The sequence below is a fragment of the Coregonus clupeaformis genome, chromosome 24 (assembly GCF_020615455.1).
Source record: "Coregonus clupeaformis isolate EN_2021a chromosome 24, ASM2061545v1, whole genome shotgun sequence".
Taxonomy (NCBI): domain Eukaryota; kingdom Metazoa; phylum Chordata; class Actinopteri; order Salmoniformes; family Salmonidae; genus Coregonus; species Coregonus clupeaformis.
In genome coordinates, this window is record NC_059215.1 from 24,150,674 (window position 1) to 24,222,762 (window position 72,089).

The following is a 72,089-nucleotide window of genomic DNA, read 5'->3' on the forward strand; positions in this document are numbered from 1 at the left end:
CCAGCCCAGCCCGGCCTGTTCCTGCTCCACGCACTAAACCTACGGTGTGCATCGCCAGCCCTGCCCGGCCTGTTCCTGCTCCACGCACTAAACCTACGGTGTGCATCGCCAGCCCTGCCCGGCCTGTTCCTGCTCTACGCACCAAGCCTACGGTGTGCGTCGACAGCCCTGCCCGGCCTGTTCCTGCTCTACGCACCAAGTCTACGGTGTGCGTCGCCAGCCCGGTCCGGCCTGTTCCTGCTCTACGCACCAAGCCTACGGTGTGCGTCGACGGCCCTGCCCGGCCTGTTCCTGCTCTACGCACCAAGTCTACGGTGTGCGTCGCCAGCCCGGTCCGGCCTGTTCCTGCTCCACGCACCAAGTCTACGGTGTGCGTCGACAGCCCTGCCCGGCCTGTCCCTGCTCCACGCACTAAACCTACGGTGTGCGTCGCCAGCCCAGCCCGGCCGGTTCCTGCTCCACGCATCAGGCTCACGGTGTGCGTCGCCAGCCCAGCCCGGCCTGTTCCTGCTCCACGCACAGAACCTACGGTGTGCGTCGCCAGCCCGACCCGGCCTGTTCCTGCCACTCGCACCAAACCAGGGGTGCGAGTCGCCAGCCTGGTCCAGCCCGTTCCTGCTACTCGCACCAAGCCAGGGGTACCAGTCGTCGGCCTGGTCCAGCCCGTTCCTGCTACTCGCACCAAGCCAAGGGTGCGAGTCGTCAGCCTGGTTCAGCTCGTCCCTGCTACTCGCACCAAGCCAAGGGTGCGAGCCGTCCAGCCTGATCCAGCCCATTCCTGCTACTCGCACCAAGCCAGGGATGCGAGTCTTCAGCCTGGTGAGGCCTGTTCCGGCCCACGCACCAGGCAAAGGGTGCGTATCGTCTGCCAGGTCCGGTCCATTCCTACCTCACGCGCCAAGCCAGGGGTGCGCGTCGGAGGTCCTGATCCAGCAAGCGGGGTCAGATCGGACCGGGGCACTACGGGGGAGTGAAGTGGGGTGGTGGTCAAGCCCGGGCCGGAGCCGCCTCCGAGGAGCAACACCCACCCAGCCCTCCCCTATTTTGGGGTGTAGGCGCGGTCGAGTCCGCGCCTTTAGGGGGGGGTACTGTCACGCTCTGGCTCCGGGACTGTGTGTTTGAGCCAGGGTGTATTCATTTGGTTGTGTTGGGTATAGGGTGTGTTCATTTGGTTGGTTTTGGTTGTAGTGTCTTGTCTCGTCATGTGACTCCCAATCGGAGGTAACGAGTGTCAGCTGTCGGCTCGTTGTCTCTGATTGGGAGCCATATTTAACCTGTCAGTGTTCACCTTAGGGTTGTGGGTTTTTGTTCCTTGTTTCAGTCTGTGTACTGAGGACTTCACTATCCGTCATTGTTTATTGTTTTCTCGTTCGTGCACTTTAACTTTAATAAAGTCATGTTCGCTACAAACGCTGCGCTTTGGTCCACTCCTTCCGTAGACGGTCGTGACAGGTAGGTAGCAACTGAGCCTGGGGAAGAGGTTAGAGTTGGTGAAAATAAGTTATGGAGCAAGAAATCTAATGTTTGCCTTGCATTTATGTGCAGTGCTGTGAGGACAGACGCTGGGAGACGAGAAGCAAGTACAGGGAGTGAACATTTAATATAAATAAAATACATGGCACAAAACACGGACAGCGTCTGGACAGGGGAAACGAAACAACATCAATCCAGACACGGTGATCAAACTGGGGAACATACAGATATAGAAGGGGCAATCAACAACGTAAAGGAGTCCAGGTTAGTTCAATGAGCGCAGATGCGCCTAACGATGTTACAGGTGTGCGTAATGATGGGCAGCCTGGCGCCCTCGAGTGCCAGAGAGGTGGAGCGGGAGCAGGCGTGACACAGTGCAGTGTTCAATTCAATCTATGGCTTTGTTTCAAATAGGCCTAGATTGTCCATCACTATCACTAGCTATCAGGGAAGAAATCATGTTCGTTTTGGTTCACAAATATTTTTTTATCATAATGTTTTATTCAAACAGTAATGTGCAATTGACCAAAAATAAACCAACTTTCTGAAGAGGCAACAATTGCACGGGAATGCCCATGTCTGTGTGTGTCATGGCTCGACATATAGCCTATAGATGTCGGCAGCTGGTTGTTGTGTGAAGCAACTCACCGAAAAACGACAGTGGTAGGGGTAGGAAAGAGGTCGAAAATATGTTCCAAATCTACCAGTAAATGCTAAGGCAATAATGGGTATGCATACCAGGTTATTATTATTATATGTGCAATTCATTATTATATGTGCAATTCAGTCATCATGGAATAGCCTACCTTGAAAATCTGACATTTCCTCTAGGCTATTTGGTCCTTGAAAAGTCATGGTAGCCGATTTAGAAGTTCTAACTTACTGCTCCAATATAATTATTCTGTGATTTCATTTGTGATCAGTTTTTATGAGAGATGTAGCCGCTTTCGTTTGTTTCCCGCCGTTTCAATTGAAGGGTGTTGCACTAGTCTTTTGCTCTTGTTGCGGTAAAACCACGTGCAGTTATTATGAGCAAGACAACTGTTATGTATGGTACGACGTGCTGTACGTCGTACTGTACGTTGTTATGGTTTACGACAGTGTGCTGCGTTACGGATGAATGGGTTGTCAGAATGTGTGGCACATGTCATTAAACGACAGAGTGATGTACAATGTGAAACTGTGCAGATGTCCGTTCTTCTACAACTAGGCTAGATATAACATTGGCGACGAAGATGGCTGAATTCAGTTTACCACCGCCAGCACCATTCTTCGCCGTGCCTGGCGAACCTCCAGTCCCGTGGAATAACTGGCTTGATAGTTTTAACACTTATCTAGAAGCTATGGACTTTTCTACAATCTCCGACAAGCGGAGGACAGCACTGCTCCGTCACTGCCTTGGTACAGAGGGACAGAGGATTTTCAGAGCGCTTGGATCGGCTCCTACATTCACTGCTGCAGTCAGCCTCTTACGGAACCACTTCGCCGGGAAAGAGCGAGTGCTCCTCCGACGCTACCGGCTACGGAAGAGACACCAACGGCCGGGTGAGTCCATTCAAAGCTACGTGGCTAATCTGAGGGATTTGGCTAGCTCTTGTAACTACGGGACACTTCAGGACGAGATCATCAGGGATCAGTTGATAGAGGGGACGTTATGTGAAAAGACAAGGGAGAAACTGCTTTTGGAATCGGATAATTTACAACTAGATGGAGCTATTAAAATAGCACTCCAGGTTGAAGCGGCGTTGGAATGCTCTTCTATGCTAACAGACAGCTCTGCAGCATACACTCGGCCCCCAGCCATTCTCACACAGCAGCTTCAGCCCGAGCAGGCGCACTACAACGATCACGCGCTGCGCACGCCCTCCCACGTCGATAGCTGCATGGACACAGACACCGGCATGCCCGTGCAGCAGGCACACAGACAAACAAACAGAAGTAGCTGTGGCAACTGTGGGGCTAGCTCTCACAATTCAAGGGCTTCAAACTGCCCAGCCCGTGGGAAAATATGCAAGAACTGTTCAAAATACAATCACTTTGCGAAAGTGTGTCGTTCTGCCCATGCTACTAGCTCCACCCAGAACAGGCCCTTAGTTTCATCTCACTCTCAACATGAACACACGGAAATCCGAACCGTCTCCACCAACCATGTGTCATTCAGGACATGCACTGTGCAGCTGGGTGAGGTGGGTTTGCCTTTGCTGCTGGATACTGGCGCTGCGGTGTCGTTGCTCAACCTTGCCACTTACTACAAGTTTCTCAGTCACCTACCACTCCAACAGCCCTCCACTGCCCTGTGTGGGTACGGTAGATCCAAGATAGACATTGTAGGCACCCTCCAGGTCCCAGTACACTACGGCACCAAACATCTGCCATCATTCACATTTCATGTTGCAAAGCGGGGTGCCAACCTCCTGGGCCTCGACCTCTTCACAGGCTTGGGATTCACACTGAGAGATGACAGTGGGTCAGCTATCTACCAGGTTACCTGCACATGGCAACAGAACTGGCCGACTCTGTTTGATGGACTGGGCTGCCTCACAGCCTTTACTCACAGGCCCCTAGTGAATCCGGAAGTGACCCCAGTCATGCAGCCCCTGCGGCGCATTCCCTTTGCACTGCGTGATGACGTCACAAAAGATCTCCAGTCACAGTTGGATGCAGGCATCATTGAGCCAGTCAACGCTGCCCCCTGGATTTCAAACTTGGTCATTGCAACCAAAAAGTCAGGTGGAATCCAGACCTGTGTGGATCTCCGTGCTGTGAACAAGGCCGTTGTCCCGGATAAGTACCCCTTGCCTACAGCTGAGGAGCTGACCGCACAATTCCATGGCTCCACGATCTTCACGAAGCTTGACCTTCGTCAGGGTTATCTTCAGGTACCCCTCCATGCAGCTAGCAGAGACCTCACGGCCTTTGTCACACATGCTGGCGTGTTCAGATATACACGCATGCCTTTTGGACTTAGCTCCGCACCCAGCTGCTTCCAGAAGGTGATGAGCACCATCCTCGCTGGAATACCTGGGGTGGCGGTCTATCTGGATGACATCGTGGTCCACGGCCCTGACCTCCACATCCATGATTATCGACTCCACAGAGTATTCAGTGCTCTACTGCGGAACAACCTGACCCTTAACGGTGGAAAGTGCACCTTTGCAGCTCCAGCCGTCGAGCTTGTGGGCTTCCGCCTGTCGGCCAAAGGCATTGCCCCACTCATGTCGAACATTGAAGCCGCCCACCGGATCCCCGGAACCGACCTCAGCCTCTCAGGTGGCCTCATTCTTGGGCATGACAGCTTACTACCTCCGGTTTCTGCCCCACTACTCTCAGACCACAGCGCCCCTTCGCCAGCTCCTCAAGAAGGATGAGCCATGGGCCTGGACGGCAGCCTGCTCAGACGCGGTCCACTCACTGAAGAGCCAGCTCACCACAGCCCCAGTCTTGGCTCACTTTGACCCCGTCTGCCACACCATTGTCACATGTGACGCCTCAGCTGGAGCACTAGGAGCTGTCCTCTCACAGCTGCAGAATGGCATTGAGAGGCCCGTCGCCTTCGCCTCAAGGGGCCCTGAGCCCCACAGAACAACGGTACTCTGTGGGCGAACGAGAAGCACTGGCCTGTGTCTGGGCGTGCGAAAGGTGGCACCTCTACCTATATGGCCGTCTGTTCACACTCCGAACCGACCACCAGTCCCTCACAACGCTACTGTCAGCATCAGGAACTGGCCACAAGCCACTTCGGCTGCACAGATGGGCCGACCGCCTCAGACAGTATGACTATCAGCTGAAGTTCACTCCGGGGAGGGATAACGTGGTGGCAGACCTCCTCTCACGCTCCTTTGACGCTCCTACTCCGACCGTCTTGCCAGACGACAACGAAACAGAGCTTGTATAAATGCTATACGCTCCTCTTCAGTCAGTCGTCTCACTGGAGGAGCTGAAGCAAGCATCGGAACAGGATCCCACACTGTCTACCCTGCGCACCTACATACGCACTGGATGGCCAGCACATGTGCCGGAAGAGCTGGCGACTTTCGCCAGAGTGAAGCACCGAACTTTCTTGCTGGGAAGAAGTCTGTGTCTCTCGAGGGTTTTGCACTGTGGTCCCGAGTGGCCTGCGTGCGCGTGTTCTATCCATGGCGCACAAGGGTCACTTGGGCATAGTGAAGGTCAAACAGCGATGTCGAGACCTTGTGTGGTGGCCAGGCATCGACCACGACATTGAAGCCCTGGTCAGGGATTGTGCTGCATGCCTCCTCAGTGGGAAAACAGGACAGTCCGCCCCACCCCCCCTGCAGCCTCTCGCATGGCCGTCCCACCCCTGGGAGCACATCCAACTGGACATCTGTGGAGAGATCCATGGACACGCAGTCCCTCACCATCAGCGCTTCCTGGTGGTGGTGTATGACCTCCACTCTAAGTGGCCAGAAGTGGTTCCTGTCGGAACTGTCACAGCACAGGCCATCGTGGACATCCTAGACAGCCTGTTCACAAGGTGGGGCCTACCCCTCACCCTTACCACGGACAATGGGCCCCAGCTAACCTCTGCCGAGTTCTCCTCATATCTCAGCAACAAGGGAATCAAACACATCCGCACGGCCTACTACAACCCACAAGCTAACGGAGGGGTGGAACGCTTCAACCAAACGCTGAAGAACGGCATCAGAGCGCACCTGGTCCAGGGGTGCACGTTCCAAACTGCTTTGAATCAAACGCTAATGCACTACAGAGCAAGCAAACACACAACAACACAGGTCTCCCCGGCATCCCTCATGCTAGGTCGTGAGATGGAACTGCCACTGGACAGACTCAGAACACAGAGAGTAGCAGAACCGGCGACTAGGCGCACCCAAGAACAGCAGGCAGTGACCAGGCACCAAAGAGCAATGAAACAGCGTTTTGACAAGGCACACAGGGTGAAGAAGTCGATCATCCAAGTGTCAGACTGGGTCCGAGCCCGACGGCCTCAGCGGTGCAACAAAATGGCCTCATTCTGGTCGGACCCCTTGCAGGTCAGTCGACAACTGGGGCCCGCCACATTCATGATGAGCAATGGATCACGCTGGCACGCCAGCCGCCTCAGAAAAGTCCCTGCCCCTCAAGGAACACGAAGGCACACAAAACAGACATGCAGGCCAGAGACGCCACCGGATGGACCTCCTCCACCACTACCACCTGAGCCCCAGCCTCTGTGGGTTCCCCAAGGGCCAGAGCCACAAGCGGTGGCGGTTGAAGAAAGGCCTATGCGGGCACGAACTCGCCCTGCTTATCTGGTGGACTACTTAACCTCTTTTCATTCTTAGGCTTACCATGTATAGGCTACATCTTGAAAATCAGTTTTCAAGAACCGAATAAAAAAGTTCAATGTGTTTACATCGCATTTTCAACTCTACCGATATTTTTCTCACTAAAACTGTTGAGGCAAATAGCAAATGTGCCGACTCTAGTCTTGGCACGCGTGCTCTAGCCAACAGCTAGCAGATACAGTGCAGGTAGGATAGTCTACAATACATGATGAGATAATTAAGAGCGAGAATATTTGTATTTGTCAAACGGGAATGAAGCATCAATCATTATGTCACCAGAATAATTATTGGAAAGGAGCATCAAGATTACACTTGCACTTTCACTACCCTGTGAGGTTTATCATAAATTATTTCATCTGTAGCCTACCTAATAAACTGCATGGTTTACCGAGTAAGTGGGAGGACCACACACCATATCATCGTGTGACTCCAAGTTTAGTTTTATATGATGGTTATTAGGCTATATCCATACAAAAATACAAAAAGATCACACCATGTCAAATTAACAAATGTTCTGTCAGCATTTGTACAATTGCACCGAAACTTCCAGTTTCCATCACAGCTGTCATGGTTTTATTTAATATGGTAGGCCTATGACATTACTTGCATAAAAACTGTGGATGGAAACATGGTTAGTGGTGGGGAAATGCGCACATTTTGTTTATGCCGATTTTCGAATATTCGCATGAAAATCTGTTGTGAATTGGATGGAAACCTAGTTTGTGGTTTACAAATATATATTTGTGAGAGATTAACAAAGGTCCTCTTTGCTTGTTATCTCATTCGTTGTCTTCCCAATAAGTTATAACCTCTTGAGAGACATCAATCTTAATTCTGAGTTGAACAAATGGGAGCAGGACAGAACTAAAATAAGTGTATTGTATTATTATTCAATAAATATTTGTTCTTGATCTTTTTAAATAACCAGGTTTCCATTCAAACGTTTTATGCGAGTATAGTAGCCTACACGTTGGATAAAAAATGTCAGAACAGGCCTGATGGAAACACATTTTTTATCGCTAAACTTTCCAAATGTCCACAAAACAAAATACGGTAGACAAGGTGGGATATTTTTGTGTCAGTAAAATGAATTATGTGTTGTGTGGTCATCCTGCTACGACTCGGGAAAGCATGCAGTTTATTAGGCTACAGATGAAAAAGTTATGATGAACTTCACATGATGGTGAAAGTGCCCGTTGATGAGCTTGATACTCCTTTCCAATAAATATCGAGGGTCATATAATAATTTCCCCCCATCCATTTGCTCTTGCTGAATGAACGAACGAGGTGTTTCAGATCGTTACACGTATGTACAAGCTGTGTCTCAACGTTACAGTCTTGAACACGACCCTGTTTGGACGCGTCAGCTCTTTGGTCAGAAGTTGCAAAGAGTTCATTGAACTTTCAACCACAAGTTGATAACAACAACCAAGCTGAGCCACCATGCTAACAAAGTGAAATGGAGGAGGAAAGAACAAAACAACACTGTTTTAATCCAGTGTTGACTCCAGGTAATCAATAATGTTTTGCATTTGTAAAGAAACGTCTACGTGTCAACGTGGGTTATCTAGCTACCTAACATAAACTAGCTAACCTAAGCTAGCTATCCGCCAGCTGTTTCGAACAGTGAGTGTACGTTAGCTGGTTGTTAGCCACTGAACGTTATTAGCTAGCTAGAAAGTTAGCAAAAAACTTGTATCCTAGTCTAAATAGTCCCCTACTTATTTGGCAAGATAGCTAACTAGTTACGTAACTAGTTAGCTAACTAGAACACTTAGCTTATTTTGGTTGTCTAGCTACCTAGTTAGATAACGTACTAGTTTGAGTCAGTGCATGGAAGGTGCAAGTTGCTAAATACTTTTTGGGGGACTTATTGTTGCCTGGGTTCAGTGAGTTTCTCCGTGATGCAGGAACATTTGTTTTTCATGTAGCTACCTAGCACATTTGTAAACATATTTTTTGTTACCTTTCACTGACTGTTCTAGTGCAGCATCGTTGGAAAGATTTCAGATTTATCAAACCTTTATCAAGTTATGATACTGCTATTACACATTAACTAAATATATCTGTCAATCTCTACAGATCCAGGGCCGGGTGAGTCCATTCAAAGCTACGTGGCTAATCTGAGGGATTTGGCTAGCTCTTGTAACTACGGGACACTTCAGGACGAGATCATCAGGGATCAGTTGATAGAGGGGACGTTATGTGAAAAGACAAGGGAGAAACTGCTTTTGGAATCGGATAATTTACAACTAGATGGAGCTATTAAAATAGCACTCCAGGTTGAAGCGGCGTTGGAATGCTCTTCTATGCTAACAGACAGCTCTGCAGCATACACTCGGCCCCCAGCCATTCTCACACAGCAGCTTCAGCCCGAGCAGGCGCGCTACAACGATCACGCGCTGCGCACGCCCTCCCGCGTCGATAGCTGCATGGACACAGACACCGACATGCCCGTGCAGCAGGCACACAGACAAACAAACAGAAGTAGCTGTGGCAACTGTGGGGCTAGCTCTCACAATTCAAGGGCTTCAAACTGCCCAGCCCGTGGGAAAATATGCAAGAACTGTTCAAAATACAATCACTTTGCGAAAGTGTGTCGTTCTGCCCATGCTACTAGCTCCACCCAGAACAGGCCCTTAGTTTCATCTCACTCTCAACATGAACACACGGAAATCCGAACCGTCTCCACCAACCATGTGTCATTCAGGACATGCACTGTGCAGCTGGGTGAGGTGGGTTTGCCTTTGCTGCTGGATACTGGCGCTGCGGTGTCGTTGCTCAACCTTGCCACTTACTACAAGTTTCTCAGTCACCTACCACTCCAACAGCCCTCCACTGCCCTGTGTGGGTACGGTAGATCCAAGATAGACATTGTAGGCACCCTCCAGGTCCCAGTACACTACGGCACCAAACATCTGCCATCATTCACATTTCATGTTGCAAAGCGGGGTGCCAACCTCCTGGGCCTCGACCTCTTCACAGGCTTGGGATTCACACTGAGAGATGACAGTGGGTCAGCTATCTACCAGGTTACCTGCACATGGCAACAGAACTGGCCGACTCTGTTTGATGGACTGGGCTGCCTCACAGCCTTTACTCACAGGCAGTGGCGGCTCCTGAAAAAAATTCTCAGGAGGGGCAATTTTTCTGATGATTTAGGTGACCTACACACGTGCACGAGTCCGTGCACGCGATTCCAGATATCTTTACCTCTGAATAAACTGCCTTTATTATACCATATCCACCCTGTCCAAAGTCTCTACTTGGTCTCAGTTCTCCAGTAAACTTGTGATTATCAACAGTACACAACGGTAACAAACAATTGGGGGAACTCACGGGGCAGATAGTAACCACTTAAAAGGAAGCGATTCCCAAACCTTCCATAACAAAGCCATCACCTACAGAGAGATGAACTTGGAGAAGAGTCCCCTAAGTAAGCTTGTCCTGGGCCTCTGTTCACAAACACAAACAGACCCCACACAGCCCCAGGACAACAACAACAACAACAACAACAACACAATTAGACCCAACCAAATCATGAGAAAACAAAAAGAGAATTACTTGACACATTGGAAAGAACAAACAAAAAACAGAGCAAACTAGAATGCTATTTGGCCCTAAACAGAGAGTACACAGTGGCAGAATACCTGACCACTGTGACTGACCCAAACTTAATGAAAGCTTTGACTATGTACAGACTCAGTGACCATAGCCTTGCTATTGAGAAAGGCCGCCGTAGGCAGACCTGGCTCTCAAGAGAAGACAGGCTATGTGCACACTGCCCACAAAATGAGGTGGAAACTGAGCTGCACTTCCTAACCTCCTGCCAAATGTATGACCATATTAGAGACACATATTTCCCTCAGATTACAGCGATCCACAAAGAATTTGAAAACAAACCCAATTTTGATAAACTCCCTTATCTACTGGGTGAAAAACCACAGTGTGCCATCACAGCTGCAAGATTTGTGACCTGTTGCCACAAGAAAGGGCAACCAGTGAAGAACAAACACCATTGTAAATATAACCCATATTTATGTTTATTTATTTTCCCATTTGTACTTTAACTATTTGCACATTGTAACAACACTGTATATATACATAATATGACATTTGAAATGTCTTTATTCTTTTGAAACTTCTGAGTGTAATGTTTACTGTTAATATTTATTGTTTATTTCACTTTTGTTTACTATCTACTTCCCTTGCTTTGGCAATGTTAACACACGTTTCCCATGCCAATAAAGCCCTTAAATTGAATTGAATTGATAGTAAGGTCGCAATGACACAGAAAGCAGTTCAATGTCGGGGTACAGAGTCGCCTCTCTTACCAGGATCGCGGTCCGCTCTGACCAGGGTGAAGGTGGCCGGCTCCACTTCTCTGTCCGGGACTCATCCAGCCAAGTCTCCCAGCTGTATTGGGATTCAGCTGCCAGCAGCGTTTTCATTATTTAGTCCGTTCAGTAGCGGGTATGTACACCGATCAACAAGATCAGTCCAAAACCAACCACTGGAAATCCATGGTTGGCAGAATGTTTGTAAACTAAGTCTACAAATTAAAAACATAAAATAACGCCGCACTGCAGGTCGCAACAGAGACGCTTCTAGCCGCCATTGTCTTAGTTACGTTCAACGTTACGTCACGATGACGAAAGCGCGTAAGTGCAAGCCCACAGACACCCATAGAGAATGTATTGAAAGCTTTGAAATGTGAAAAAAATAGATTTTACATGACAGGCTATGAGAGACTTCTGGGCGATTTTCAACTTGACTGAAATCGCCCCAAAAACGGGCGGGGCCATTTGAAGCACGACTTTAGCCTGATTTGACATTTAGTGGCTGGCAGATCAGACGTGAACACTGATAACTGCTGTTGCCGTGATATAATTGATTAGAAAAAAAATCCCTTCCTTTTCCCGTTTGGCAGTGCGTCGCCCATATCGCCCTATTGAACAAGCCGTCCCTGCTCACAGGCCCCTAGTGAATCCGGAAGTGACCCCAGTCATGCAGCCCCTGCGGCGCATTCCCTTTGCACTGCGTGATGACGTCACAAAAGATCTCCAGTCACAGTTGGATGCAGGCATCATTGAGCCAGTCAACGCTGCCCCCTGGATTTCAAACTTGGTCATTGCAACCAAAAAGTCAGGTGGAATCCAGACCTGTGTGGATCTCCGTGCTGTGAACAAGGCCGTTGTCCCGGATAAGTACCCCTTGCCTACAGCTGAGGAGCTGACCGCACAATTCCATGGCTCCACGATCTTCACGAAGCTTGACCTTCGTCAGGGTTATCTTCAGGTACCCCTCCATGCAGCTAGCAGAGACCTCACGGCCTTTGTCACACATGCTGGCGTGTTCAGATATACACGCATGCCTTTTGGACTTAGCTCCGCACCCAGCTGCTTCCAGAAGGTGATGAGCACCATCCTCGCTGGAATACCTGGGGTGGCGGTCTATCTGGATGACATCGTGGTCCACGGCCCTGACCTCCACATCCATGATTATCGACTCCACAGAGTATTCAGTGCTCTACTGCGGAACAACCTGACCCTTAACGGTGGAAAGTGCACCTTTGCAGCTCCAGCCGTCGAGCTTGTGGGCTTCCGCCTGTCGGCCAAAGGCATTGCCCCACTCATGTCGAACATTGAAGCCGTCCACCGGATCCCGGAACCGACCTCAGCCTCTCAGGTGGCCTCATTCTTGGGCATGACAGCTTACTACCTCCGGTTTCTGCCCCACTACTCTCAGACCACAGCGCCCTTCGCCAGCTCCTCAAGAAGGATGAGCCATGGGCCTGGACGGCAGCCTGCTCAGACGCGGTCCACTCACTGAAGAGCCAGCTCACCACAGCCCCAGTCTTGGCTCACTTTGACCCCGTCTGCCACACCATTGTCACATGTGACGCCTCAGCTGGAGCACTAGGAGCTGTCCTCTCACAGCTGCAGAATGGCATTGAGAGGCCCGTCGCCTTCGCCTCAAGGGGCCCTGAGCCCCACAGAACAACGGTACTCTGTGGGCGAACGAGAAGCACTGGCCTGTGTCTGGGCGTGCGAAAGGTGGCACCTCTACCTATATGGCCGTCTGTTCACACTCCGAACCGACCACCAGTCCCTCACAACGCTACTGTCAGCATCAGGAACTGGCCACAAGCCACTTCGGCTGCACAGATGGGCCGACCGCCTCAGACAGTATGACTATCAGCTGAAGTTCACTCCGGGGAGGGATAACGTGGTGGCAGACCTCCTCTCACGCTCCTTTGACGCTCCTACTCCGACCGTCTTGCCAGACGACAACGAAACAGAGCTTGTATAAATGCTATACGCTCCTCTTCAGTCAGTCGTCTCACTGGAGGAGCTGAAGCAAGCATCGGAACAGGATCCCACACTGTCTACCCTGCGCACCTACATACGCACTGGATGGCCAGCACATGTGCCGGAAGAGCTGGCGACTTTCGCCAGAGTGAAGCACGAACTTTCTTGCTGGGAAGAAGTCTGTGTCTCTCGAGGGTTTTGCACTGTGGTCCCGAGTGGCCTGCGTGCGCGTGTTCTATCCATGGCGCACAAGGGTCACTTGGGCATAGTGAAGGTCAAACAGCGATGTCGAGACCTTGTGTGGTGGCCAGGCATCGACCACGACATTGAAGCCCTGGTCAGGGATTGTGCTGCATGCCTCCTCAGTGGGAAAACAGGACAGTCCGCCCCACCCCCCTGCAGCCTCTCGCATGGCCGTCCCACCCCTGGGAGCACATCCAACTGGACATCTGTGGAGAGATCCATGGACACGCAGTCCCCTCACCATCAGCGCTTCCTGGTGGTGGTGTATGACCTCCACTCTAAGTGGCCAGAAGTGGTTCCTGTCGGAACTGTCACAGCACAGGCCATCGTGGACATCCTAGACAGCCTGTTCACAAGGTGGGGCCTACCCCTCACCCTTACCACGGACAATGGGCCCCAGCTAACCTCTGCCGAGTTCTCCTCATATCTCAGCAACAAGGGAATCAAACACATCCGCACGGCCTACTACAACCCACAAGCTAACGGAGGGGTGGAACGCTTCAACCAAACGCTGAAGAACGGCATCAGAGCGCACCTGGTCCAGGGGTGCACGTTCCAAACTGCTTTGAATCAAACGCTAATGCACTACAGAGCAAGCAAACACACAACAACACAGGTCTCCCCGGCATCCCTCATGCTAGGTCGTGAGATGGAACTGCCACTGGACAGACTCAGAACACAGAGAGTAGCAGAACCGGCGACTAGGCGCACCCAAGAACAGCAGGCAGTGACCAGGCACCAAAGAGCAATGAAACAGCGTTTTGACAAGGCACACAGGGTGAAGAAGTCGATCATCCAAGTGTCAGACTGGGTCCGAGCCCGACGGCCTCAGCGGTGCAACAAAATGGCCTCATTCTGGTCGGACCCCTTGCAGGTCAGTCGACAACTGGGGCCCGCCACATTCATGATGAGCAATGGATCACGCTGGCACGCCAGCCGCCTCAGAAAAGTCCCTGCCCCTCAAGGAACACGAAGGCACACAAAACAGACATGCAGGCCAGAGACGCCACCGGATGGACCTCCTCCACCACTACCACCTGAGCCCCAGCCTCTGTGGGTTCCCCAAGGGCCAGAGCCACAAGCGGTGGCGGTTGAAGAAAGGCCTATGCGGGCACGAGCTCGCCCTGCTTATCTGGTGGACTACTTAACCTCTTTTCATTCTTAGGCTTACCATGTATAGGCTACATCTTGAAAATCAGTTTTCAAGAACCGAATAAAAAAGTTCAATGTGTTTACATCGCATTTTCAACTCTACCGATATTTTTTCTCACTAAAACTGTTGAGGCAAATAGCAAATGTGCCGACTCTAGTCTTGGCACGCGTGCTCTAGCCAACAGCTAGCAGATACAGTGCAGGTAGGATAGTCTACAATACATGATGAGATAATTAAGAGCGATAATATTTGTATTTGTCAAACGGGAATGAAGCATCAATCATTATGTCACCAGAATAATTATTGGAAAGGAGCATCAAGATTACACTTGCACTTTCACTACCCTGTGAGGTTTATCATAAATTATTTCATCTGTAGCCTACCTAATAAACTGCATGGTTTACCGAGTAAGTGGGAGGACCACACACCATATCATCGTGTGACTCCAAGTTTAGTTTTATATGATGGTTATTAGGCTATATCCATACAAAAAATACAAAAAGATCACACCATGTCAAATTAACAAATGTTCTGTCAGCATTTGTACAATTGCACCGAAACTTCCAGTTTCCATCACAGCTGTCATGGTTTTATTTAATATGGTAGGCCTATGACATTACTTGCATAAAAACTGTGGATGGAAACATGGTTAGTGGTGGGGGAAATGCGCACATTTTGTTTATGCCGATTTTCGAATATTCGCATGAAAATCTGTTGTGAATTGGATGGAAACCTAGTTTGTGGTTTACAAATATATATTTGTGAGAGATTAACAAAGGTCCTCTTTGCTTGTTATCTCATTCGTTGTCTTCCCAATAAGTTATAACCTCTTGAGAGACATCAATCTTAATTCTGAGTTGAACAAATGGGAGCAGGACAGAACTAAAATAAGTGTATTGTATTATTATTCAATAAATATTTGTTCTTGATCTTTTTAAATAACCAGGTTTCCATTCAAACGTTTTATGCGAGTATAGTAGCCTACACGTTGGATAAAAAATGTCAGAACAGGCCTGATGGAAACACATTTTTTATCGCTAAACTTTCCAAATGTCCACAAAACAAAATACGGTAGACAAGGTGGGAAATTTTTGTGTCAGTAAAATGAATTATGTGTTGTGTGGTCATCCTGCTACGACTCGGGAAAGCATGCAGTTTATTAGGCTACAGATGAAAAAGTTATGATGAACTTCACATGATGGTGAAAGTGCCCGTTGATGAGCTTGATACTCCTTTCCAATAAATATCGAGGGTCATATAATAATTTCCCCCCATCCATTTGCTCTTGCTGAATGAACGAACGAGGTGTTTCAGATCGTTACACGTATGTACAAGCTGTGTCTCAACGTTACAATCTTGAACACGACCCTGTTTGGACGCGTCAGCTCTTTGGTCAGAAGTTGCAAAGAGTTCATTGAACTTTCAACCACAAGTTGATAACAACAACCAAGCTGAGCCACCATGCTAACAAAGTGAAATGGAGGAGGAAAGAACAAAACAACACTGTTTTAATCCAGTGTTGACTCCAGGTAATCAATAATGTTTTGCATTTGTAAAGAAACGTCTACGTGTCAACGTGGGTTATCTAGCTACCTAACATAAACTAGCTAACCTAAGCTAGCTATCCGCCAGCTGTTTCGAACAGTGAGTGTACGTTAGCTGGTTGTTAGCCACTGAACGTTATTAGCTAGCTAGAAAGTTAGCAAGAAACTTGTATCCTAGTCTAAATAGTCCCCTACTTATTTGGCAAGATAGCTAACTAGTTAGCTAACTAGAACACTTAGCTTATTTTGGTTGTCTAGCTACCTAGTTAGATAACGTACTAGTTTGAGTCAGTGCATGGAAGGTGCAAGTTGCTAAATACTTTTTGGGGGACTTATTGTTGCCTGGGTTCAGTGAGTTTCTCCGTGATGCAGGAACATTTGTTTTTCATGTAGCTACCTAGCACATTTGTAAACATATTTTTTGTTACCTTTCACTGACTGTTCTAGTGCAGCATCGTTGGAAAGATTTCAGATTTATCAAACCTTTATCAAGTTATGATACTGCTATTACACATTAACTAAATATATCTGTCAATCTCTACAGATCCAGGGGGGGAGAAGCCCCGTCGAGATGGGCCGGATGAACCTATCGCTGTGGCGGTGATTGGCAGGCAGCTGACTGAACCAGGGCGCTTTGCCTACGCAGGGCTCTGTGGGGTCTCCTTGGGACAGCTGTTTCCTGGACCTGAGAACAGGTACAGTACTGCAGGGGTTCCCAAACGACCAGTGGCGGCTCCTGAAAAAATTCTCAGGGGGGGCAATTTTTCTGATGATTTAGGTGACCTACACACATTTTTAAAAAGATATGTCCAGCAACAACATGAAGACAGGGGCAGCATATAAGTCAATACCAGAAGCATTTATTGACTGATCTCAAAAGTGTTGGCTTACAAAATCAAAATAAGTTATCACAGTAAAAATAATCAAGGGTGTTCTTTCACATTCCTCAACACTGCATAAACAATATGCATTTCCATAAACAAATGAAATATCAGCTGAAAATACAGCATCTTGGTATTTGTTCAGATTGCAGGATCAACAAGAGCTTTTACCACATTTTTTGCCTCATGGTTGAATTGGAAATATGTGCACCTGAGCATAATTCACAACAAGCAAGCAGGAGCTTTTGATAGAGGCTACTGAAAACATTGATGCAAGTTATTGGTAATAAGACATTTTTATAGACTTCCATATTCTGCCCTCTTGTATAGATTTGTGAAAATGAACAGTGATAGACATTTTGCCTGAAAACAGAATTTGAAAGTAATTTCTAGAAAAGGTAAACACAGCTATCTGTATGGCTTTGTAAAAATGAACAACCATATTCTGGCCAATTGTATAGATTTGTAAATATGAACAACCATATTCTGGCCAATTGTATAGATTTGTAAAAATGAACATGAACAGATTATTTATTTTTTTTATTTTTTTAAATGAAAAATAACTATTTTAAACAACATCAACTGTGAACTGATTTGGGCGTGTGTGTGTTAAAGAGACAGACAGGGAGGGACAAAGAGAGAGAGGCTACATTACTTGTACTGAAACTGTTCTCTTCTCTGTTTCAATACAGCAAAGCGTTCAATGACTTTCTCATTGAAATCAGGCATGCTGAGGACTAGTTCCCTCTCCATGGAAAGCATGGCCAGTGCATTCAGACGTTCCTGGCCCATTGAATTTCGCAGGAATGTCTTAACTCGTGTCAAAGTTGAGAAACATCTCTCAGCTTCAGCTGTTGTCATGGGAGTAGTTATGAGGATGTTCAACAGAGTCACAGTCTCAGAGAACGTCTCCTGGAGGTTGTAGCTCATGAGAACCTGACCACAGCATCCCTTGAATTCAGGATTCTCATAGATCAGAGATAGTTCTGTCTTGAGCTTTGCCTTGCTCATCATGGGGTATGCATTCACAGTGGCATTCAGAGCCTCATCAGGAAATGAATGGCAGTACCTTTCAAACATGTCTGCTTGCAGTAAGGTAGCACTCACAAGGTGGCCAGAGAAAGAGAACCTTTCTTTGGTGTGATCCAGGATGGTGTTGCAGACCTCTTCAGACAGCCTCTGCTTCTCCTCTTCTCTCAAAGCTGTTCTGGGTCTTTTGGCTCCTGTTGCTTCTTGCAGCTGCTGTTGAGAGGAGTCCCTGAAGGCAAACAGACCAATGTGTTTGTTGGCTTTGTACAGTATTGTTGTCTATGTGATGCACAGGTATATGCAATGTATCCATGTATAGTACAAATACTTCAGTTCCACTTAAAATGGGCAGGGATGCATAAAGTCTTTAGTGTTTAAATTAGCCTTTGTGTCTCACATAGCCTGGATGTTCAGCACAGTATACAGTGGTGCTCATAAGCTTATGATCCCATGCTAAAGTTGACTAAAAAGAGGAATAAAAAAGAAAAGAAAATTGGTGTCCTTAAAGGTTGGATTTTACAACTTTTTTAATTAAGTCATTAAGATCAATTTCCAAAAGATGATTTTTTTATTTTTGTATTCCTCTTTTAGTCAACTTTAGAATGTGTTCATACACTTATGAGCACCACTGTACAGTACACATAGTATATAAAATAAGCTAGATTACACCACTGGCCATATATAATGAGAATAATGTAATTTCAAACACAAATGCAGTCTCCTTTCATGCATACATTTTCAAATAAAGCTCTGCTTTGAGAAAGATCGAATGATATTGTTTAATCTTACCTTATGGCCTGCACACTGCTTGTGAAGCTGTCGAGGGCACGTTTGATAAAGACAGCATCGATGTCCTTCTTCTGTAGCTTCTGGTACAGAATGTCGACGTGGGGCATGATTTTGTGAAAAAGCCGCAGGGAAAAAATAAAATCTTCATCATGTAGCATCCTCACGTAGCCAGATGCCTCTCTCACGGTGGGCTGGTCAAATGAACCCAATGAACCCGTCCGAATGGCTTCAAAACATTCTATGAGGTCGTCTCGATTCTCGTAGACAGTGTTCACGACTCTGCTTAGTAGAAACCTGTTGAATTATTAAATTTGGTCTGGGAGGTCCTAATTGTTTCGTTGCCAATTTATCTTGATTTGTTCGCCGACAAAAGGAACTTCTTTCAAAGAGACAATCGAGTTGCACTGAAGGCTAGCCATTTTGACAGTAGTAGTGAATTGATTGATGAGGCTACCCGCTCTTTTCTTAGTTACGTTCATGGTTGATGTTACGTATGACGAAAGCGCGTAAGTGCAAGCCCTCAGAAACCCATAGAGATTGTATTGAAAGCTCTGATATTTGAAAAAAATTGATTTTACATTAGAGGCTATGAGAGACTTCTGGGCGATTTTCAACCTGACTGAAATCGCCCCAAAACGGGCGGGGACATTTGAAGCACGACTTTAGCCTGATTGGACATTTAGTGGCAGATCAGACGTCTAGATTAGAACACTGATAACTACTGTTGCCGTGATATAATTGATTAGAAAAAAAATCCCTTCCTTTTCCCGTTTGGCAGTGCGTCGCCCATATCGCCCTAATGAACACACTGCAAACGACCCCTCACACGCCCCACAATTTGGCAACCACTGCTGTACTGTACCCTCAGAATAACTGTACCAAATATGTACAGTGCATTCGGAAAGTATTCAGACCCCTTGACTTTTTCCACATTTTGTGACATTACTGCCTTATTCTAAAATGGATTAAATTGTTTTTTTCCCCCTCATCAATCTACACACAATAACCCATAACTGTCCAAGATGGAGTAGCAGTGCGGTCGTGTATTCTGTTGTGTCCTCGTGTAAATAGCCTGTTTTTTTGTATTTTTTCGTATATATTTCTCGCTCACTTTCCATCCTTTAACTAAATATACTTTCCTGCAACCCGCCTCACCCAATGTGGAACGGATTCTATTATTTCTTTATTTTTATCAAGAACCTACGGCTGAAACTAGCCAGCTAGCCAGCTAACTAGCTACTTGCTATTAGCCACCGTTAGCGGTCTTCACCACTGTCCGTGGCCTGTACTACCTACCAGCCAGCTCTAGCCTGGACAATTATCAAATCAAATCAAATCAAATTGTATTGGTCACATGCGCCGAATACAACAGGTGCAGACATTACAGTGAAATGCTTACTTACAGCCCTTAACCAACAGTGCATTTATTTTTAACAAAAAAAGTAAAAATAAAACAACAACAAAAAAAGTGTTGAGAAAAAAAAGAGCAGAAGTAAAATAAAGTAACAGTAGGAAGGCTATATATACAGGGGGGTACCGTTGCAGAGTCAATGTGCGGGGGCACCGGCTAGTTGAGGTAGTTGAGGTAATATGTACATGTGGGTAGAGTTAAAGTGACTATGCATAAATAATTAACAGAGTAGCAGCAGCGTAAAAAGGATGGGGTGGGGGGGCAGTGCAAATAGTCCGGGTAGCCATGATTAGCTGTTCAGGAGTCTTTTGGCTTGGGGGTAGAAGCTGTTGAGAAGTCTTTTGGACCTAGACTTGGCACTCCGGTACAGCTTGCCGTGCGGTAGCAGAGAGAACAGTCTATGACTAGGGTGGTCTTTGACAATTTTGAGGGCCTTCCTCTGACACCACCTGGTATAGAGGTCCTGGATGGCAGGAAGCTTGGCCCCAGTGATGTACTGGGCCGTACGCACTACCCTCTGTAGTGCCTTACGGTCGGAGGCCAAGCAGTTGCCATACCAGGCGGTGATGCAACCAGTCAGGATGCTCTCGATGGTGCAGCTGTAGAATTTTTTGAGGATCTGAGGACCCATGCCAAATCTTTTCAGTCTCCTGAGGGGGAATAGGCTTTGTCGTGCCCTTTTCACGACTGTCTTGGTGTGTTTGGACCATGATAGTTCGTTGGTGATGTGGACACCAAGGAACTTGAAGCTCTCAACCTGTTCCACTACAGCCCCGTCGATGAGAATGGGGCGTGCTCAGTCCTCTTTTTTTTTCCTGTAGTCCACAATCATCTCCTTTGTCTTGGTCACGTTGAGGGAGAGGTTGTTGTCCTGGCACCACACGGCCAGGTCTCTGACCTCCTCCCTATAGGCTGTCTCATCGTTGTCGGTGATCAGGCCTACCACTGTTGTGTCATCGGCAAACTTAATGATGGTGTTGGAGTCGTGCCTGGCCATGCAGTCATGGGTGAACAGAGAGTACAGGAGGGGACTGAGCACGCACCCCTGAGGGGCCCTCGGGTTGAGGATCAGTGTGGCAGATGTGTTGTTACCTACCCTTACCACCTGGGGGCGGCCCGTCAGGAAGTCCAGGATCCAGTTGCAGAGGGAGGTGTTTAGTCCCAGGATCCTTAGCTTAGTGATGAGCTTAGAGGGCACTATGGTGTTGAATGCTGAGCTGTAGTCAATGAATAGCATTCTCACGTAGGTGTTCCTCTTGTCCAGGTGGGAAAGGGCAGTGTGGAGTGCAATAGAGATTGCATCATCTGTGGATCTGTTGGGGCGGTATGCAAATTGGAGTGGGTCTAGGGTTTCTGGGATAATGCTGTTGATGTGAGCCATGACCAGCCTTTCAAAGCACTTCATGGCTACAGACGTCAGTGCTACGGGTCGGTAGTCATTTAGGCAGGTTATCTTAGAGTCCTTGGGCACGGGGACTATGGTGGTCTGCTTGAAACATGTTGGTATTACAGACTCAGTCAGGGACATGTTGAAAATGTCAGTGAAGACACTTGCCAGTTGGTCAGCACATGCTCGGAGTACACGTCCTGATAATCCGTCTGGCCCTGCGGCCTTGTGAATGTTGACCTGCTTAAAAGTCTTACTCACATCGGCTACGGAGAGCGTGATCACATAGTCATCCGGAACAGCTGGTGCTCTCATGCATGCTTCAGTGTTGCTTGCCTCGAAGCGAGCATAGAAGTGGTTTAGCTCGTCTGGTAGGCTTGTGTCACTGGGCAGCTCGCGGCTGTGCTTCCCTTTGTAGTCTGTAATAGTTTTCAAGCCCTGCCACATCCGACGAGCGTCAGAGCCAGTGTAGTACGATTCAATCTTAGTCCTGTATTGACTCTTTGCCTGTTTGATGGTTCGTCGGAGGTCATAGCGGGATTTCTTATAAGCGTCCGGGTTAGAGTCCCGTTCCTTGAAAGCGGCAGCTCTACCCTTTAGCTCAGTGCGGATGTTTCCTGTAATCCATGGCTTCTGGTTGGGGTATGTACGTACGGTCACTGTGGGGACGACATCATCGATGCACTTATTGATGAAGCCAGTGACTGATGTGGTGTACTCCTCAATGCTGTCTGAAGAATCCCGGATAATGTTCCAGTCTGTGCTAGCAAAACAGTCCTGTAGCTTAGCATCTGCGTCATCTGACCACTTTTTTATTAACCGAGTCACTGGTGCTTCCTGCTTTAGTTTTTGCTTATAAGCAGGAATCAGGAGGATAGAGTTATGGTCAGATTTGCCAAATGGAGGGCGAGGGAGAGCTTTGTATGCGTCTCTGTGTGGAGTAAAGGTGGTCTAGAGTTTTTTTTCCTCTGGTTGCACATTTAACATGCTGGTAGAAATTAGGTAGAACGGATTTAAGTTTCCCTGCATTAAAGTCCCCGGCCACTAGGAGTGCTGCATCTGGATGAGCGTTTTCCTGTTGATTTATGGCCTTGTACAACTCATTCAGTGCAATCTTAATGCCAGCATTGGTTTGTGGTGGTAAATAGACAGCTATGAAAAATATAGATGAAAACTCTCTTGGTAAATAGTGTGGTCTACAGCTTATCATAAGATACTCTACCTCAGGCGAGCAAAACCTCGAGACTTCCTTAGTATTTGATTTTGTGCACCAGCTGTTGTTTACAAATATACACTGACCGCCACCCCTTGTCTTACCGAGTCAGCCGTTCTATCCTGCTGATGTAGCGTATAGCCCGCTAGCTGTATGATATCCATGTCGTCGTTCAGCCACGACTTTCGGTGAAACATAAGATATTACAGTTTTTAATGTCCCGTTGGTAGGATAACCGTAATCTTAGGTCATCCAATTTATTTTCAAATGATTGAACGTTGGCTAATAGGATTGATGGAAGAGGCAGTTTACTCGCTCGCCGTCGGATCCTTACAAGGCACCCCGATCTACGTCCACGATATCTCCGTCTCTTCCTCACGCGAATGACGGGGATTTGGGCCTTGTCGGGTGTCTGTATGATATCCTTCGCGGCCGCCTCGTTGAAGAAAAAATCTTCGTCCAATACGAGGTGAGTAATCGCTGTCCTGATATCCAGAAGCTCTTTTTGGTTATAAGAGACGATGGCAGAAACATTATGTACAAAATAAATTACAAATAACGCGGAAAAACACACATAATAGTACAATTGGTTAGAGGGCTGTAAAACGGCAGCCATCTTCTCCGGTGCCAGTCTGCACAGCGTGCTATCGACCCAGAGCATATCGGATTTTCTGCCGGAATCACAGAATCACTGGACCGTAACACCGGATCATCGCAACTAGCTAGCTGCAACCAAATGGCTGTTGTTGGCTAATTCACCACTGTCCCGACGCACCAGTTAGCCTTGAGCTAGCCTCGAGCCAGGCCCATCTCCCGGCTATCTACCTCTCTGTCAACCGGACGGGACCTCCTAGTTGTCGACACGGAGCCCCGCCAATCCATCACGACTGGTCTGCCGACGTAATCGTCTGATGTGATTTCAACAGGCTTCCCGTTGCGACGACCACAATGATCCATCTGCTAGCTCCGGCCCGCTAGCACGCGCAATCAACAGCCGTGCCTCCTGCTCGCCTGTGCTGTAGCAGCCTACGAACTGCTCCCGGACTTACCTATTGCTGTTCACTGGACCTTATGATCACTCAGCTACACAGCTGATGCCTGCTGTACTGTTCCTTTACACGGTACCCTATCCTGTTTATCTGTTTAGCCTCAGCCCAAACTTTCGTTGCCATTACCAGTTGTTGTCTTAGTCCTCTCGAATAACACCTGTGATTGCGTTATGCCTCTCTCCAATGTCAATATGCCTAGCCTATTGCTGTTTGGGCTAGTTCTTATTGTACTATTTCACTGTAGAGCCCCCAGTCCCGCTCAATCGGTACCTCCAGTGATCTCTTTCATCGTTACCCAATGCTTACAGTGGGGAAAAAAAGTATTTAGTCAGCCACCAATTGTGCAAGTTCTCCCACATAAAAAGATGAGAGAGGCCTGTAATTTTCTTCATAGGTACACGTCAACTATGACAGACAAATTGAGAATTTTTTTCTCCAGAAAATCACATTGTAGGATTTTGAATGAATTTATTTGCAAATTATGGTGGAAAATAAGTATTTGGTCACCTACAAACAAGCAAGATTTCTGGCTCTCACAGACCTGTAACTTCTTCTTTAAGAGGCTCCTCTGTCCTCCACTCGTTACCTGTATTAATGGCACCTGTTTGAACTTGTTATCAGTATAAAAGACACCTGTCCACAACCTCAAACAGTCACACTCCAAATTCCACTATGGCCAAGACCAAAGAGCTGTCAAAGGACACCAGAAACAAAATTGTAGACCTGCACCAGGCTGGGAAGACTGAATCTGCAATAGGTAAGCAGCTTGGTTTGAAGAAATCAACTGTGGGAGCAATTATTAGGAAATGGAAGACATACAAGACCCCTGATAATCTCCCTCGATCTGGGGCTCCACGCAAGATCTCACCCCGTGGGTTCAAAATGATCACAAGAACGGTGAGCAAAAATCCCAGAACCACACGGGGGGACCTAGTGAATGACCTGCAGAGAGCTGGGACCAAAGTAACAAAGCCTACCATCAGTAACACACTACGCCGCCAGGGACTCAAATCCTGCAGTGCGAGACGTGTCCCCCTGCTTAAACCAGTACATGTCCAGGCCCGTCTGAAGTTTGCTAGAGTGCATTTGGATGATCCAGAAGAGGATTGGGAGAATGTCATATGGTCAGATGAAACCAAAATATAACTTTTTGGTAGAAACTCAACTAAGTCGTGTTTGGAGGACAAAGAATGCTGAGTTGCATCCAAAGAACACCATACCTACTGTGAAGCATGTGGGTGGAAACATCATGCTTTGGGGCTGTTTTTCTGCAAAGGGACCAGGACGACTGATCTGTGTAAAGGAAAGAATGAATGGGGCCATGTATCGTGAGATTTTGAGTGAAAACCTCCTTCCATCAGCAAGGGCATTGAAGATGAAACGTGGCTGGGTCTTTCAGCATGACAATGATCCCAAACACACCGCCCGGGCAACGAAGGAGTGGCTTCGTAAGAAGCATTTCAAGGTCCTGGAGTGGCCTAGCCAGTCTCCAGATCTCAACCCCATAGAAAATCTTTGGAGGGAGTTGAAAGTCTGTGTTGCCCAGCGACAGCCCCAAAACATCACTGCTCTAGAGGAGATCTGCATGTAGGAATGGGCCAAAATACCAGCAACAGTGTGTGAAAACCTTGTGAAGACTTACAGAAAACGTTTGACCTGTGTCATTGCCAACAAAGGGTATATAACAAAGTATTGAGAAACTTTTGTTATTGACCAAATACTTATTTTCCACCATAATTTGCAAATACATTCATTAAATATCCTACAATGTGATTTTCTGGATTTTTTCCCCTCATTTTGTCTGTCATAGTTGACATGTACCTATGATGAAAATTACAGGCCTCTCTCATCTTTTTAAGTGGGAGAACTTGCACAATTGGTGGCTGACTAAATACTTTTTTCCCCCACTGTAGATGTACAGTGGGGAGAACAAGTATTTGATACACTGCCGATTTTGCAGGTTTTCCTACTTACAAAGCATGTAGAGGTCTGTAATTTTTATCATAGGTACACTTCAACTGTGAGAGACGGAAATCCAGAAAATCACATTGTAAGATTTTTAAGTAATTAATTTGCATTTTATTGCATGACATAAGTATTTGATCACCTACCAACCAGTAAGAATTCCGGCTCTCACAGACCTGTTAGTTTTTCTTTAAGAAGCCCTCCTGTTCTCCACTCATTACCTGTATTAACTCGTTACCTGTATAAAAGACACCTGTCCACACACTCAATCTAGCAGACTCCAACCTCTCCACAATGGCCAAGACCAGAGAGCTGTGTAAGGACATCAGGGATAAAATTGTAGACCTGCACAAGGCTGGGATGGGCTACAGGACAATAGGGAAGCAGCTTGGTGAGAAGGCAACAACTGTTGGCGCAATTATTAGAAAATGGAAGAAGTTCAAGATGACGGTCAATCACCCTCGGTCTGGGGCTCCATGCAAGATCTCACCTCGTGGGGCATCAATGATCATGAGGAAGGTGAGGGATCAGCCCAGAACTACACGGCAGGACCTGGTCAATGACCTGAAGAGAGCTGGGACCACAGTCTCAAAGAAAACCATTAGTAACACACTACGCCGTCATGGATTAAAATCCTGCAGCGCACGCAAGGTCCCCCTGCTCAAGCCAGCGCATGTTCAGGCCCGTCTGAAGTTTGCCAATGACCATCTGGATGATCCAGAGGAGGAATGGGAGAAAGTCATGTGGTCTGATGAGACAAAAATATAGCTTTTTGGTCTAAACTCCACTCGCTGTGTTTGGAGGAGGAAGAAGGATGAGTACAACCCCAAGAACACCATCCCAACTGTGAAGCATGGAGGTGGAAACATCATTCTTTGGGGACACACAGCCAGGGCAACTAAGGAGTGGCTCCATAAGAAGCATGTCAAGGTCCTGGAGTGGCCTAGCCAGTCTCCAGACCTGAACCCAATAGAAAATCTTTGGAGGGAGCTGAAAGTCCATCCCGAATTACAACATTTTCCATCTAGATAGAACTGCCAAAGGGGGGCGGAGTTGCAATCTGCTGTAGAGATATCATATCATACTATCCAGGTCTGTGCCCAAACAGTTTGAGCTTCTACTTCTAAAAATCCACCTTTCCAGAAATAAGTCTCTCACTGTTTCCGCTTGCTACAGACTCCCCTCAGCCCCCAGTTGTGCCCTGGACACCATATGTGAATTGCTTGCCCCCCATCTATCCTCAGAGTTCATACTGCTTGGTGACCTAAACTGGGATATGCTTAACACCCCGGCCGTCCTACAATCTAAACTAGATGCCCTCAATCTCACACAAATTATCAAGGAACCTACCAGGTACAACCCTAAATCTGTAAACATGGGCACCCTCATAGATATCATCCTGACTAATTTACCCTCTAAATACACCTCCGCTGTCTTCAACCAGGATCTCAGCGATCACTGCCTCATTGCCTGCGTCCGTAATGGGTCTGTGGTCAAACGACCACCCCTCATCACTGTGAAACGCTCCCTAAAACACTTCAGCGAGCAGGCCTTTCTAATTGACCTGGCCCGGGTATCCTGGATGGATATTGACCTCATTCCGTCAGTAGAGGATGCCTGGATGTTCTTCAAAAGTGCTTTCCTCTCCATCTTAAATAAGCATGCCCTATTAAAAAAATTCAGAACTAAGAACAGATATAGCCCCTGGTTCACCCCAGACTTGACTGCCCTTGACCAGCACAAAAACATCCTGTGGCGTACTGCATTAGCATCGAACAGCCCCCGCGATATGCAACTTTTCAGAGAAGTCAGGAACCAATATACACAATCAGTTAGGAAAGCAAAGGCTAGCTTTTTCAAACAGAAATGTGCATCCTGTAGCACTAACTCCAAAAAGTTTTGGGACACTGTAAAGTCCATGGAGAATAAGAGCACCTCCTCCCAGCTACCCACTGCACTGAGGCTAGTAAACACTGTCACCACCGATAAATCTACGATAATCGAGAATTTCCATGCTTTCCACCTGGCTACCGCTACCCCGGCCACCAGCTCTGCACCCTCCGCTGCAACTTGCCCATGCCCCCCCCGCTTCTCCTTCACCCAAATTCAGATAGCTGAGGCCCTGAAAGAACTGTAAAATCTGGACCCCTACATATCAGCTGGGCTAGACAATCTGGACCCTTTCTTTCTAAAATTAGCCGCCGAAATTGTCGCAACCTCTATAACTAGCCTGTTCAACCTCTCTTTTGTATCGTCTGAGATCCCCAGAGAATGGAAAGCTGCCGCGGTCATCTCCATCTTCAAAGGGGGTGACACACTAGATCCAAACTGTTACAGACCTATATCCATCCTGCCCTGCCTTTCGAAAGTATTTGAAAGCCAAGTTAACAAACAGATCACCGACCATTTCGAATCCCACCGTACCTTCTCCGCTATGCAATCTGGTTTCCGAGCTGGTCATGGGTGCACCTCAGCCACGCTCAAGGTCCTAAATGATATAATAACTGCGATCGATAAAAGACAGTACTGTGCAGGCGTCTTTATCGACCTGGCCAAGGCTTTTGACTCTGTCAATCACCACATTCTTATTGGCAGACTAAATAGGCTTGGTTTCTCATATGACTGCCTCGCCCGGATCACCAACTACTTCTCAGATAGAGTTCAATGTGTCAAACTGGAGGGCCTGTGGTCTGGACCTCTGGCAGTCTATGGGGGTGCCACAGGGTTCAATTCTCGGGCCGACTCTATTCTCTGTGTATATCAATGATGTTGCTCTTGCTGCTGGTGACTCTCAGATCCACCTCTACGCAGACGGCACCATTTTGTATACATATTTCCCTTCATTGGACACTGTGTTAACAAACCTCCAAACGAGCTTCAATGCCATACAACACTCCTTCCATGGCCTCCAACTGCTCTTAAACGCTAGTAAAACTAAATGCATACTCTTCAATCGAACGCTGCTGGCACCCGCCCGCCCGACTAGAATCACTACTCTCGGCGGGTCTGACTTAGAATATGTGGACAACTACAAATACCTAGGTGTCTGGTTAGACCATAAACTCTCCTTTCAGACTCATATTAAGCATCTCCAATCCAAAGTTAAATCTAGAATCGGCTTCCTATTTCGCAACAAAGCCTCCTTCACTCATGCTGCTAAACATGCCCTCGTAAAACTGACTATCCTACCGATCCTTGACTTCGGCGATGTCATTTACAAAATAGCTTCCAACACTCTACTCAGCAAATTGGATGTATTCTATCACAGTGCCTTCCGTTTTGTCACCAAAGCCCCATATACTACCCACCATTGTGACCTGTACGCTCTCGTTGGCTGGCCCTCACTACATATTCGTCACCAAACCCACTGGCTCCAGGTCATCTATAAATCACTTCTAGGCAAATCCCCGCCTTATTTTAGCTCATTGGTCACCATAGCAACACCCACCCGCAGTATGCGTTCCAGCAGGTATATCACTGGTCATCCCCAAAGCCAACACCTCCTTTGGCCACCATTCCTTCCAGTTCTCTGCTGGAAATGACTGGAACGAACTGCAAAAATCTCTGAAGCTGGAGACACTCACTAACTTTAAGCATCAGTTGTCAGAGCAGCTTACCGATCACTGCACCTGTACACAGACCATCTGTAATTAGCCCACCCAACTACCTCATCCCCATATTGTTATTTACATTGTTATTTATTTTGCTAATTTGCACCCCAGTATCTCTATTTGCACATCATCTTCTGCACATCTATCACTCCAGTGTTAATACTAAATTGTAATTATGTTGCACTATGGCCTATTTATTGCCTTACCTCCATAACTTACTACATTTGCACACACTGTATATAGATTTTCTATTGTGTTATTGACTGTACGTTCTGTTTATTCCATATGTAACTCTGTGTTGTTGTTTTTATCGCACTGCTTTGCTTAATCTTGGCCAGGTCGCAGTTGTAAATGAGAACTTGTTCTCAACTGGCTTACCTGGTTAAATAAAGGTGAAATAAAATAAAATTAATAAAATAAAAATAATGACAAAGCAAAACCACGTTTTTACAGCCTCGAGTCTTCTTGGGTATGACACTACAAGCTTGGTACACCTGTATTTGTGGAGTTTCTCCCATTCTTCTCTGCAGATCCTCTCAAGCTCTGTCAGGTTGGATGGGGAGCGTCGCTGCACAGCTATTTTCAGGTCTCTCCAGAGATGTTCGATCGGGTTCAAGTCCGGGCTCTGGCTGGGCCACTCAAGGACATTGAGACTATGTCCCAAAGCCACTTTTGCGTTGTCTTGGCTGTGTGCTTAGGGTCGTTGTCCTGTTGGAAGGTGAACCTTCGCCCCAGTCTGAGGTACTGAGCACTCTGGAGCAGGTTTTCATCAAGGATCTCTCTGTACTTTGCTCCATTCATCTTTCCCTCGATCCTGACTTGTCTCCCTGCCGCTGAAAAACATTCCCACAGCATGATGCTGCCACCACCATGCTTCACCGTAGGGATGGTGCCAGGTTTCCTCCAGACGTGACGCTTGGCATTCAGGCCAAAGAGTTCAATCTTGTTTTCATCAGACCAGAGAATCTTGTTTCTCATGGTCTGATAGTCCTTTAGATGACTTTTTTGCAAACGCCAAGTGGGCTGTCGTGCCTTTTATTGAGGAGTGGCTTCTATCTGGCTACTCTACAAAGGCCTGATTGGTGGAATGGTGCAGATATGGTTGTCTTTCTGTAAGGTTATTTTAATACATTTGTTGATATGAATATGAACAATATGAACATCTTGCTGGCTTTGCCTAAACTTAGTCCTCTAATCGTTGTACAGGTGTTTCCGGGAGCAGTACCTGGAGGGGCTGGTGCTATGGCTGGGGCTGGATGAGTCGGTGATGCCCGTCATGGGGGCCTTTCTGGCAGGCCTGGGATTCGAGGGCAGCGACACCTTCCTCTCCATCCTTCAGGCTGAGCCACTACTGTCTGCACGGGCCACTCCCATCACACAGGTGGGTTCGGTCACTGCCTTGCACATATCCAATCAAATGCTGGAATGATTAATCAGTGTATTGGTGATATGACCATGCTCTCTCTTTTTTGCACAAGTGACCTACATGTAACTTATTATATTTGTGGCCCAGCACTTCAAAACAAAGTAAGCTTTGGGCATACTGTCACTTCTAAGATCATTCACAAGTTCCTTGTGTCATTCTCTCTCACTCACAGGACCTTGTGTCTTTTTCCATCAAAGATGGTAAGTAGCTTACATTAATTAGTTAGTAGAGTTGGCCTTCATCAAAACTGGAAAGTTCATAAAGTACTAACAATGTCTCTGAATGTGACCAAAACATACTTTGATCCCAGGCCTGTACGACTCCAGATCACGAGTCCTAATTCGCCATGTCAGCTGTCTACTGCGAGTGTCCCCTCAGCAACTGGAGGAGTTTGAGGCGACGCTGGGTGAACGACTGAGAGAGGGAGTGGTGGAGAGCGCGTAAGTGAGGGAGAGAAGAATGAATAAAAACTAGTTTCCCTAGTCATGAAGATGTTTAAACTAGATAAAATGTTTATCTATGTTGGTGGCAGTGTGATTTTTGCATTGGTAATTACATTCAGTGTACTCTCTTTTATGTGTCATTGCTTTGCCTCAGGACTGACTACAACAGTAAGTTTGTTTATCCTTTATGGTCTACTTGGTTTGGTTTCAGTAGGGAATGACCCTGTGGTGAAACATGTATTCATAAACTGTAGTACTTCCGTCACATTGTAAACATTGTCGTTGAGTAGCCTATATGAATCCACCAATACATCTATTGTTTATAGACCATTATGCATCTCGCTGTATATTCAGATGCTCTTCTTTCTTTTATCTCTCAGAGAGGATTCATCTCGGCGACGGACAAAAGAGAGAGGACGTAAATTACGACGCTACCTCCTCATTGGCCTGGCCACTGTGGGTGGAGGAGCTGTGATTGGTCAGTGCCTTAACTTGGGCCAATCGCTAGTATTAGAGGCAGCATTGAGAAATTCAAATTTGTTGTATTACTCACTCATTAGCAAATTATGCCATTATTTAATGTAGGTGTGACGGGCGGGTTGGCGGCACCACTGGTGGCGGCGGGGGCATCGGCCGTACTAGGGGCAGGAGGGGCGGCTGCTCTGGGCTCAGCCACTGGCATCGCCATCATGGCCTCCCTGTTTGGAGCAGCAGGGGCTGGCTTAACTGGTGAGATCACTGGGAGATGAATGGGCTTTGGCAGTGTATGAAGATAGTTTGTCTCCTTTTTAATTTGAGATAGGTAGTCTCCTTTTTACATTTTTTGTTTGAGATCAGAATCTCTTTCCTGCTATCATTTACCTTATTGTCTCACTCGTTCTTTCTCTGTCTCTCTCTAGGCTATAAGATGAATAAGCGGGTGGGAGCAATAGAGGAGTTTGAGTTTCTGCCACTGAGCTCAGGGAAGCACCTACACCTGACTGTGGCTGTGACCGGCTGGCTGTGCACTGGCAAATACAGTGAGCAAGCATAACCTCTCACCAGTCTCACTGTAGAATCTACCATCAATACTAACATCAAACTGTGTCAACGTACACTGACGGCCACTTAAAGACTACCAAGGTCATCTACTGTACATACTTTACAAACCCATGGAGGCAAAAAGTAGGAGAATCTTGACTGAACAGAAAGTTGCAATGTTATTCATAACACTGATATGATAGCGAATTGAAAAAATGCAACTGATAAAGATTTTCCATATCGGTGTCCATCACTATTAAAATTAATAGTTTCATGGGACGTACATTATATCACTTACCGGTATCCACTTTGCTGAACTCACGTGTCCTGTCCTCTCTCCCACCCTCAGGTTCGTTCCAGGCTCCTTGGTGCAGTCTGGGTGCGTGCGGAGAGCAGTACTGTCTGGTGTGGGAGTCTCGTTTCCTCAGGGACCTGGGTTCCACCATGGCTGCTCTTCTCGACGGCCTGGTCAGCATGGTGGCCCAGGAGGCCCTCAAGTACACTGTGCTGTCAGGTAGGTCATCTGTTCTATCACACCAAGCCTCACCACTGGCTAGTTAAAAAATATATATTAAGGACAGTGGAATTCCACTAAATTGTTTTATTCAGACAGACATTGCATTGAAATGAGAGGGATGACATAGAGAGGGATACATTCAGAGTAGCTGGTTGAACAGATGATGCCTTCTGTTGATCTTGTCAAGGGGAGGCATATTTTTAGGGGTTACGATATCTTGTACTGAAAATGCCATCAATAGGGATGACGTCGTGATGCGGAGGCTTGTCTGATAGAACGTCGGCAACAGCTGTTAGAAAGAAGCCTTAGGGTTCCTTTGACATTTGTGTGGGTGGAAATAAGTGGCCATGTGAGCTTATATGCAAGCATTGTGACTGAGTTAAATGAGCCTTTTTTTAGATGAATGGGATTTTGTAGTAGGCTACACCATTGAGAATTCTTTCCAGTTTCACCAAGGAGTTCAAGGACAAACTTTGAACATGGCACTCACTCAATGTATCCTGTACTGTAGAAACAAAGTCTACATTAATTTTCATTTCAAGTTAAACTTTTCCATGAACATAGCAGGTTTGATTGATTGTTGATTTCCAACTAGCATCCTAAATTCTAAAGAGTGTTGTCCTCCAGTCTCATATATAGCCTAGTAACCCTCCACTACTGAACATTTCTTTCCCCTACTTGTCCCTGTCTAGGTATTGTGACTGCGCTTACATGGCCTGCCTCTCTACTTGCGGTGGCCAGTGTTATAGACAATCCCTGGTCTGTGTGTCTTAGTCGCTCAGCCGAGGTGGGAAAACACCTAGCGCAGGTGTTGAGGAGTAGGCAGCAGGTATGCTTCTCACTTCTGAGAACAGCTAACACCACACACCAGCATGACCACTCAGTAGGATTCAATCCTGTTGAAACAGGGATCTCTTGTTAATTACATTTCTAAATACTAATATGTTCAAGGTAGGTAGCTTAGTGCTTAAGAGCGTTGTGCCAGTAACCGAAAGGTCGCTGGTTCTAATCCCCGAGCCGACTAGGTGAAAAATCTGTCGATGTGCCCTTGAGCAAGGCACTTAACCCTAATTGCTCCTGTAAGTCGCTCTGGATAAGAGCGTCTGCTAAATGACTAAAAAATTAAATAAAATAAATAAAAATATACAGTGCCCTCCGTAATTATCGGGACAGTGAAGCATTTATTCCTCTTTTGGCTCTATACTTAAAAAGTTTGGATTTTAAATCAAACAATGACTATGAGGTTAAAGTGCAGACTGTCACCTTTAATTTGAGGGTATTTACATCTCTATCGGGTGAACTGTTTAGAAAGTACATAGTCACCCCATTTTAGGGGAGCAAAAGTATTGGGACAAATTCACTTATGTGTATTATTATTCACGATTCATTCAGGATTATCCATAATCATGGTAGCATCCACATTAATGTAGAAGTGTTTAGAAAAATATTTATTTACAATAAAAGTGACTCCAAAATGGCACAGTACATTATTTACCATTAATTTCGATTGGGCACAAAATAATCTGAAACAACCTAAACAAAGAGCAAATGCATCCAACTGTCACAAGCTTGATGTAGTCATTGCGTGCTATGAATATGGGAAGAAATACTTAACTTTGTACTACTTTAATATACATAAGTGAATTTGTCCCAGTACTTTTTCTTATGTACAAACACTGCTGTAATTTCTAAATGCTTCACCCGATATGGATGAAAATACCCTCAAATTAAAGCTGACTGTCTGTCTGCACTTTAACCTCATAGTTATTGTTTGATTTTTCATTATTGAGCCAAAAGAAAAATGCTTCACTGTCCGAATAATTACGGAGGACACTGTAGCTGTAATTAGGGCTGGGCGATATATCAAATTCATTTGAATTATGTTTGAGACGCATTTGGAATATTGTGCTATCGCAATAATGGAGTTTAATTAAATTTTTGTATGAACGTTTATGTCCACTTGTTCTCATGTCTTTTTTGTCTTGTCTCCTTCGCTCCTTCTGCTGTGACTGTGCACGTTCCCATTTACACACACACACACCAAGCCCCTGCCACTCACAACAACAAAGATGAGAGATCACTTCTTCCTCTCTGACAAGCGGTTTCAACTCGCTATTTGCATTTGAGGTTTGGTCCAACAGTTGAGACATTATTTTACTGTAATAGAATTTAACCTTTCTAACAATGCCCTTTTTATGTCTCAACTCCTCAAATTGCACTCAGAGCATACACTACTAAAACAGGAGTATCAACTAACATTGATTCTGGAAAATAAATGCTCAGTGTGTCGCGTGCGGCATTGAGGTACTACCGCTAGCAGCATTTTAGCCAAAGATTGTTATACTAGATGTCTAGTCTGTGTTTTATAAGTGTGCAATAAGCATAAAACACAATTATATAAGGAATTGCCAACTTGGTAGGTAGCCCACTTGATTTCAAGATCTGAACAAAGTGGACAGGCTAGCATGCTGTTCAAACAGTTGGAGATGGACAGAAGGGTGTGTTCACAACAGTTAAACTGTTCTACCTTGTTAGCTAGCAAACAGTGTTGGCAACTATTTTTCAGTGAGATCCGCTATTGGCTCCTTGATCTGTCGCTAGATTACGTTTTGCCGTGACGTCACAGCACCAATTTGCCTTGCTGCGGTCCCCGACGTAGATTTTCACCCACTCTCCTGCTGCACACCCCCTCCCCTTGTGCTTCTTTGCATGTGTGCGCAGTTGCTGTGACTTCTGTTGCACAGACAGCTTCTTCTAAATGCATTTCAAAACCATAGTAACCCTTGGTGTCAAAACTCCCCAAAGGCTGCCTGAAAAGTAACTGAATTTGTCGCTAGAATCTTTTACCAATACAAGTCGCTGGAGGGCTATGAAAACTGGCAAAATATATCGACAACGTCGCTAAATTGGCAACAAGTTGGCTAAACTTGAAATATAAAGATTAGCTGGCTACTCACTAGCACATGGGCTTGTGCTTGAGAGATTGTGTATGAGACCAGTGTTATGTTTTTAAATGCCTGCTACAAGAAGTTAGTCATTATTAGTGAATGTGCATTATGCATGGTTCTGGTAAAATTTGAGACAGAAAGGGCATTTTCATAGACTTGAAAGCCAGATCAGTGATTATTGCAGAAAAGCTGGTTAAACCATTTTGAGAAAATAATTAAATTATTAGTCGGTCTTATGGTTGCGGAAGGCTTATATTTATCCTAGGTATAATTTCACAAGCCCTGAATTCATTAGATTATTGCAGACTGTTTGAAATGCAGTGTACAACAAAACGTAAAAATATCGTGAAAATCCCGTAAATGAAAACAAAATCCATATATATGATTTTTATGCCATATCGCAGAGCCCTAGCTGTAATGGTCATTGGAGTTTCAACATCCACATTGAAGGTTTTACAATTAACATGTCTTTATACAACTAAAGTTAAATTTTATAGATTTGTTTGCTGTAGATGTGTTTACAATTATCTGAAAGCCTATGTCATGATGTTTGTTGTGTCAACAAATCAGCATTGGTGTTAACATTTTTAAAGGGGAAGCGTCCTGTCAGTCTCATTGGCTTCAGTCTTGGAGCGAGGGTTATCTACTTCTGCCTTCAGGAACTTGCCAAAGATCAAGGTATAACATGCACACTAAACCCTTGCCTGACTTTATACATACTATAGACTGTAACAAGCCTAACAATAGTCAAATTGTATTGTTGCATTTAACTGCAATGCCTACAGAGAATTTGCATATTCATCTAGGTATGCTTTTGATCTATTAATCAAAATATTCATTTTTGTGAGATATTTTTGCCAGATACATGTCACTGCTTCCACACACACACACAACTGCAATACAGAACTGTTCAAATTAACAATATGTCTCTCTTTCCATCCTTCTGTTGTACATGGTCTCAGGCTGTGAGGGCGTGGTGGAGGATGTTGTCCTATTGGGTGCCCCAGTAGATGGCACCGCCCAAGCCTGGGAGAGAATGGCCAAGGTTGTCGCTGGGAAGATAGTGAATGGATACTGCAGGTGAGAAAGAAATCCTATCCCATCTTACCTTGGGGGGCGAGATTGTTATCTGGGTGATGTAAAATATGTATACAGCAAGTTTTGAATTTGAGCTATTTTCAAACAGAAATGAATGTATATGACCATTTCGATATTAGATTATATTTTCATATGCACGCATTCTTTATCTATTAGGAATGGCATAAATAAGCATATAAATTATTTAGTCTCTTCATTGATAAAGGTAGCACATTCATGATACAAAGGTGCAGTGGTTTTTATTAATTGGTCCATCTACCTGTCAGAGGGGACTGGCTACTGGGATACGTGTACAGGGGTTCATCGGCACAGCTGTCTGTTGCAGGGCTTCAGCCAATCAGCTTGAATGATCGCCGCATATTCAACGTGGATCTATCTTCTGTGGTGAGTTAGACTATTGTACCTCAATTAGTCATTTCTAAATTAAAAGTGGTAGCTCGCTACATTTCAATGACTACCAGGTGTGAGCAGATGGAGAATTCACACAACTGTGCAGTACCAACTAGCCTGGTGATGCTTTCATCCTATAAACCGCCGTTGTAGCTTCATGATGCTACAGGCCTCAATGACTCCACAGCCTTGGGAATGGAATTAGAGGTCAAGCTATTGAGATCTGAAGACGTTTACTATTGAGCTGCTGGGAGGCATTGATTGCGTGAGTTTTTCAGCAGACAAGGTTGAGGGATGAGATTACTTCTAGCTACACAATGGCTGTGTGTTCAATAGTACTTTTTTTTTTTTTATCCAGTTATTTTTTTGTCATTTAGCAGACGCTCTTATCCAGAGCGACTTACAGTGAGTGCATACATGATTATTTTTTATTTTTCATACTGGCCCCCCTTGGGGCCATTTCAGTTGGTGTCAGGCAAACTTGTACTTTCTCTTTTTTGCCAATACTGTCTCTAAAACCTTTTATTACTACAACATAATAGACATGGATTCATAATGCACCATTTATTTAAAGTTGAAGGAAAAATATGTTAAGGTAACTGCAGGTTGTACTGTCAGTTCACAGCCAGGCTTAGGTATTCAGCCACCACCCATATGGACTTGTCATATGAAAAGACAACCTTTGACAGAAAATCATCATGGTAGATGCACAAAGGACATGTACAACTTGGAGATCATTACAATCTTGACGTGTTGAATAGGGTCGGGACGATACCAGTATCACGGCAAGAAAACAAAACACGAGGCATCATTACATCATTATGTTGTTATTACATCATTTATTTATTTTCCAAGCTATAGCACACAATGTTTTACATACAGCAGGTTTTTAGAGGACCAAAGAGTTTGGTCTGCTTCGTGTTTTCATTTTTGCCATGGAATAAATATTGCGATACTGGTATTGTCCCGGCCCTAGTGTTTGAATGGAAATTATGGAACTCTACAGCATTATGTTTTACATAATGTTGTTTGCTGTAAATAAAGTGGCCTATTCATGGCAAAACTTCAGTTGCACAATGTGAAATCTATAAAGTGTAAAGTAATGTCCAGTTATTAAAACAAGTCCACGGTATGTTTTGAATTTCCATCGGTAAAGGGGTGAAAATGTGTCCAGAAAGCCCACTTTTCCTTCTCCGAACATATTCAAATGCTTTTAACCCCCCCTCCCCATTCTTTTAGGTGAAAGGTCACTTGGACTACATGCGTCAGATGGATACCATCCTCGTAGCAGTGGGCGTGCCCACCAGAGAAGTTCCAGGAGCTGGGGGCGGACCTCTTCAGCCACTCACTATGACCGAGAGAGAACTGGACATAGCCATGGTCCAATCAGCACCAGGGGAAGTGGCTGAAGAGCAAAAACTGGTTGGTTCTTCGGCTGGAGCAGATGAGACTTGCATGGGTGAGGGAGGGCAGCTGGAGGAAAAAGAAGATATGGGAGACGGTTGGGATATCCCTGACATATCAGATCTGTTGGACTCGCTAAACGAGATCGATGTTGTTCCAACTGAAAACAGTGTTGAGGGTAACCTGCAACAGAGTTCTGAGGGGAATGCCACCCATAGGGACAACGGTGTATCTTCCCATCTAGAGTTTGATGGATGGGGAAAGGAGGAGGAGGAGGAGGAGGAATGGGGAGAGGGAGTAGAGGGGACAGAGTGTGACACTGAACACACGTCCTGGAGTTGGGAGGACACACGCTGGACTCCTGAGCACAAACACATGGGACCAAACAAGCGGACATAGGAGGTTACAGTACCAACTGCCTCACTGCAGTTTGTCTGCCTCTTCTCAACTTGAATTACCAACAACATCCCAATCGTGTGTGGAAAGACCTCCTTTACCTTCACAGCACACTCAGGTGCCAGAACACATATATATATATTTATTTTAATCGAACTAATCATGAACGTGAACTCCTTAAGGGCTTTTTAGATTTATTTAACTATGGCAATCTAAGTTTTGTCAATCATTTAATTTAGAAGTTAATCTGTGAAAAGAAAAGTGTTGCATAATGTATGCACTGTATAGTGTGTTAAAGTATTGTCGGTTTTATGTAGGCAGGATGTAAATTAAAAACATTTAATTACAAAACATTTAATCACAGACATCCCCCACTTTTATGGATATAAAGACAATGCAGCATGAATGAGTTCCAACTATATTCCTGTATTCCTCCGGTCGATTATTCCATCTGTTGGGGATTATGGTTATCACAGTGATGTCACCCAGTGATGCAGTCACCAAGTGATTCTCAGTGCTTAGCTCTTCCTCATCCACTCCTGTCCTGTATGCTAAATTACACCTTCTAGATTATTTTCCCATCTTGCTACCACCCACAGTGCCGCTTTGATGAGTTAAACAAGACACACCTTCCTCCAACCAACTTTTCCCATCAGCCAAGTTTCACATCCTGTACTCTTGGTGGTCATACATTACATTATGGAACACAGCATCTGTTCATGCGCTCTTCTTCATCCTCCCCTTCAGTCTAGCGTGTCCACCTGATTGGGCAGCAGCAGGGGCAGCTCAATCCCAGCATGCTCTGCGTCAAACAAGTTGACGGCGTCTGTGGCAGTGGCGGGGGGCTGTGGGGGGTCGGAGGCCAGGGAGGGGGGCTCTGTGGGCAGGTTGGGCTCACCAGAGTTGCAGAGGGAGAGCTCTGGCGAGGGTCTGCGGGGCGAGCGGGTGGAGCAGCAGGGCAGCAGCCGCCCCAGGGCCCGTTTGAAGTCGCGCATGAACAGCGGGTAGATAATGGGGTTCATGGTGCTGTTACAGTAGCCCAGCCAGGTGATGGCCTCGAAGAGTGCCGGGGGAACACACTCGCATACCGCCTGACAGGTGAGAGAGAGGGCAACAGACAGGCACTGGGGTTGTGTTCAGTATGTACACAACATTAAGATTTTGTGAAACAAACATTCAAATGAAAAGTATTCTTATCAGAAATATGTAGCTTGTCGGAAATACAGTGCCTATCGTAAGTATTCACCCCCCTTGGATTTCTTTTCACATTTTGTTGCATTACAAAGTGGGATCGAAATTGACTTAATTGTGATTTTGTTTTTGTCACCGATGACTTTACAAATTAATAAAACATGTATAACTAAAAGGTCTTGGTTGCATAAGTATTCACACACTTTGTTATGGCAAGCCTGATATACAGTGCATTCGGAAAGTATTCAGACCGTTACAGCCTTATTCTAAAATAAAATGTTTTCATCAATCTACACACAATACACAATACCTCATAATGATCAAACAAAAACAGGTTTTTCGACATTTTTGCAAATGTATAAAAAAAACGGATATCACATTTACATAAGTACATTGTTGAAGCACCTTTGGCAGCGATTACAGCCTTGAGTCTTCTTGGGTAGGACGCTACAAGTTTGGCACACCTGTATTTGGGGAGTTTCTCCCATTCTCCTCTGCAGATCCACTCAAGCTCTGTCAGGTTGTATGGGGAGCGTCGCTGCACAGCTATTTTGAGGTCTCCAAAGATGTTTGATCGGGTTCAAGTCCGGGCTCTGGCTGGGCCACTCAAGGACATTCAGAGACTTGACCCGAAGCCACTCCTGCGTTGTCTTGGCTGTGTGCTTAGGGTCGTTGTCCTGTTGGAAGATTAACCTTCGCCCCAGTCTGAGGTCCTGAGCACTCTGGAGCAGGTTTTCATCAAGGATCTCTCTGTACTTTGCTCCATTCATCATTTCCTTGATCCTGACTAGTCTCTCAGTCCCTGCTGCTGATAAACAACCACACAGCATGATGCTGCCACCACCATGCTTCACCGTAGGGATGGTGCCAGGTTTCCTCCAGACTTGACGCTTGGCATTCAGGCCAAAGAGTTCAATCTTGGTTTCATCAGACCAGAGAATCTTGTTTCTCATGGTCTGAGAGTCCTTTAGTAGGTGCCTTTTGGAAAACTCCAAGTGGGCTGTACTTTTACTGAGGAGTGGTTTCCATCTGGCCACTCTACCATAAAGGCCTGATTGGTGAAGTGCTGCAGAGATGGTTGTCCTTTTTATACAATGTTTTACTTTAGTTTATTTAGTAAATATTTTTCTTGAACTGCATTGTTGGTTAAGGGCTTGTAAGTAAGCATTTCACGAATACCTGTTGTATTCGGCGCATGTGACAAACAATTTGATTTGATTTGATTCCTGGAAGATTCTCCCATCTCCACATAGGAACTCTGGAGCTCTGTCAGAGTGACAATCGGGTTCTTGGTCACCTCCCTGACCAAGGCCCTTCTCCCCCGATTGCTCAGTTTGGCCGGGCGGCCAACACTAGGAAGAGTCTTGGTGGTTCCAAACTTCTTCCATTGAAGAATGATGGCCACTGTTCTTGGGGACCTTCAATGCTGCAGAACTTTTTTTGTACCCTTCCCCAGATCTGTGCCTTGACACAATCCTGTCTCGGAGCTTTATGGACAATTCCTTCGACCTCATGCCTTGGTTTTTGCTCTGACATGCACTGTCAACTGTGGGACCTTATATAGACAGGTGTGTGCCTTTCCAAATCATGCCCAATCAATGGACTTTACCACAGGTGGACTCCAATCAAGTTGTAGAGACATCTCAAGGATGATCAATGGAAACAGGATGCAACTGAGCTCAATTTCGAGTCTCATAGCAAAGGGTCTGAATACTTATGTAAATAAGGTATCTGGTTTTCATTTTTAATACATTTGCAAACATACATTATGGGGTATTGTGTGTAGATTGATGAGGGAAATGTTTTTTAAAATCAATTTTACAATAAGGGGGTAACGTAACAAAATGTGGAAAAAGGGAAGGGTCTGAATACTTTCCGAATGCACTGTATTTGCACTTCCCCAGAATTTGGTTGTTGATCATTGCTAGACAGCCATTTAGCAGTTATGTCCTTGAGCTGTTCTTGTCTATTAATGTTCTGTATTATTTCATGTTTTGTGTGGACCTCAGAAAGAGTAGCTGCTGCTTTTACAACAGCTAATGGGGATCTGAATAAAATACAAAATACCAACTTGACAGAGCTTGAAGAATTTAAAAAAGAATAATGGGCAAATATTGATCCAGGTGTGCAAAGCTTAGAGACTTACCCAAAAAAGGCTCAGCTGTAATCACTGCCAAAGGTGTTTCTGTATTGACATATCTATTCAATATGTATATACACTACCGTTCAAAAGTTTTAGAACACCTACTCATTCAAGGGTTTTTCTTTATTTTTACTATTTTCTACATTGTAGAATAATAGTGAAGACATCAAAACTATGAAATAACACATGGAATCATGTAGTAACCCAAAAAGTGTTAAACCAATCAAAATATATTTTATATTTGAGATTCTTCCAATAGCCACCCTTTGCCTTGATGACAGCTTTGCACACTTGGCATTGAATACTTATGATAGGCACTGTATGTAGCCAACAGAAAATGTAGCCAATAAGGTAAAACTGAAAATAATATTTCAAATGCTCTTTTCATCAGTGTACATCACCTACTGTAATTGGGCCTGAGTAGAACATATCAATGTAAATTAGGGACATTGGCTCACTATGGCATATCAGAGAGAGAGGGAGGAGACTGCTATTGGAGGAAAGTGTCCTATATTATCAAGATGAAGGAGGGAGGCAGGGAGTGAGGTGAGTGAGTGGGTGTTCACATACCACATGGAGTGTGAAGGGAGGGGGGAGGAAGCCAGACACACTGAGCCCTCTCTCTGCTATATTCTGGAGGAGTGAAGTAAGGGACACAGATGGGAAATGAAATGACTGGATCATTGAAAGCCTGAAAGCAGGACAACAATAATTACCAATTTAGATTAAATCCTTTTATGTTACACACTTAGCTGACACCTTTCCCAGTCAGAGGAATAAGGCAACCTCAGAGTTAAAGCACAGACAAAGGGGAGCTTAATTGCTATAAGACGATGCATCAGACATTGAATTGATATGGTCCAGGTTCTGTAATACAGGGAATTAATGTAAATGAATAGGCTGTACACAATGAACATAATGAGAATAGATAGACAAACATGTGGTTTGCAAGTTTTGATCCTGAGAATATGAGCAGCAACCAATTGAAAGATTTCTATTAGTCTCAGCTCAGAGCAGCTAGCTGATCCCATAGTGTTTTGGCTCATCGTTTTTCCTGAAAATCCCTCGATTTAAGATGTTAAGGGAGTCCTTTGAATCAAAAAGTTTACTGCAAACACTGCAACAAGGCACAACATCATTGATAAAGAAAAAATAATGGCCAGATTTGATTGCGCATCTTATAAGCCAATTTCATTTATTAATATGGACGTAAAGTGCAAGTTTGGAAATTGAGATTTCACTAGAATTTCAGGAGAACATGTATACTCTTCCAAGCTTGACATTAAAGGGATATATTGCTTAAATCACTGAACTATCCCTTTAATCCAGAGGCTGACCTAGTCTGAGTCACTGACCTGGGCCATGTTGGTGATGAAGAAGGGCAGCCAGGCGCTGAAGAAGAGGCCCAGCAGAACTCCCAGGGTCAGACTGGCCTTCACTGCCCTCCGGCCCTGCCTGTGGGCCAGCCGCCGCTCGCTGTTCACCGACAACTGAGGACAGAGGGACAGACAGGGCAGTCAGAGACAAGGACTGCGTCACAATGTGTCCAAAAACCTAGGTATTTATTTAAATGTACATGGTAGCTACAGGTCCACATTGTTATATGATTCTTAAAACTGTTACACACGTTTGCGGCATGAACATTTTCAAGGATTTTCAAATGAACTCAATGGAATTAAAACAATTCCAGGGTGAGTACAAATCTAATGCGTAGAAAGTTCATTGTGTAGAAACAGCAAACAGGTATAAATAGCTATAAGTACTACAGTGGCTTGCGAAAGTATTCACCCCCCTTGGCATTTTTCCTATTTTGTTGCCTTACAACCTGGAATTAAAATTGTTTTTTGGGGGGGTTTGTATCATTTGATTTACACAACATGCCTACCACTTTGAAGATGCAAAATATTTTTTATTGTGAAACAAACTAAACTTGAGCATGCATAACTATTCACCCCCCCGCCCCCCAAAAGTCAATACTTTGTAGAGCCACCTTTTGCAGCAATTACAGCTGCAGGTCTCTTGGGGTATGTCTCCACTGGGATTTTTTCCCATTCTTCAAGGCAAAACTGCTCCAGCTCCTTCAAGTTGGATGGGTTCCGCTGGTGTACAGCAATCTTTAAGTCATACCACCTGCTGGAAGGTGAACCTCCGTCCCAGTCTCAAATCTCTGGAAGACTGAAACAGGTTTTCCTCAAGAATTTCCCTGTATTTAGCGCCATCCATCATTCCTTCAATTCTGACCAGTTTCCCAGTCCCTGCCGATGAAAAGCATCCCCACAGCATGATGCTGCCACCACCATGCTTCACTGTGGGGATGGTGTTCTCGGGGTGATGAGAGGTGTTGGGTTTGCGCCAGACATAGCGTTTTCCTTGATGGCCAAAAAGCTCAATTTTAGTCTCATCTGACCAGAGTACCTTCTTCCATATGTTTGGGGAGTCTCCCACATGCCTTTTGGCGAACACCAAACGTGTTTGCTGATTTTTTTCTTTAAGCAATGGCTTTTTTCTGGCCACTTTTCCGTAAAGCCCAGCTCTGTGGAGTGTACGGTTTAAAGTGGTCCTATGGACAGATACTCCAATCTCAGCTGAGGAGCTTTGCAGCTCCTTCAGGGTTATCTTTGGTATCTTTGTTGCCTCTCTGATTAATGCCCTCCTTGCCTGGTCCGTGAGTTTTGGTGGGCGGCCCTCTCTTGGCAGGTTTGTTGTGGTGCCATATTCTTTTCATTTGTTAATAATAGATTTAATGGTGCTCCGTGGGATGTTCAAAGTTTCTGATAATTTTTTAAAACCCAACCCTGATCTGTACTTTTCCACAACTTTGTCCCTGACCTGTTTGGAGAGCTCCTTGGTCTTTATGGTGCCGCTTGCTTGGTTGTGCCCCTTGCTAAGTAGTGTTGCAGACTCTGGGGCCTTTCAGAACAGGTGTATATATACTGAGATCATGTGACACTTAAATTGCACACAGTTGGACTTTATTTAACTAATTATGTGACTTCTGAAGGTAATTGGTTGCACCAGATCTTTTTTAGGGGCTTCATAGCAAAGGGGGTGAATACATATGCACGCACCACTTTTCCGTTATTAATATTTGTTTATTTCACTAAATCAATTTGGACTATTTTGTATATGTCCATTACATGAAATCCAAATAAAAATCAATTTAAATTACAGGTTGTAATGCAACAAAATAGGAAAAACGCCAAAGGGCATGAATACTTTTGCAAGGAACTGTATGTAACAATGTGCACTTACACTGTCCTTAAGAGCTACCATGTAAATACTTAGGTTTTATAACTGTAGTGGCAACATAAAATAAACTATAGCTTCCACCACATTGCTTTCAAGAGAAGAAGACACACTTTAGATGCATCCTTGGCCTGATATTGTCGAAGAGTCTCTGAAAAAAGTTAACGCTTGCATTTCACAAGATGTAATCATCACATTGAAAGAGATGTGACATGTTGCTGAATACATTGAAAAGTCTCTGCGTGGAACAACATTGCTATGAATTACTGTCCTCGGCACTCAATCTCAGGAGTGTAGACGCAGGCCCTTGACTACATAAATACAATGCAAGGTCTGTGCCATTTATTCTAACTACCACTTCTCCTTCAACAGGCGCCATCGTCCCTCCCTCTGTCTCTTTCAGATGTTTTTTAATCATGTTTCATTTCTGAATTTCAAGCTCTTTCCCATCTTTCAACTTAAATGGTCTTTCACTTATTTCACTATTCAGTTTAATTTATTTTAGTGGATGAAAGACAATTTTGTATTCAGTGTGTCAATTCCTCAGCTGCCCACCTCACTTTAATAGAGTGGAGATCAACGAGTGCAGTGGCAAGGACAACTCTCACACACATAAACACTCGCTTACCTACAGTGCTTTCAGAAAGTATTCATACCCCTGAATGCCTGAATTCAAAATGGATTAAATATGTATTTTTTCTCACCCAATAGCCCATAATGACAAAGTAAAAACATGTTTTTTATAAATCTTTGCAAATGTATTTGAAAAAGAAATACAGAAATCTAATTTACGTATGTATTCACACCCCTTTGCTATGACACTTCAAACTGTGCTCAGGTGCATCCAATTTGCTTTCATCATCCTTGAGATGTCAGTACAACTTGATTGGAGTCCACCTGTGGCCAATTGTTAGGACATGATTTAGAAAGAAACACACCTGTCTATATATGGTCCCACAGTTGACAGTGTATGTCAGAGCAGAAACTATACCATGAAGTCCAAGGAACTGTCCGTAGATCTCTGACATAGAATTGTGATGAGGCATATATCTGGGGAAGGGTATAAAACAATTTCTAGAGTGTTGAACGTTTCTAAGAACAAAGTGTTCTCCATCATTGAGAAATTGAAAAAATATGGAACTATCCAGACTATCCAGAACCTGCCAGAAGGACAACAATCTCTAAACACTTCACCAATCTGGCCTTTATGGGAGAGTGGCCAGACGGAAGCCACTCCTGAGAAAAAGGCACATGACAGCACGCCTGGAGTTTGCAAAAAGGCACGTGAAAGACTCAGAGCCTAAGGCAAAAGATTCTATGGTATGATGAGACAAAAATGTTACGTTTTGGCCTGAATGCAAAGCAGTATGTCTGGAGAAAACCAGGCACAGCTCATCACCCGTCTAACACCATTCATACAGTGAAGCATGGTGGTGGCAGCATCATGCTATGCAGATGCTTTTCAGCAGCAGGGACTGGGACACTGGTAAGGATAGAGAGGAAAATGAATGGAGCCAAATAAAGGCAAATCCTTGATGAGAACCTGCTTCAGAGTGCAAACTACCTTAGACTGGGGGCGAAGATTTACATTCCAACAGGACAATGACCCCAAGCTTACAGCCAAGGCAATGCTGGAATGGCTTCTGAACAAGAATGTGAAAGTCCTTGAGTGGCCCAGCCAAAGCCCAGAATTGAATCCCATTGAAAATATGTGGAAAGACTTGAAGATTGCGGCAAAGGAAGAATGGTAGAACATCCCCAAATCCAGATGTGCAAAGCTGATAGACATTCCCAAGACAACTCAAAGCTGTCTTCTACAAAGTAATGACTCAGGGGTGTGAATACATACAGTGCTGCTTGAAAGTATGTGAACCCTACAGGGCTGGTCATTATTTTGCTATAAAATATTAAAATGAACATAAAATCCTTATCTAAACCCCAATTCGTAATAAAGACATTCCAAGTAAATGACAAATAAAATGATTTGATATTTTCATTTTTTATTTAACAAAAGTGGTTTATTTAACAGAAACTCAGATTTGATGTGTGCAAAAATGTGAACCCCTTCAGTCAATGGCTTGTGGCACCTCCATTAGCAGCAATAACTTGGACTAAATGTCTCCTATAGCCAGTAATCAGTCTCTGACATCTGTTTTGAGGGATTTTTGCCCACTCCTCCTTACAGAACTCAGCCAATTGAGTGAGGTTTGAGGGGTGTCTGGCATGAACTGCCTGCTTCAGGTCCTGCCACAGCATCTCGATTGGATTTAGGTCAGGACTTTGACTTGGCCAATCCAAAACACAAATATTCTTTCTCCTAAGCCATTCTTTGGTAGATTTGCTTGAATGCTTTGGGTCGTCTTGTTGGAAGACCCATTTTCAGCCTAGCTTTAGCTCCTTGACTGATTGCCTGACGTTCTGTTCAAGAATCTCCTGGTATACCTCAGAATTCATGGTTCCCTTAATGATGTGGACTCGTCCAGGTCCAGAGGAGGAAAAGCAGCCCCAGATCTTGACATTCCCATCTTGACTGTTGGGATAAGGTTATTTTGGTGGTAGGCAGTGTTGGGTTTTCGCCAAACATAGCGGTGTTGATTGTGACCAAAAAGGTCAATTTTGGACTCATAGGTCCAGAGAATGGACTTCCAGAAACCTTTAGGTTTGTCCAGATGGTCTATGGCAAAGTTAAGACGGCCAGTTTGGTTATTTTTTGACAGCAGAGGCTTTTTCCTAGCAACCCTCCCATGAATGGCATTTTGATTCAGTGTTCTTATTGTTGAAGCATGCACAGTCACCTGAGATGCAGCAAGGAAGTCTGCAAATCTCTAGATGTTATGTTTGGGTTGGCTTTTATCTGAATTATTATTGTTCTTGGGGATATTTTTGAAGGGCGTCCACTTCAAGCCGAGATGCTGTCATGTTAAATGCTCTCCATTTGTAAATGATTTACCTCACAGTGGACTGATGGAGCTCAAATCTTTTTGAGATTATTTTATAGCCTTCCCCAGACTGACATGCTCTCACAATCCTCGTCCTGATGTCCTCTGAGATCTCCTTTCCTCTCGGCATGTTGTGCTTTGCATTCACCTGGATGGGTAACACCAAACTGACCAGGTTTCTTATCTCTATTTATCAGAGTCCCGCCCAAACTCTTTCCTAACGATGTCTCCTTTGATTGGTTCATTTGGTAGCTAATTATTTACCCACCTGATTCTACTTACCTACTTGATTTAACCAATGCAATTTGGGGTTCACTTATTTTTGCACCTGCACTAATTCCTTTTTAATTTTGTTTTTCTACTACACACATTATTTCCTCTACACCAACATATGGTATTGGTAAATATAAACCTGTTATGTCAGATCAAAAAGACTGGTTCTGATTAAATGAAGATTTCATGGTAAAAACTGAAAAAAAATCGGTAATTGCACAAGGGGTTCACATACTTTCAAGCAGCACTGTATGTATTTCATTTTCAAAAATTATAAAACATTTCTTCATTTAGTCATTATGGGGTATTGTGTGTAGATGGGAGAAAGAAAACATGTAATCAATTTTGAATTCAGGCTGTAACACAATAAAATGTGGAATAAGTCAAAGGGTATGCATACTTTCTGAAGGCACTGTAACCCACCCACTCCACCTTTAAAGAGCGACTGCCTTTAAAAAGCAACGAATCCCTTTGAAAACGGCCTACATGAGTCGAAATGAGTCAAACAGTTATTCTAGTGTCAAAATTGACTACAAGTGTAAATAGGATCATTTTGGTCATAAATTAAGTAGTTTAAAACGAAGTTTGGAACATCCGTGCATCACAACGGGTAAATGAAGGTTAGGTTTTGATTTGACGATGTCCATTTGCCCACTAACATGGGGTGAACAGCTGCGGTGATTGCTCTCTATCCACTAGCATATACAGTGAGACAGACCTGCCCCAGCAGCTCCGACTTTGTTTGCATAAGACAACACGTAGCACATTTTTTCACTTCAGAAATACTGCACCAAACACCTTAGATGTAAAATTGTGCAACTAAAACATCCTCTGCAAAAACGTCAAGATTTACTACAGATTTCTTGAGTTATTTTATATTAATTCTGGGGATTTTGAGGAAGTTAAATACGCTTCCACGTCTACAGTGTCCCATGGGGGACAAACATCATAACCAAATGCGGAATGGTCAGGAAACACTTGAAAAACGGAGATCTAGTTTTTCAAATGAGCAACAGAAAAACACACGTGCCAATAGGCGTGTTCAGTCGCTCTTTAATCTCACCTTCTTGATTAATCTCCCAAATCAATGGCCGTGTCCTAATTATTTTAGCTAGATCACCACATTTCTTTTCCTTCATGACAAGTGGGTCATTCCACCAATTTGGTACCTTTTAAGCAGTGTAACTTTGAAACCCCCCCATTTAATTTCACCTCATTTTAACATTCTATCATAAAGAGCACATGTTCAACTTCATTAAAAACATGTTTTCCCATCTCAAGTGGTTCAATCAAAATGTTTACTATAGTAAGTGCCTATTAAGTGCCAAATAAAGTAACAGGGTTGATCGAAAGAGTTGACGACTTCATCTTAAATCAACCATAAATCCCCTTGTGTGAAACAGGGAGTGGCATTTAATTTTATTTATTTATTGTTAAAACATTTCTAGCTTCTCTATCTATGGGTAACAGGGTTGACGCTTTATGCTCGACCAGGTCAGTTTTCCACCAGAAAACACCAGAAAATGGCCCAAAATTGTAGAATTAGCTCACACTATGATTTGACTATTATTTTATTTTTTTAAGCAATAGTTTCACCTTATTAAAATGAGAGTTCAGTTAACGTAACAGGGTTGACCTTAAAATGAGGCACAGACTTAAATGAATCACTAATCACATGAATAAATAATAATCTTCAGGAACGACTTTGTCAAAGCAACAAAATAACTATGGCTTTACAATGATGGTGAAAACTTGGGAGACATTTTGGGGTTAAGTGGGTTAAAATCTTCCAGAAGTCATAGAGAGTGCATGGAGGGACGTCAAAATGTAGAATATTAAAAATATCAGATTAATTGAATTCTCAATGTGGTCTACATTTAATATATAGGCTTTTTTACAATTCAATATTGGTGCACAATTGCTATTAAAATATCAAAGGGACGCAAAATGCACTCTTTTCGTGGAACGACCCAACTAATCTGAGAGGCAGAGAAGGCATCATGGTGGAAACCTATCCAGGCACACAGTGATCATGCAGTGACAGTTTACACAGCATTGGGATGTAGTCTCAATGTATCTCCCTTAATTTCCTCTACAACTCCCCTCTCCCTCTCACCGGTACTTGACGTGACATAGAGCGCTCCTGATGACTGTAGTCTTCTCTGTCATGCTGAGCATGTCCCATGGCGCCCCCACCTGGTGAGGGAGGCTGAGAAGGGCCCCTGGGCAAATGTTGCGGGTGCGGAGGGTGAGTTAGCGCCGCCACCCGCCTCGCCTGTCTCCTTGCCACCAGGAGAATTCGACAGTAGGTGAAGCAGATGGCGCTGGATGGCAGGAAGAAGGTTAGAACGGACGCCACCAGGGCGAAGGGCAGGGTGACCCGCAGACGACACTGGAAGGACAGGCCATCGGAGGGCGACAGCTGGAAGTAGGAGGCGGGGTACTGCAAACTTAGCTCTGGGTATGTGCTGATGTTGGCACTGCCAGCCCCGTGCATTGGGGAATGCCCACTCCGGTGACCCAAGCTGTGCCAGTTCATCTTGATGGGCAAGAAGGAGGCGAGGGCAGCCAGACCCCAGGTCCCTCCCACCAGAAGCAGGGCCCGGGGAAGGGTCATCCTCTGCTTGTAGCGCAGCGGCGAGATGATGAGGAGGTAGCGGTCCAGGCTGATCACACATAGGTTGAGAATGGAGGCACTGCAGCACATGACATCGAAGCAGAGCCACACAGGGCAAAAGCCCGGTGACAACACCCAGGCCCCGCACAGCACGTTGAGCATGGCTGGCGGCATCACCACCAGCGCCACCATCAGGTCCGACAGGAAGAGAGACACTAGGAAACAGTTGGAGGTGTTGCGTAAGGAGCGTTGGGCAAACACCAGAGCGATCAGCAGTGTGTTGCCACAAGCCGTCATCAGGATGATGAGGGTTAACAAGCACGCCAACAGCCACGGACCGCTGCCACTGATGCCCCAGGCACTGCTCGTGGACAAGCTGCCATTGGAGCTCCCTAAAGGGTTAACAGCATCCACACCTGCTGCCTCTAAGCCAGTTAAGGCAGAGTCACCCATAGCGGTGGTTGACATTGGTCAATGTGAGAGCTTCCCTGTTCCTCTCCCAGTCTGTGAAGACGAAAAGTTGCTGTGAAGCACAAAATGTATGTGACTTCTGGTGCTTGTTAGTGCTGCTGAAGCTTTCCTGACACTTGAGGAGAATAAAGTGAAGCCACTGAGGTCCTGTTTTGATCATCCATTCACCACTTCTTCCCAAGGTTAACAGAGAGGCCCGTGAGTCATTTCTCTCTCCTAAGTGTGAAAATCTCCTGTTGACACTGCGATCAGAAGTGAAGACACCGTTTTCATCTCTCCATCGTGTCAAATAGTCCTGCTTCTTCTCAGCGTTGGAGCCAGTGTGAGCAATTCAGAGGCTGTCAGTGCGTCACGATGACACTCGCTTGGGGAGGGGAAATTGAGAGGTGGGCTACAACATGGGAGCACAAATGCAGAGACGAAATGCGAGAAGAGGGAAAAATAAATTATCCAAGATATTCTTTACTACACACACAAGGTTAATGGTATTGCATTGTGTGTGTGTGTGTGTGTGTGTGAGAGAGAGAGAGTGAGTGAGTGAGCGGTGTGAAGTCTATTTGCTGCTCCCTGTGATGTGTGAATCTCAAGCCTTTTTCTTGAATAGAATAAACACCACTGTGAGGCTGTCATTTGTAAGCAAGGCTCTGGCCACAAGTGCACTACAGGTATCATGGTTGCTGTGGGGTTACCTCTGGCTCCCCGCTCCTGATAATCCCCATGCCGGCCACTCCAGCGCGCCTCCCAGCAAGAGCGTTCTGCTCCCGGGGAAGGAGCGTGTCTAAGCATTGAGCTGCTAATACATGCTGGTGCAAATTCACAGATAGGTGATGCAAATTCTGTATCACAGCAAATCAAATCAAATCACATTTTATTTGTCACATGCGACGAATACAACAGGTGTAGACCTTACAGTGAAATACTTAATTACAAGCCCTTAACCAACAATGCAGTTTTATGAAAGAATACCAACAACAACAAAAAATCACACAAAAAAATACAATAGAAAATAATACGAAATAAAAGTAACAAATAATTAAAGAGCAGCAGTAAAACTAACAATAGCGATGCTATATACAGGGGGTACCGGTACCTAGTCAATGTGCGGGGGCACCGGTTAGTCGATGTTATTGAGGTAATATGTACATGTAGGTAGAGTTATTAAAGTGACTTTGCATAGATAATAGACAGAGAGTAGCAGCAGCGTAAAAGAGGGGGGCAAAGCAAATAGTCTGGGTAGCCATTTGATTAGATGTTCAGGAGTCTTATGGCTTGGGGATAGAAGCTGTTTAGAAGCCTCTTGGACCTAGACTTGGCGCTCCGGTACCGCTTGCCGTGCGGTAGCAGAGAGAACAGTCTATAACTAGGGTGGCTGGAGGCAGTGTGGGCTTTATACACTGTACAATTTCATTTAATAACCAGTGCTTGATGTGACATTCTGCATTATCTCTGTGAAAAAAAGTTGGCTTGAGGCAGTGTGGGCTTTATACACTGTACATCTGTTGTACAATTTCATTTAATAGCCAGTGCTTGTTGTGACATTCTAAATTATCTCTGTGAAAAAAGTTGGAAATGTATTGACTCATATTTTCCTTGTAGCGCGTGAAAACAGTTTATGGTATATATAATTGTTAAATTGTGTTCTATTCAATGCTGTGGGTATATGTGGTTTATCATATTTATTTCACTTACTTATTGAATAATAGCATAAAGCTGCATTTTCCACAGAACTACTAATAGCTTTTTGTCCTTCAATGTTAACATCTTAACAATAGACTAAGTAAAAGTCAAGGATGTCAAGAACGTTGTGTTTCAGACAATTATGCAGATTCTCAGACACCGTTTATAATGGATTCTAAGACAAGGTAAATTAGTCGGCTTAGTCGGAGGGCACTTGAATGCTAATGAGTACAAAATGTGCTTCCATGGAAGTGTTTGTATCCGCACAAATTAATGCCGGTTTTGCATTGTTGATGTATCTTCTATTTCACTCTATGATATAACACACAACACATCTAATCAGCTGTTTTAAAGGTAGATTCAGCTATATGACGTAGATGCACAAAGTAAACAGCATAATGGGTCAATTTCCGCAACAATAAGAGCGTTGAAGCGCAAGGCTAAACTTCTCCGCTGTTATGGTCCCGTACCTACCATGTTGTAAGTGTGAAGCGAACCCCTGCACATACGCAGATACTGTGTGTGACTGTGTGAGAGCGAAGTCTTGCATCTCGCTATCGCAATATCTGCGGTGCTGCTCGTGGCAACGTAATTTTGTCTACCTTCAAAAACCTACATTTTCCTTATTTTACAATTATTTTATTGAATAAACACACACTGTCCTGTTCAGGCACGTAAAAATTATATGAATATGTATGGAAGGGTCGACCCACAGAAATAAATTAGTCTGGCTGGAGGTCAGTGCAAATGATGGGCATCCAAAAAAATACAGTTTGTCGCTGACGTGTGGCTACTGCTCCTGTGAGGAAAAGAGTGAAGATAAAATGGAGTCAGTTTTCATTTGGATTTACATCTCTGTACATTATGCAAGAACATTAATGCATGATATGATGTTGAATGTTGATCCAATATACTATGCATTTGTACCACATCCTCAATACGAAATGTGCAAGGATTCTTATACTGACCTTAATGTTTCTCTGAAGTAGATATGGTGCTCTCAGATCATTCCGACAGTTTGTGTATGCCATGCCAAGCACTGTTCCTAAGCCAAATGCAATTGGCCAGGTGTGTCCTGTGGACAGAAAAATATGTCCAAGGTATTTTCTCATGTATAGACATTTACTCACAGGTACCGTGCTGACCCAAACCATACTGTGCGCTGATATTTTCTTTTCACATCAGGGCTCGACATACAGGGCTGCCCGGTGGCCCGCGGAGGTTTTATAAACCCTCCGTGCCAGTCAACCATCCATGTCAGTGGCCTGCTTGGGCCAGTGAATTTTTTTTAAAATTAATGCTATACAGATTAATTCCCGATGCGGTTATTTGTTTTTTAATGTAGATTATTTATCACGTGCGACTTTGGGCAGCAGGAGTGCGCATCTCAAACAACTGGTTGTCTCGTGGAGCAGCTTACAGAGCGGAGGTGAGATTGACTTCATCACTACTTGTTTTTGTAAGAAGTGTTGACATGCTGATATTACGTCTTTTATACAGGGTTTGTTAATGTTTGATATTGTGAGCTGCATAGGATTTTGAGGATGAGGACATTCCATGTATTTATTTCTGTCACTGGTGCGTGCCAGAAGGTATGCGTGCCAAGATAGCTGGGGGGCCACTGGTGCTAATCTTAGAAGGAGTACGTGATGGAATATCCTGACTAGGGTGCAACACGATACCATATAGGGTGATACTATTGTGGTGAGGAGTGACACTCAATAATGGTTGACAACTGTTGGATAGAATTAGCTTGTAAAGCAGTATATAAACTGAGATATTTTGTATGCCTTTCATTCAGATAACGAGGGGCAACTCACGTGCCGTTCGTTAAGCTGAATCCAGTACCGTAATATTAAATACTTTGCATCAGCTCTCCATATAAGTGTTTAAGTATCTTCTTGCATACTGAATTACTTGATGCCAGATAAACTCATCATAACACATGCTGAATACACCGAGGTGTCTGTTTAAACTACTAGCACACAGCTCGGACACCAATGCATACCCAACAAGCCATGCCACCAAAGGTCTCTCCACAATCCCCAAGTCAAGAACAGACTATGGGAGGCGCACAGTACTACATAGAGCCATGGCTACACGGAACTCTATTCCACATCAGGTTAATAATAATAATATGCCATTTAGCAGACGCTTTTATCCAAAGCGACTTACAGTCATGTGTGCATACATTTTTACGTATGGGTGGTCCCGGGGATCGAACCCACTACCCTGGCGTTATAAGCGCCATGCTCTACCAATTGAGCTACAGAGGACAAGCAGTAGAATCATATTTTTTAAAACAGATAAAAATACACCTTATGGAACAGCGGGGACTGACGAGACACACACACAGGCACATTGCATATTATCACAAACAAAGTACTAGGGTAGTGAATGTTTAGCTGTCAGCTAGCAAGGAAAGTTGGAAGCTACCGGTATCTTCTTGCATTAAGTGTTCTAGCCTGTATGGACATTGTTTTGCGAACAGTAATGAACAGTTTCAAAATTTCTACATGGCGTGTCGAATTATTCAAGTGTGTTAACTTCTGTGCAGTATTGAAAAAGGTTTGGTATACTGTGCAACACTAGTACACTACAGTAGACTACAGAAACACAGCTAGCCAAATAACGGTCTCTTGCTAGGTGCACAATTTAATTAAAGGACCCCTCCCAATTAAAATATGTATTTTTCCCAGACCTCAAAAATGGTCTCCTGGTGTGGTTTAAAGGGTCCCGAACAGCCATTCTGATTCCCATGTAAAATAGCCTTTTGAGTGACTAAAACATTACCCATAATATGTTTTCCAGATAAAAATGCTAAAAATGTGAGAAAATTTACTTTTTCTCTCATGTTAAACTAACAGGAAGTCTGTAAAGACAAACTGAGTGGGCAGGGAGCAGTAGGCAGAGTGGGCGGGGAGCTCAACTTGACTGGCGGTTCTTTGAAGACGCCCATGTCAAGCAAAACCATGCTGGCAGCCGACCTAACTAGCCAGTTACTAGCTAACAACAGATACAGATGAAAGCGGAAACCTATAAGTATCTTTGCCTTAGATCAGTGGTCACCAACGATCTCCAAGGCATTCCTAGTCGATCACCAAACATTTCTGTAAAAAACCCAACGATAAAGCCTTGCATTCCTATTTTTTGTATTAGTTTCGCGCTGTTGGCGGTAGGTACACTTGATTCAGAAGCCCTAATGCCGGGAAGGCAGTGTTCCCATTTTGAACCATTTCTTGTGTCTGAAGGTAGAACTCCGCCTACCCAGCAGGCCCAGAGAGCAAATCAAGTGCACCTATGGCCTACTGCTGGCCAATCAGATAGCTCAGATCACTGTCTTCACAGCGCCATAGACTGTAAAAAGAAGCCTTGAACACACAGCAAAGTTGATACTGTGAGATTTCAAAACTGTTAAAACCATGACTAGAGAGAGACTCAACAAATACAGCAAAGAGCTGCTGTTTTTATGAGAAAGTTCATGTTAAAGTTGTTATTCAGCACTGTCAACACTTTGAACAACAACCTACATTAAAAACTGTAATATCCTATGTTTCACCGAGTCGTGGCTGAACGACGACAATGATAACATACAGCTAGCGGGCTATACGCTACATCGGCAGGATAGAACGGCTGACTCCGGTAAGACAAGGGGTGGCGGTCTGTGTATATTTGTAAACAACAGCTGGTGCACAAAATCAAATACTAAGGAAGTCTCGAGGTTTTGCTCGCCTGAGGTAGAGTATCTTATGATAAGCTGTAGACCACACTATTTACCAAGAGAGTTTTCATCTATATTTTTCATAGCTGTCTATTTACCACAACAAACCAATGCTGGCATTAAGATTGCACTGAATGAGTTGTACAAGGCCATAAATCAACAGGAAAACGCTCATCCAGATGCAGCGCTCCTAGTGGCCGGGGACTTTAATGCAGGGAAACTTAAATCCGTTCTACCTAATTTCTACCAGCATGTTAAATGTGCAACCAGAGGAAAAAAAACTCTTGACCACCTTTACTCCACACACAGAGACGCATACAAAACTCTCCCTCGCCCTCCATTTGGCAAATCTGACCATAACTCTATCCTCCTGATTCCTGCTTATAAGCAAAAACTAAAGCAGGAAGCACCAGTGACTTTCGGTTAATAAAAAAGTGGTCAGATGACGCAGATGCTAAGCTACAGGACTGTTTTGCTAGCACAGACTGGAACATGTTCGGGATTCTTCAGACAGCATTGAGGAGTACACCACATCAGTCACTGGCTTCATCAATAAGTGCATCGATGATGTCGTCCCCCACAGTGACCGTGACGTACATACCCCAACCAGAAGCCATGGATTACAGGGAAACATCCGCACTGAGCTAAAGGGTAGAGCTGCCGCTTTCAAGGAACGGGACTCTAACCCGGACGCTTATAAGAAATCCCGCTATGCCCTCCGACGAACCATCAAACAGGCAAAGAGTCAATACAGGACTAAGATTGAATCGTACTACACTGGCTCTGACGCTCGCCGGATGTGGCAGGGCTTGAAAACTGTTACAGACTACAAAGGGAAGCACAGCCGCGAGCTGCCCAGTGACACAAGCCTACCAGACGAGCTAAACCACTTCTATGCTCGGCTCGAGGCAAGCAACACTGAAGCATGCATGAGAGCACCAGCTGTTCCGGATGACTATGTGATCACGCTCTCCGTAGCCGATGTGAGTAAGACTTTTAAGCAGGTCAACATTCACAAGGCCGCAGGGCCAGACGGATTACCAGGACGTGTACTCCGAGCATGTGCTGACCAACTGGCAAGTGTCTTCACTGACATTTTCAACATGTCCCTGACTGAGTCTGTAATACCAACATGTTTCAAGCAGACCACCATAGTCCCCGTGCCCAAGGACTCTAAGATAACCTGCCTAAATGACTACCGACCCGTAGCACTGACGTCTGTAGCCATGAAGTGCTTTGAAAGGCTGGTCATGGCTCACATCAACAGCATTATCCCAGAAACCCTAGACCCACTCCAATTTGCATACCGCCCCAACAGATCCACAGATGATGCAATCTCTAATGCACTCCACACTGCCCTTTCCCACCTGGACAAGAGGAACACCTACGTGAGAATGCTATTCATTGACTACAGCTCAGCATTCAACACCATAGTGCCCTCTAAGCTCATCACTAAGCTAAGGATCCTGGGACTAAACACCTCCCTCTGCAACTGGATCCTGGACTTCCTGAAGGGCCGCCCCCAGGTGGTAAGGGTAGGTAACAACACATCTGCCACACTGATCCTCAACACGGGGGCCCCTCAGGGGTGCGTGCTCAGTCCCCTCCTGTACTCTCTGTTCACCCATGACTGCATGGCCAGGCACGACTCCAACACCATCATTAAGTTTGCCGACGACACAACAGTGGTAGGCCTGATCACCGACAATGATGAGAGACCTGGCAGTGTGGTGCCAGGACAACAACCTCTCCCTCAACGTGACCAAGACAAAGGAGATGATTGTGGACTACAGGAAAAAAAAGAGGACTGAGCACGCCCCCATTCTCATCGACGGGGCTGTAGTGGAACAGGTTGAGAGCTTCAAGTTCCTTGGTGTCCACATCACCAACGAACTATCATGGTCCAAACACACCAAGACAGTCGTGAAGAGGGCACGACAAAGCCTATTCCCCCTCAGGAGACTGAAAAGATTTGGCATGGGTCCTCAGATCCTCAAAAAAATTCTACAGCTGCACCATCGAGAGCATCCTGACTGGTTGCATCACCGCCTGGTATGGCAACTGCTTGGCCTCCGACCGCAAGGCACTACAGAGGGTAGTGCGTACGGCCCAGTACATCACTGGGGCCAAGCTTCCTGCCATCCAGGACCTCTATACCAGGCGGTGTCAGAGGAAGGCCCTCAAAATTGTCAAAGACTCCAGCCACCCTAGTCATAGACTGTTCTCTCTGCTACCGCACGGCAAACGGTACCAGAGTGCCAAGTCTAGGTCCAAAAGACTTCTCAACAGCTTCTACCCCCAAGCCATAAGACTCCTGAACAGCTAATCATGGCTACCCAGACTATTTGCACTGCCCCCCCACCCCATCCTTTTTACGCTGCTGCTACTGTTAATTATTTATGCATAGTCACTTTAACTCTACCCACATGTACATATTACCTCACTACCTCAACTAGCCGGTGCCCCCGCACATTGACTCTGCAACGGTACCCCCCTGTATATATAGCCTCCCTACTGTTATTTTATTTTACTTCTGCTCTTTTTTTTCTCAACACTTTTTTTGTTGTTTTATTTTTACTTTTTTTGTTAAAAATAAATGCACTGTTGGTTAAGGGCTGTAAGTAAGCATTTCACTGTAATGTTTGCACCTGTTGTATTCGGCGCATGTGACCAATAAAATTTGATTTGATTTGATTTGTTCAACACTTTTATAAGCCATAAAATGCGTGTTTATCCCTACTTCCACTCACACTACAACCAGCACTGCAGCTGCAATGAATGAGTATAGCAAAGTGTTCCGATAAGCTTGCGTTGTTATTATTAGCGGCTTGTGTCTTTTTTAATATTGAATATTTCACTTTCTCTGGTCATAGGTGTAACAACATGAATTGGTGCATGATGCAGAAATAATGCAGTGCGACTTGTTTTTCACAATGAACTGGAAGACTGTGTCCCCTTTTCTCAGCGGAGAGAGGGAGAGTGGAGGGACGGTGAATTGGGTGAGAGGCAGCCTCCCCTCAGACTGACCATCAGATGCAGGCCATCAGTCCCCCCCCCCCACAAAAAAAAGAAGCAAATTATGCTCACTCAGCTGTGCCTCACGAGTAATACAACAAATTATATATTACCAGTGTGATCATATACAGTGCATTCGGAAAGAATTCAGACCCCTTGACTTTTTCCACATTGTTACGTTACAGCCTTATTCTAAAATGGATTACATTTGTTTTTTTCCTCATCAACCCACACATAATGACAAAGCAAACTCCAAGCGGGCTGTCATGTGCCTTTTACTGAGGAGTGGCTTCCGTCTAGCCGCTCTACCATAAAGGCCTGATTGGTGGGGTGCTGCAGAGATGGTTGTCCTTCTGGAAGTTTCTCCCATTTCCACAGAGGAACTCTGGAGCTCTTTCAGAGTGACCATCGGGTTCTTGGTCACCTCCCTGACCAAGGCCCTTCTCCCCCGATTGCTCAGTTTGGCCGTGCGGCCAGCTCTAGGAAGAGTCTTGGTGGTTCCAAACTTCTTCCATTTAAGAATGATGGAGGCCACTGTGTTCTTGGGGACCTTCAATGATGCAGACATTTTTTCATACCCTTCCCCAGATCTGTGCCTCGACACAATCCTGTCTCAGAGCTCTACGGACAATTCCTTCGACCTCATGGCTTGATTTTTGCTCTGAAATGCACTGTCAACTATGGGATATACAGTGGGGAAAAAAAGTGAATGACCTGCAGAGAGCTGGGACCAAAGTAACAAAGCCTACCATCAGTAACACACTACGCCGCCAGGGACTCAAATCCTGCAGTGCCAGACGTGTCCCCCTGCTTAAGCCAGTACATGTCCAGGCCCGTCTGAAGTTTGCTAGAGTGCATTTGGATGATCCAGAAGAGGATTGGGAGAATATCATATGGTCAGATGAAACCAAAATATAACTTTTTGGTAAAAACTCAACTCGTCGTGTTTGGAGGACAAAGAATGCTGAGTTGCATCCAAAGAACACCATACCTACTGTGAAGCATGGGGGTGGAAACATCATGCTTTGGGGCTGTTTTTCTGCAAAGGGACCAGGACGACTGATCCGTGTAAAGGAAAGAATGAATGGGGCCATGGATCGTGAGATTTTGAGTGAAAACCTCCTTCCATCAGCAAGGGCATTGAAGATGAAACGTGGCTGGGTCTTTCAGCATGACAATGATCCCAAACACACCGACCGGGCAACGAAGGAGTGGCTTCGTAAGAAGCATTTCAAGGTCCTGGAGTGGCCTAGCCAGTCTCCAGATCTCAACCCCATAGAAAATCTTTGGAGGGGAGTTGAAAGTCCGTGTTGCCCAGCGACAGCCCCCAAAACATCACTGCTCTAGAGGAGATCTGCATGGAGGAATGGGCCAAAATACCAGCAACAGTGTGTGAAAACCTTGTGAAGACTTACAGAAAACGTTTGACCTGTGTCATTGCCAACAAAGGGTATATAACAAAGTATTGAGAAACTTTTGTTATTGACCAAATACTTATTTTCCACCATAATTTGCAAATAAATTCATTAAAAATCCTACAATGTGATTTTCTTGATTTTTTTTCCTCATTTTGTCTGTCATAGTTGACGTGTACCTATGATGAAAATTACAGGCCTCTCTCATCTTTTTAAGTGGGATAACTTGCACAATTGGTGGCTGACTAAATATTTTTTTCCCCCACTGTATATATAGACAGGTGTGTCTTTCCAAATCATGTCCAATCAATTGAATTTACAACAGGTAAATCAAGTTGTAGAAACATCTCAAGGATGATCAATGGAAACAGGATGCACTTAAGCTCAATTTCAAGTGTCATAGCAAAGGGTCTGAATACTTATGTAAATAAGGTTTTTCCTTTTTTTTTTTTATACATTTGCAAACATTTCTAAAAACCTGTTTTCACTTTGTCATTATGGGGTATTGTGTGTAGATTGATGAGGAAAATGTGTATTTAATCCATTTTCGAATAAGGCTGTAACGTTACAAAATGTGGTAAAAGGGAAGGGGTCTGAATACTTTCTGAATGCACTGTACCTACATTTTTTGTATATAATTTCAAAATGGTCTGAGAAGAACAACATGGGCAGGTCAATTCAAGCATAGCCAATATGCAGTTATTATGTATTGGGCCTTTAGCCTACTGCACAAACATCCTTGCTACAGAACTGTTTTTAATTGGTTAATGTTGCATAGGCTTACATTTTTTAAGTCATGTTAAAAAAAAATCTGAGCGGTAGATCTCAGCTTGCATTTTGACTCTACTGGTGACCACTGCCTTAGATGAATAGGGGAAACCGCTAATTACATAGTCAAATTTTGGCACCAGTAGACCACGCCCATCTGTGAACACGCCTTCTACGATGTTGGCTACAGGACAGTACTTATTTAAATTAGGTAAGAGAATAAGAAGTTACGCGTCCATCCCGCCTTCTGAATCCAAGTGTTTGAGATGGGGGAGGGGACCAGTAACTTTATGATCAAACTTTATCAATGTAGAAGCAACAGTCATTTTTCATACTTTGGTCTTTGGTTTTATCCAAACATAATCCAAATTTAATAAAAAACATGATTTTGACTATTCAGGACCTTTAAGCATTGTTGTGGAATTAAAATAACCAATTTTGTTGTTTTTATATAAAGAAAAGTGTGATTTTAATAGTGAAAACCTGAAAAAAACTAGGACAACTCAGAGACCTGGGAAAAGAAATCGGAAAATTATATTTAGCAAAATAATAATATAATAATTTAGCATTTAGCAGACGCTTTTATCCAAAGCGACTTACAGTCATGCGTGCATTCATTTTATTTTTTGTGTGTATGGGTGGTCCCAGGGATCGAACCCACTACCTTGGCGTTACAAGCGCCGTGCTCTACCAGCTGAGCTACAGAGGACCACAAAATAGATTTTTTTATTCCCCAATAGAGAACTGATTTTATATTACATTTACATTTTTGTCATTTAGCAGACGCTCTTATCCAGAGCGACTTACAGTTAGTGAGTTTTTTTTTTTCATACTGGCCCCCCGTTGGAATCACACCCACAACCCTGGCGTTGCAAACTCCATGCTCTACCAACTGAGCTACATCACTGCCGGCCATTCCCTCTCCTACCCTGGACGACGCTGGGCCATTATTATTATTATTATTATTAGTAGTAGTCGTTTTTTAAAGAATCCTTCCCCACCCCCCTTAATGTTAAAGGGATAGTTCACCCAAATTACTAAATTACATATTGGTTTCCTTACCCTGTAAGCCAGTGGTATTCAAACTTTTTCCACCTACATTTCTGGGTACTATTTAATGAAGCTGCCAGTTGAGGACCTGTGAGGCGTCTGTTTCTCAAACTAGACACTCTAATGTATTTACATGATCTGATTTGGCCAAAGTGGGGGCGGGGGATGGCTTTGTACACATCGTGGATGTTTGTGTATACATAGTCAAGCATGGCGGATCCTCTTGTGGGGAAGGATACATGTTGGTGATATTTTTTGAAAATTTGTTTTAGACGGGCTTGGTTAAAGTCACCTGCAACAATAAAGACTGCTTCTGAGTGAAATGATTATTGCATGCTAATGATCTTGTACAGTTCGCTGAGTGCCACCTTGGTGTTTGCTTGTGGCGTTATGTACACAGCTGTGATAATAACACACGTCAATCCCCCCGACTCTTACCAGAAGCCGCCATTTGATCCATTCAGAATATGGAGAAGCCATCTGGTTGAATAGAAGAGTCTAGTGTATTTTCTGTAAGCCACGTCTCAGTAAACAGAAAGACACAGCATTCCCTGATGTCCCTCTGTGATTGAAGCCTTGCTCTGAGTTCACAACGTTTATTTTCCAGCGATTGGATATTAGCCATCAGAATACTAGAGGAGGTCGTGTTGCTCATTTGTTCAGCCTATATAGTGGAATCATGCCACATTTGGACTAGATAATGGACAAGGTTGGAATGTTGTTATATAAATTCAACAAAAGACAATAATTAGTTAATTTGACAAAAATTGTACTGTGGATGTATTTGACTTCAGAATTGCATTGGGGGCATACTTATTTCACTGTACAGCCTTACCTATGGATTGCGGATCAATGAAATGGGGTATCAGTCTACTCAGTGACACCCACAGAACACAATTGTGAAGAGTTTACACAAATATTAGCGTCGTAGCTCTTATTGTGAGACTTTGACTGTGGGATCTCACCTCCCCAGTCAGCCTATTGTGCATATTGACATTCATATTGCACTGTACAGCCTTACCTAAGGATTGTGGATCAGTGAAATGGGGTATCAGTACCCAAGTGCTTTTTTCCCAATGTCCTCCTCAGAGTTATCAGACATGTATATTTTTTGACAAGCAAAGACCCAATCGGCGTTCCATAGATTGGTGGGGCAGTCCGCTAAGACAGTTGGCTCATAGTTCAATGGCTGTGATTTGAGCCGTATTTGCTCACGATGCACATCATTTTTATTATCAGAGTGTGCCAGTGGACTTTTGGTAAGTATGCTTTAGTAAGAAAGAGTTGGGATGAGGTACAACTACGGTTACCTACCCCCAAAATGAATATTTATAAGAAATTCCCCCCCACCCACAACTTCTCACCTGAATGCATATATATATATACTTTTTTTTAAGTGGTTGGGCAAAGGCAAAATTGGAGCTGAGAGTTAACTTTTAATGTCTCCACCAATGAACATCAAGTAGGTTACATAATGAAAGCATTGCATAGTGCCAGAGTATCCTACCTTCTTTTACACATTTAGCTAGAACATTTAAATGAATATCCAACGGCTTGAGAAATACAGCATTGGCCGTGAGACAAGTATTTGACACTCTTCTCACGCCACACACCTCTTATATCTCACGCATTGAAAAGTACTGTATTTATCTTTCTAAATAGTCCATTGTATAGTCAGTGCTTTAACATTTCAACAGTGCTCCAAATCGTTTTGAAATCGTAGCATCTGCGCCTGCAATTTAACATCACGAGCGGAACCTCTATCATTGTCCTGTCTTACCACAGCACTGTGAACCGCGGCACACTTAAGCATATGATTGGTCTAGTTATGTAAGGGATCAAGGGAATTGGATGCGCGTTTTAAAGAAACGTCCCTCAAGATTATGAGAGTGGAGTTGAATGGAGAGAGAGAACGTTTATAAAACTGTAAAAGAGCAGCGCGGTAGCGTTGTTTTATATACAATGTTGTCAACAAAATTAGGTTGCTGTTTCTCCCGTCCCTATTGCAGAATGCAACCTTTTGACAGCATGTACTAAAATCAATTTAATCCACACTTGCATTAGTCTCCTGGTTTGGTGATTTGCGTTTAGGCTGTGACAATGAAAAGGCAGCAAGCAGACAGTCCTACAGTATGTTTTAGCAGGCAGGTTTGGTAGGGTGACCTGATTTGTAACTATGAAAATAATTTTGTCAAACAGATTGTGAACCGAAAAGTGTACAAGAAAATAGAAAAATTATTTGGTTAGTGTGTAGGGGCAGATTTATGTAATCTTGTCTTGAGGAGATGTTCTTATCTATTTACTTTATTTAGTCTGATCAGTGGAACAATGGGCTAAAATATAGGGTAATTAGTGTGCTTGTCAGCAAGAATACTGCTGTTATTCTCCACACTTATTTTATTATTAAATTTCTTCCCAATTTTGCCAGTGTAATCACATATTTGAAATCTGATATGCCTACTTGAGTCTTAGAAAATTAATTATATGAGGCTATGTATTTTTGCAGCCATTCATGGACAGTTTTGAATAAGTCATACAAATAAGCATTGGATATTGAATACGCCAGGCCTCAAATATATATTTTTACATTATTGTGCACATGCTAGGCAGAGATGGTAGGAGGACTCACAACTCATAAATGCATCATATTTTGTCTATATAGAGTAAGATGATGGCAAGGACCTTCAACTAGTAGGCATACACCAAAAAGAAAGGAAGACCAAGGCACTCTTCATATAATTACAGTATCTCACAAAAGTGAGTACACCCCTCACATTTTTGTAAATATAAGAGTATATATTTTCATGTGACAACACTGAAGAAATGACACTTTGCTACAATATAAAGTAGTGAGAGTACAGCTTGTATAACAGTGTACATTTGCTGTCCCCTCAAAATAACACAACACACAGCCATTCATGTCTAAACAACTGGCAACAAAAGTGAGTACACCCCTAAGTGAAAATGTCCAAATTGGGCCCAAAGTGTCAATATTTTGTGTGGCCACCATCATTTTACAGCACTGCCTTAACCCTCTTGGGCATGGAGTTCACCAGAGCTTCACAGGTTGCCACTGGAGTCCTCTTCCACTCCTCCATGACGACATCACGGAGCTGGTGGATGTTAGAGACCTTGCACTCTTCCACCTTCCGTTTGAGGATGCCCCACAGATGCTCAATAGGGTTTAGGTCTGGAGACATGCTTGGCCAGTCCATCACCTTTACCCTCAGCTTCTTTAGCAAGGCAGTGGTCGTCTTGGAGGTGTGTTTGGGGTCGTTATCATGTTGGAATACTGCCCTGCGACCCAGTGTCCGAAGGGAGGGGATCATGCTCTGCTTCAGTATGTCACAGTACATGTTGGCATTCCTCAATGAACTGTAGCTCCCCAGTGCCGGCAGCACTCATGCAGCCCCAGACCATGACACTCCCACCACCATGCTTCACTGTAGCCAAGACACACTTGTCTTTGTACTCCTCACCTGGTTGCCGCCACACACGCTTGACACCATCTGAACCAAATAAGTTTATCTTGGTCTCATCAGACCACAGGACATGGTTCCAGTAATCCATGTCCTTAGTCTGCTTGTCTTCAGCAAACTGTTTGCGGGCTTTCTTGTGCATCATCTTTAGAAGAGGCTTCCTTCTGGGACGACAGACATGCAGACCAATTTGATGCAGTGCGGCGTATGGTCTGAGCACTGACAGGCTGACCCCCCCACCCCTTCAACCTCTGCAGCAATACTGGCAGCACTCATATGTCTATTTCCCAAAGACAAACTCTGGATATGACGCTGAACACGTGTACTCAACTTCTTTGGTCGACCATGGCGAGGCCTGTTCTAAGTGGAACCTGTCCTGTTAAACCGCTGTATGGTCTTGGCCACCGTGCTGCAGCTCAGTTTCAGGGTCTTGGCAATCTTCTTATAGCCCAGGCCATCTTTATGTAGAGCAACAATTCTTTTTTTCAGATTCTCAGAGAGTTCTTTGCCATGAGGTGCCATGTTGAACTTCCAGTGACCAGTATGAGGGAGTGTGAGAGCGATGACACCAAATTTAACACACCTACTCCCCATTCACACCTGAGACCTTGTAACACTAACGAGTCACATGACACCGAGGAGGGAAAATGGCTAATTGGGCCCAATTTGGACATTTTCACTTAGGGCTGTACTCACTTTTGTTGCCAGCGGTTTAGACATTAATGGCGGTGTGTTGAGTTATTTTGAGGGGACAGCAAATTTACACTGTTATACAAGCTGTACACTCACTACTTTACATTGTAGCAAAGTGTCATTTCTTCAGTGTTGTCACATGAAAAGATATACTCAAATATTTACAAAAATGTAAGGAGCGTACTCACTTTTGTGAGATACTGTAATTATACAACGGGTGGGTTTAATCCTGAATGCTGATTGGTTAAAACCACATTCCAGCCGGTGTCTATTCCACAAGTTACGACTGGCTAAATCTATTACATTAAAATGTATATTTACTCTGTTCCATCTGACTGCGCAATCCACTGTCTCATCAGCCCAGCCAGTCAATTTGTACATTTGATCTCCACTATAAAAAGCATCTAGACATTATCTCACATTTATTTTGGACTAACATTTAGTTTTCAACAGCGAAGATTTGTATCAACCTTGCTGTCTGTCTCTCCGACATTTGCAACATTGTTTCAATATTAATATTCTATCTCCAGCTGGCCCATAGTAATGAACGTGTCGGGAGTCTCGGGATGAGACAGACAGGCAGGCAGCTTTTCTCCGCCAGTCGAAATCATGAATCAGCATAATTTTTATGGATATATACAGTGCATTCGGAAAGTATTCAGAGCCCTGGACTTTTTCAAAAAAAAATTACATTACAGCCTTACTGACGAGGGAGCACTTTTTATATGCCAGGTGAAATCGCACATCATTAACTCATTGTTATGGATGTATCCAAATAAATGTAACTGGAAAACAAGCTTAAACAAATGCAGCTACTTTGTTGTTATTCTGGCTGCACTGTTTGGCGTGACTGTAAGTTAGCCGTAGTTGGCTAGCTAGCAAGCAAGGGATAAGAACGTTGTCAGGCAGTATGGCAATAGAACATTTACAACGAACGAATGACTGTGTCCATAGATACAGAAGAAAAATACTTAACGACTGGGTCGCGTCTCTGGCAACCGAACCAATAGAACAAACGACCAGCCGACTTGGGTAGCAACCCTAGATTTGTGTTGGGACTATATTTTGTGGGATGAAATAGTATGAATAAATTCATCAAAATAATGTTTTTAATTAAAATATGTAAATCCGTATTTTGAATATGTTGGTAACACGTTGTATAAAAGTGTTAATGCCCTCGAAGCCGGTGTTTGGAGGATATATTGGCACAATTTGCCGGCCCGAGAGAACAACACCCGTGCCAATATATCCTCCAAACACCAGCTTCTCGGGCATTATCACTTTATTAAAATGTATTTATTTGTATAAACTACCTGAATATTGATATTCATTCCATTTTTCTTGAAGGTTGGGTGATTTTGAGAAATTAATTGTTAGAAGAAGAACATTTTCAAACACCCAGCACTTGGGAAACATACATTATTTTACATTTTAGTCATTTAGCAGACGCTCTTATCCAGAGCGACTTACAGTTAGTGAGTGCATACATTTTTCATAGATCAGGGCAAGCAGGATTTTCTTCCAGACCTATTTTAAAGAGTTCACCCAAATTGCAAAAGGTTTGTGTCCTTACCTTGAAAACAATCTATGGACAAGGAGACTGCAATCTATGATTTGGTTACCCACTGCCATCAACCATTAATATTAGTATTTCCTGTGCAGAGCCTTGGTGTAGTGGTAACACTCCCCAACACCTGTCAAATACAACTTTCCACCTCAGAACAGGAATCAATCCCTGCTTCCAACCTGCCCACTGTTTCTCCCATTTGCGTGTGTCCCCATCTCATTTCATTACTGTCTGAATAAAGTGTCAAACAACCTAAAAATTATGTAAAATAAATAAATGTGTGCTTACTTTAAATTTCATCCCCCAAAAATCTAAAAGTAACAAAGTTATCAAATTGTGAGTGTTCATTTAATGTTCAAATCATCCTGAATACACCTGACCTGTATTCAGATCATAGGCGTAAACCATGTAAAAATACGTAGAATTACAGAAAATGAGCTTTAAAACAGTAACATTTTCAGACCCCCATCTAGGGGTTGTGCCAGGGAACAATACAATTTTCATAGCAAATCTCACTCCAGCACAGGAAATATTAGGCTACTCTTATGCAGCCCAACACCCTTTTGGACTGACACTGACAGGTAGGTAGCAGCAATATAGTGAGACATGTCATGAGATGTCTACTGCTAGCAAAATATATGGTTATGCACATCCTGCATACTAGCTATATGTAGTCATATGGACTGACAGTGAGCGTAAATTACTGTGTTACTATAATAGCTATATGATGACAATAGGCTGGCTGGCTAGCCAGCTAGTTAGCTACTACCAATGATGTATATATAAATCATTGAATGATGTATATATAAATCATTGGCTACCACTGTACTCATCCTTAGCAGACCTAGCTAGCAGTAAGTGACAGCTAGATAACTAGCCAGCTAATCCAGACATGCTCGTGCTTTTATTATTTGCCAAAGCATACTGTAGCTAACGTTCTGGAACAAATGGGGTTATTTACCAAGTTTGATGGCGCTATCTGCAAAGCTTTTTCCCCAACTCTTTTTCAGACATTATTAACTTTTTTTCTTGATAAAAATGTCAAACGCAATCCCTGGATTCTGGAGCCGTAATCTAAATCTCGCGATAGCTCGTTTTAATTGAAGACAAAGACCGAAAAGCTATGTAATGTCTCCATCTAGCGAGAGCCCAGAATTGAGGGCCGCAATCACACTTTTGATTGAATTGGGACATTCAAATATCATTTTCGTCATCCTGAGTAAAGGGACATTTTCACAAAATCTATCCATCAAGCAGGTGCTCCATATCTTGCAATGTCAGCATTTCCTTTTGCTGTAAAAAATAAAAAATAAAAAACTACCATATCTGTATAATGAGGCATTTGATTACTATTTATTTCACACATCAAATTCATAAATTCACTCATCAAAGCATTGAAGAAATTACAGCTCACTTTTGCAATAATGACAAGACAGTTTTCCTGAGATGACAATGTCATATACAATTTGACAACAGTCCGTCAAGCTGTTGGATTGTAAAGAATAAAAAAAAGAGAGCCTCAAATCAAAGTTATGGTCAAATGCTAAAGTCTAGAACATGTTACACTCACACACGGACTCAATATGTAAGTATTATACCAGACATTCATAATATTTTTACGCATGAATTACAGACATTGACAAAATATTTCAAATAGTTCTAAAGTAGCAGATAATTACATACAGATACAAACTTAATCTGCTACAAGCAAGTCAGACTGAAAATTGATTGACTTAATTTCTTACTTTTTTTTAAACTCTGCATTGTTGGTTAATGGCTCGTAAGTAAGCACGTGATAAATAAAATTTGATTTGAAACATTTGGAGATAAGAGGTCAGATCAGGCCCATGGCAATAAACATTAAGGCTTGCATTTTGACAGCACAACATCTGCTAAACCATGTGGGGAGAGTTGGCATTTGGTTTCCCGTGAATTGACCACATATGATTATTTCTACAATGCTGCAAGTACATTTGAACAGAGTTCCATAAAAAGCTAATGTGATTCTCTTTGGCCAATACAAAAGTTCACCCTCTATATTAAAACTGTTGTACAGGAGCTAATCTTTCCTGACAATAAACAGTATTCTCTCATCTCTGTGCCTTTACAGTGCTTCATTGGGCAGCAGGAGCACATTTGGAGATATCTATTAAATGGTAACTAACAACACAAAACATGGACTTTGTCTTAAAGGGAAGGGGTGACTGGAGATGAAAATGTTATCAACCCTGTCTTGTGCCCCTGGGGAACTGTTCTTCCCCATGCACAATCCAAACTCCTCTTTATGGGAAGTTTTCAATTGCATACTCCTCCTGTCCTCTCTCCTCAACCCATTGGAGGAGAACGTCAGAGGGGCGGGACCTCTGGCTTTCTCATCCAATGTGTTTTGAGAAGGAGACGAGGAGAGAGGAGACGAGGAGTATGCCATTGAGATTTTCTCTATGGATTCCATCACTGATTGGACCCCGGTTGGCCTTCTTCGTTTGTCACTGGTTGGCTGGAGTCTTCCTTCTGTGGCCTCACAGAACTCTTACTAATGGTCAGTAGATCTCGCAGCTCCTTGTTTTCAATCTAAATGCATTAGAATATTGGTCATGGGTTGATAAATAGTATTTTTATTTCTTTATTTACCCTGACCAGAGTCAGTCTTCGATAATAAAATTGTAATTTGCTTGATTTAACATTATTTTTTACCTCTAGTTGGGCCAGCCTCTCTCGCACAGAGCAGTAGTGTTGGTCGTCCACCTGAACAGCTCTTCTCATCACCTGACCCATCTCGCATATCCGCTCCAGTTGGCTTTGCACTTCCTTCATGAT

General features: G+C 44.3%; 3 protein-coding genes across 4 annotated transcripts in view; 1 reads left to right on the top strand and 2 right to left on the bottom strand.

The window, feature by feature from the left end:
- The first annotated feature begins 15,866 nt into the window (after positions 1-15,866).
- tmco4 (transmembrane and coiled-coil domains 4) lies at positions 15,867-39,360 on the top strand. Of its 2 annotated transcripts, none has more exons than XM_041846392.2 (14): positions 15,867-16,015; positions 16,575-16,725; positions 30,572-30,746; positions 30,964-30,991; positions 31,102-31,231; positions 31,615-31,712; positions 31,820-31,963; positions 32,134-32,253; positions 32,604-32,768; positions 33,464-33,600; positions 36,313-36,397; positions 36,682-36,799; positions 37,143-37,201; positions 38,447-38,534. In XM_041846392.2, exons 1-13 carry the CDS (start codon positions 15,964-15,966, stop codon positions 37,165-37,167), a joined length of 1,428 nt encoding a protein of 475 aa, XP_041702326.1. In that variant the 5' UTR covers positions 15,867-15,963; the 3' UTR covers positions 37,168-37,201; positions 38,447-38,534. The 2 variants fall into 2 exon arrangements, with proteins under 2 accessions (XP_041702326.1, XP_041702325.1); XM_041846391.1 differs by having other exon boundaries at positions 15,871-16,015; positions 37,084-37,201; positions 38,447-39,360.
- A 103-nt stretch (positions 39,361-39,463) lies between these two features.
- htr6 (5-hydroxytryptamine (serotonin) receptor 6) lies at positions 39,464-51,869 on the bottom strand. The gene is made up of 4 exons (XM_041844940.2): positions 51,310-51,869; positions 50,916-51,219; positions 43,697-43,831; positions 39,464-40,098 (listed from the first exon to the last, which is right to left on the bottom strand). Exons 1-4 carry the CDS (start codon positions 51,867-51,869, stop codon positions 39,751-39,753), a joined length of 1,347 nt encoding a protein of 448 aa, XP_041700874.1. The 3' UTR covers positions 39,464-39,750.
- Positions 51,870-70,601: 18,732 nt separating this feature from the next.
- sike1 (suppressor of IKBKE 1) overlaps positions 70,602-72,089 on the bottom strand; it is a 3,122-nt gene continuing 1,634 nt past the window's right edge. The window contains exons 4-5 of the mRNA XM_041845121.2: positions 71,967-72,080; positions 70,602-71,843 (exon numbers count right to left, since the gene is read on the bottom strand). Of these exons, the coding sequence (XP_041701055.1) occupies positions 71,724-71,843; positions 71,967-72,080 (234 nt within the window). The 3' untranslated portion in view covers positions 70,602-71,723. The remainder of the gene's footprint in view (positions 71,844-71,966; positions 72,081-72,089) is intronic.

Bases quoted from the DNA above. Each gene is read 5' to 3' on its own strand.
- tmco4 (XM_041846391.1), top strand. From the start codon at position 15,964: ATGGAGGAGGAAAGAACAAAACAACACTGTTTTAATCCAGTGTTGACT. The intron at 30,747-30,963 runs GTGGGTTCGGTC...TCTCACTCACAG, and splicing joins GGGCCACTCCCATCACACAG to GACCTTGTGTCTTTTTCCAT. The intron at 36,800-37,083 runs GTGAGAAAGAAA...TCTACCTGTCAG, and splicing joins ATAGTGAATGGATACTGCAG to AGGGGACTGGCTACTGGGAT.
- htr6 (XM_041844940.2), bottom strand. From the start codon at position 51,869: ATGGGTGACTCTGCCTTAACTGGCTTAGAGGCAGCAGGTGTGGATGCT. The intron at 43,832-50,915 runs GTGAGAGGGAGA...CTCTGTCCTCAG, and splicing joins CTATGTCACGTCAAGTACCG to TTGTCGGTGAACAGCGAGCG. The intron at 40,099-43,696 runs GTCAGTGACTCA...CTCACCTGTCAG, and splicing joins TCATCACCAACATGGCCCAG to GCGGTATGCGAGTGTGTTCC.